This window comes from Rhipicephalus sanguineus, chromosome 3 (genome assembly GCF_013339695.2).
Source record: "Rhipicephalus sanguineus isolate Rsan-2018 chromosome 3, BIME_Rsan_1.4, whole genome shotgun sequence".
NCBI lineage: Eukaryota > Metazoa > Arthropoda > Arachnida > Ixodida > Ixodidae > Rhipicephalus > Rhipicephalus sanguineus.
In genome coordinates, this window is record NC_051178.1 from 105845323 (window position 1) to 105898094 (window position 52772).

The 52772-nt window shown below is 47.5% G+C and overlaps 2 protein-coding genes and 1 long non-coding RNA gene across 5 annotated transcripts; 2 read left to right on the plus strand and 1 right to left on the minus strand.

The window, feature by feature from the left end:
* Positions 1-997: 997 nt before the first annotated feature.
* Positions 998-27923, plus strand: LOC125757635 (lactosylceramide 4-alpha-galactosyltransferase-like). Its single transcript, XM_049413302.1, has 2 exons — positions 998-1166; positions 27066-27923. Exons 1-2 carry the CDS (start codon positions 1007-1009, stop codon positions 27890-27892), a joined length of 987 nt encoding a protein of 328 aa, XP_049269259.1. The 5' UTR covers positions 998-1006; the 3' UTR covers positions 27893-27923.
* Positions 5710-8796, minus strand: LOC125757636 (uncharacterized). 3 transcript variants are annotated; one of them, XR_007415375.1, is made up of 4 exons: positions 8764-8796; positions 6398-6479; positions 6193-6332; positions 5710-5805 (listed from the first exon to the last, which is right to left on the minus strand). It is a non-coding gene; the product is annotated as an uncharacterized LOC125757636 (long non-coding RNA). The 3 variants fall into 3 exon arrangements; XR_007415373.1 differs by lacking the exon at positions 8764-8796 and adding an exon at positions 6572-6644; XR_007415374.1 differs by lacking the exon at positions 8764-8796 and having other exon boundaries at positions 6398-6691.
* Positions 20862-23198, plus strand: LOC119385733 (piggyBac transposable element-derived protein 2-like). Its single transcript, XM_049413301.1, has 2 exons — positions 20862-21053; positions 21347-23198. Exons 1-2 carry the CDS (start codon positions 20966-20968, stop codon positions 23107-23109), a joined length of 1851 nt encoding a protein of 616 aa, XP_049269258.1. The 5' UTR covers positions 20862-20965; the 3' UTR covers positions 23110-23198.
* Positions 27924-52772: the final 24849 nt, after the last annotated feature.

Sequence of the window (52772 nt, forward strand, 5' to 3'; positions counted from 1 at the left end):
AGTATAAACGCGCCCGATCTCACGTCGGTGATGATGTACTGGGCAGAATTCACGGAAGATTCACGGTTTACCGATGAACCTCCGCAGCTTCGCCCACTCATCATCATTCACTCCGTAGATATGCTGTGATTTTTTTTTCAACGCGCGCAACCTGCGACGAATACCGGCAGTGGCGGCGGACAACTACGCCTATGTAGCGCAGTTGCAATTACGTCCGTGTAGCGGACAACTATTGTATGAACATTGTATGAACACATTGTATGACAACATTTTATGAACGCGAGCGTCATGAACACGATCGCCCTCCAAAAAAGACGACGCCATGTTAGGCCACTCGCGTTGCTGTGCTTTGAAGGTCGTCGCAACCACGCAATAAAAGAAAATAGCACTTGAGATACAACTCCGGCGCTCGCGCGCCCGGCTGTATCTCTCTCTCTTTCTCAGAGGTTCTCTACATATTAAGGATATTTTTCTTTGCTGAAAATATATTTACGTTGCCATGTGCTAACATCATGAACACTAGGTTTTATGAGCCCTGTATAGTGGGCGAGTCCTTTATCAGTACGCCAGCAACGACAATGAACAATGAAAGTTTGGAAAGGTTGTAAAAGTATGTTGGCATAATTGTATATAATAGCGTACTCAAACATAGGCAATTTCGGTCCGGTGCGTTTTTGCACAATATTGCAACCCATCTGCTATTCATCCTCACCTCCGTTAGCTGTATTTGAGGAGTTGTAAATTCCGCAGTGAAGCATTCCTCAGTTTTATGCCGTATCGCCATGCGGGTGAATCAACTTCCCTTTATTCATTCACCAGAGCTGACTAAGCGAGCTCAATCCACTCGCAGATGCTATAGAGCAACAGTTTTGCCTTTTGACGTATACTACACACGCATCTGCTGTAGAATGGATGCACTTTAAAATTCCTCTTGCCTTTGCTAGATGTTTCGCTCACTTGGCGAAAAGGTCACGAAGCCATGCACTCACTAAAATTTCAAAGCGCCATGAGGCTTCGAGAATACCTGCGTTGCTTTCCGTTAACCTGGATTTTTGCGGTTGTAATAATTTATTTCACTTGGAGCAAATACTGCGCGGGTGAGATTAGGTTTCCGGCATCAAAATTATCTTGGAAGACACGAAATGGGACCGTAAATAAGCAAAAAGGTATGTTTATATATATTTTTTAGATTCCTCCCGTGTTTCTTGGCAAAAAGTTCACAGGTAGTTTTACGCTTCATATTGCGAAAGTAGTGTGCCGCGTTTTAGGTTTACAGCTAAAGTTGGTATGAGATCACAATATCAGCCGATTTTGGTGGTGCAGCTGTCCGCCGCCGTCGCCATCAGTGTCCGCTACAGCTATCGCCCACAGTGAGCAAGAAAAAACCAGGGTACGAGCGGAAAATGAACCCAGGCACTCTGCATCACAGTCGAGTATTCTACCACAGAGCCGGTACACTGTAAGAAAAAATTAGCCCAGACGGGAGTTTTATCAGCTTCTCAGCCCGAAAACTCCCATGCCCGCATCATTTACTCCGTCATAGCGGAGTTAATACGACACATGTCGTCGTTATGCTCCCGTTGCGAAATGAGGGTGTATATAAACATGACCTTATATGTGCTCACGTGCTTACGCCGAGAAACCCGTAATGCCCTATAAGGAGCAGTGCAAAAAGGGAAAAAGATGGCTGATCGCTCCGTCATTGGAATCGGTATAACACGAAAGTGACACGTGTCGTCCAAGAAATAGTTTATTGTTTATAGTGCATTGGTACATGATAGCTTGTGCAATGACTACTGTTGTTTTGGCAGATATAGCACCGCTTGATGTGGACGCATCTAGGGAGCCTACATGACCGGCCGTTTCGCATAAAAAACAAAAAAATATTAATGACTGATACACAAAGTGCAAAATCTACCTTGCACAGTGTGAAAACTTTTGTGTATGTTTTTGCTGATGCACAATTTAAAAATTATACTTGGGCAGCTTCTTATAAAAATAATGTCAAAACAGTAATGTGAGATGAGACATCGGCACTGCTGTGGACGTCGCCATCGTCAAGTTTGCACATGTTTTTCGTGCACGTTACATGTATTTCTTCATCGTTTCTTCGCCATTTGCTGAAGTTTGGCTCCGGCGGCGAATTCTTGGATGACAATCGAGGAATACAACCTTAAAAGTGACATGTGCGTGTGACATTTTCTGGGCTATTCGTCGAAATGCCAGGGCACTGCTGTGTTCCCGGCTGCCGCGGGGACTCCGACGGGGAGAAGGCTATGCGCGTGTTCGCATTCTCGGCTGACGCTGACAGAAGAAGGCAATGGTTAAAAGCCATTCCACGTGCTGATTTCGTGCCCGGAAACACTCAGTGGTAAGTCGCAAAAACGCTGACATGCTGCGCGACGCGGGTTTTAAGTATTGTGTTCGCTGTTTCACTCGTCATGTTAGCTCTCCTAAATATGCCAACTTTTTTGTGTTTGGTGTCCAGGTCTGCGAACGGCACTTCTGAGCGTCAGACATTCGGACTCCTCCTAGTTATGTGGACTCGAAAACAGACAACGTCGTCGAGGTAAAACTCAAGATTGCTCGCCTTAGCGCCGAAGCCGTTCCTAGTGTTCTCCCGAACTGTTCCGCGTACCACTCCGCACCCGCTACAGCCACGTCTCGAGAGGCACCTTGTGAAAAGAGGATGCGCCTTGAAGCAGCGTCCTTGCAGGAAGCCACCACCGCATCACTTCAGACCCACGAGGAGGAAGAATCAAGAAACAACATCGGCACTTTCCAGGCTCTGTTGGAGCGAGTTCCGGAAATCAAGCTTTCCAGCTTCTGCAATGTTATATCCCGACCCACCAGCGTGGTTTTTTTCAGTCTTGCTTCCGTTGATGCCCCTTGTATTTGGCTGTCGATCGCGATCTCACAGGACCTCACTGTTAAAGTTTATTGCCGCAATGTGGAGCTCACTACAATTGATGGCATAGATACCACCCCTGTGAAAATGAATGATATGCGCCTCTTGACACGCTTGCTAGATGGTGTTGAGGCCTTAGATCAAAAGCTTCCGTCTAAGGAAGAAGACAGAATAACCCATTTACTGACGTTGACACTTGCTCTTCTTCAAGATGCCTCCAATTGTGATCTGTCAAACGTCGAGCAACTGCATGCTGTCAGATTTCTTAAAGAGCAAGTTGCTGTTCTCCTTGTCAAGCACTGCAATCCATTGCGGTATTCTCCAGAGCTGCTAGTGTTTTCGAGCATTTTATTTACAGTTTCTCCGCATGCCTACAGGTTTCTACGCAGTTCTGGAAACATTAGGTTACCACATCAGTCAACAATACGTCGTACACTCTAAGCACGGTAACGTTTACTAAAGGTGCACATTTTCACAAATTTGTGTACTTATAAAATAGAAGTTATCTAGTAACCTTTAGTACCCGTTCATAGTATCGAGCATTCTCACGTAAAAATAGAGGTTACGTTGTACAGTACACGGTATATTGTTTACACAAAACGGCTTGCAGGAGATTTTATGCGGCCACATCACGTAAAAATAGAGGTTACGTTGTACAGTACATGGTATAGTGTTTACACAAAACGGCTTCCAGGAGATTTTATACGGCCACCGCTCTGCGCCTCTTCTTTCCTTCGCTCTTCTTTCTTCGACGCATTCCAGGAGGTTACGCTCATCACATGCTTGGATCAGCCAGTTGTGCCACAGCAACGGAAGCACAGCCTTCCACTCTTTCGCACTTCGTGCTGCGCATGCCTCGTGTTTTTTTCCGCGCTTCCTTGTGCGGTTTTAATACACCGTCCATATACGTACGCTAAGAAACGCGAACCTTTGCGGAAGGTGTCACATGGAAGGTGCTTCTCGGAACACACGCGATGGCGCATTGTAATCATTCAAGTGCATGACTGCTTATAGAACGTGACAATTGCGGTGACCGAGGCCAAACGCGTCGCCTTCGCTCATTAGAAAGAGGCAGCTAACAAAACATTCGCATATTCGAGGCGACTTGGAGTTAGCATGCACTACAGTAATGATGAACCGCGATTATTATTAAAATGTGGTCGACCCGTCAATATTAGTGAAGACCAGAGATTTTATAACAGTATCATGATATACGTGTCAGGCCATCCTCTCTTGGCCCAACTTCTATGCAGTTTAAGCATAGGCTGTCGTGATTATAACACTTCAATTATTTTTCTGCTGCTCGTGCACTTTCATTGACTGTGTTATGCGTGCTTATCAAACTATGTGTTATCCGATAATAAATACCAGCCGTCTATTTGTTACAGGGCTATTTGCGATTTTGTTCACCTTCAAATGTGGGATCATCAATGAAAACGTGGATACTGACAAAATGTGAGGCTGACAAAGCAGGGAAGCTGCTGAAGGCCGTAAAGAAGTGTGCAGAGAATTAACACTGCTCCTCACGGCGTAGAGCATATTCAAAATTGATATACAAACCGTTCGCCATACGCCACGTTTAGTCAGTTTTACGTACTTCTCGCAAAACCCAAAGAACTGTCTGAAATCATCGCTTAATAAGTAGCTGGCTGGTACGTATGTGCATATTATATACGAATGCTGAATGATATAAAGACGCAGTAAAAGTAAATGTATGCATACGCAAAAATACAATAATACCAAGAGCGCATACAAAGAGCCGCAACGTGGTTTTCTCGAGAGATAGAAATTGTAATGCTTAAACATCTACTTAATTGGATCAAGAGAGGATACTTGTCTGATACACATGGCACAACTCATGAGTAGGAATATCTGTCAGTCACCTGCCCTTCTTAATTATCGTTTTAGTGGCAGACCACATTTGAACAACACGATGCTTGTGGGCGAAGGTGTGACGTTATGATGCATGCAAGCTCTAAGCCAACTCCAAAGGAAATTGTTTTGTGCTATTCCTTGCGATGAGGGAAGCGTACATCTCTTGCCACGGACACCGCAACTGTTGTGCTCTAAGCAGACATGTACCAGAATTATTCCAAAGCTCCAGCGCGTGTATTCAGGACAGGGCAGGCCATATGACACCGCCGTGAAAGTTCTCATTACTCTGTGTACATATTTGTACGCTGCATAATAAAGCCGCAGAAAGAAGTACAAAAGATTAGGCGTGCACAGAAAGAAGCCCTAAAGGAAGAGCCACGCTTCGTTTGCTAGACGACACTTGGCTGGGCCGATCATGTGCGTAGCGAGTGGTCCGAAATGTGTCGCAGAAAGAACATCGAAAGAAAAAAGAGGCACATACCCTTTGTTAGGCGACACCTGGGTCGGTGGGCCACGGATAGAGCGGTCATACTGAGTGGAGCCCCCTGCAAATAATACGTGATCAGCGTCGTGCTTCTCCTTAAGTACACTAATGTGTGCGGCATACCATAACTGCTGGTACTTTGCACATAAGCAGGACAGATGAAACCCAGAGGGCAGCCAAAAAGAGGGTGATTGTCAGTCCTTTACTTTTGTTGCTCGGGTTGTGCGTGCTCCCAAGAAATTTTCTGAAGAAAAAAAAAACATCAACCATTCGAAAAGAATTCATATTTCATTGCTTTATACCTCCAAAGCAGAATACATCAGTTTATTGATTTATAGCTTCAGGGACTTGTCTAGCTGATAGAAGACCGCAGGTATAAAAAGCGTTTCCCCTTGTTTTCGCCTGTGGTTGGTACAAATTTACAGGAGCAGGTGGTCAGGCTCTGCAGTCAAACCCTCTCTTGCTGCACGCACCATCATGTTTCATCAGTCAATATGTCAGCTGCTGATTCCGCAATCTCCACGCTGGACAGTCGATCCTAAAAGGAGAGGACCGTTATTTTACACTATACCAACGGTTACTGCCACTTTGCACACAACAGCCGATAACATGTAATGTGAGACACATACTCCACCCCCCCCCCCCCCCCAAAAAAAAAGGGTGTTACTTGACCACTACATGAGCGTTCCTCAAATCTACTATCCTGTGCAATACGTTTATCGGAAAACAAAAATCTTATTTAAATCGCACGTTAATACCAAATGCAATTGACATCTGTTTAGCACAAAAGTCAGCAATACAATAATGTAAGTGACAGTTTAGTAGCAGAAACACGACAGCAGGTGATTAGAAACAGAAATATTACAATTTACAATTTTCAGTGACCATAATCGGCATTTCACGTAGAGCTTGAATATGCTCGTACCTAATTGTTTTCCTCAAGGGGCATCTTCCACTTGACAGTTCATAACCTCGGCTGCACCGAACGTAAGGCATATCGGCGTCTGGAAGCTTCCAAGCTGCCTGATAGTAGATCATCCCAGCATGCCTTGGGCGGGATGTATGCTGTAAACAGTTCCAACGCAACACATTTATTATGGCGGGAAAAATCATTTGTGTTGGCTACGTACCTTTAAACATTCCGGCTTTGACAGTTAAATCACATGTATACTGATTCATTTTTTCTAACCACAATGACACGTTGCTTGCACCCTAGAACAGAACGAGAACACACAAAAAAAGTTATCTCAGTGCCGGAGAACAAATTTTTATCGCCAAGGAACTAAGGACATCGAAAGACATACCAACCACACTGACCATGTCTCCCTTTGAACTCCTACGTTGCACGATTGCTGGCATTCGTGCTATCTGAAAATCGTTAAGCCACAGCGTATCGCTTATCGCGTAACATATTCTCACCTGCCCCGTTTCGATAGCGACGCATTTAGACGCAATCGAGCGACGCAGAGCAAATACTGCCGGCAACAATGCGTAAAAGCATGACAACTTATTTTTCTGACTCGACCCAACTCTTACAGCAGCGTAAGCATGAGCATGAATTATCTGAATTTTGAATCTCGTACACTGTGATCTGTATGAGTGCAACTATGGAATGAAGATGACTTCAGCATATATTTGTGGTAAGGTTTCAAGTTAGGTCAACACGCAGAAGTTTGAAGTCTGACGGAAGTCCGTCTGGTTGGGTTGATACGTGGTGACGCTGAAAACCCGAGGCACTGAGCCAACTAAAGCAAAAAGCACACGCACACATACACACACACACACACGCACGCGCGCACACACACACATACACACAAGCGCACACACACGCACGCGCGAGCGCACACACACACGCACGCGCGAGCGCACACACACACGCGCGCGCGCACACACGCGAGCACACGAGCACACACGCACGCGCGCGCGCACACACACATACACACACGCACGCGCGAGCGCACACACACACGCGCACACACACGCGAGCAAACACACGCGCACGAGCACACACACACGCGCGCGCGCACACACACACAAGCACGAATGCGCGAGCAAACACACACACACACACACGCGCGCGCGCACGAGCACACACGTGAGCAAACACGCCACGAGCACACACACGCGCGCGCACACATACACGCACGCGCGAGCACACACACACGCGAGCAAACACACACGCGCACACGCACACGCGCGCGAGCACACACACACGCGCGCACGAACATACACGCAGCGAACACACGCGCGCACACACACACGCGCGCACGAGCACACACACACACGCGCACGAGCACGCACACACACGTACGCACGCACACACACGGAGTGGCCGGTATCAAGAGCTACTCGAGATAAAGACGTCGTGACAGTCATTTTTCTCTAGCGCGAGCACGTGCCTTCCCCCAGTCGATTGCGTGTCCCCTGAAACGTGCTCAGCCAAAGCACCGGATTTAACCATTTATTTTTTCACGTCATAAACGTCCTTTTGTGTGTGTGTATTAAATGTTTACTTCGGTCGGCGCAGTGCCTCGGGTTCGCTATACTTAAAGCTTTTCAGCTACACACGGAAGGATGCTGTGATTTCCTTTAAGACACTTAAAACTATACTTAAAACGCACTCTTAACGCCATTTCATTGTCTTTCGGGTACTTAAAGCTTTATTCATTTCGGTAGCGCAAAACAATTAAAGACAAGAGAGGACACGTAGACAGGACAGGCGCTAGACATCAACTGACTTTACTGCAAGGAAACACACAAAAACCCGTTGCACAGGCGCGACGCGCTACATCACTCTACGAGGGCTTTTTTTTTCTTTTAATGTGTCTAATTTTCTTTGCGCTACCGAAATGAACACCAGTGATCACAACCAACTAGCCCGCATTACCGCCTTAAACCCTCACTCGTCCACCTAAAACTACCGCAGCAGAGTTTGAAGCATGGCGAAAAGTTGAATTAGCCGACACGTTGCGTATAGACGCCACGAAATATCATGTACCGGTGACAATGACATGACAAACAGCCCAGACTGCCATTGACAGGAGCGAGTTACTGCGCACGCAGAGCTCGTCTGGGCAAAGTTGATCTGGGGCACTTTGTTTATGCCGCCTACAGTATTTCACACCGTGATTGCAGCCTTCATCGAGCGTGTTGAAGGTACCAAGACGGCGACAGCAAGAAGGGTTAAACTTCTGTCCTTCATCTCTTCTCACATAAACGTGTATGATAACGAATGAGCTTAGTCGGATGTTTGATAATATACGCCCAAACACTCATCTTGTAATGTCAAACGCAGAGCAAATACTGCCAATAACAATGCATTACATAAAAGTATGACACGATTTATTTAAAACATAAAAGTATGACACGATTACATAAAAGTATGACGCGACCCATCTCGTACAGTAGCGTAAGCATGAGCATGACTTCAGGCAAACACGCGACATAAGTACATATACACAAGCAAATGACGTACTGAAGAGAGAATATTGCTTACCTGCAAATCACATTTACTGCGGTCTTCGGGCAACGTGACAACGGATGCAACCCGCTCGACAATTGCGAGTCTCAGGCAAGCGAAGAATCAGCAATGCAGCTCGTCGCAACGGCCGCGCAGCCCACTGAACGTGCCCGTTGCAATGCATCGTGGCTGATTTGCGGCGGATCGCGCACGTTAATGACTGTGCTTCCTTGCTATATCACTAGTTACACCCCACTCACGTACACAACACGATTAGACCAGGCACGTTAACAAAGCGCGGAGCGTAAAACCTGGTTAAATCGATGAAACGAATAGCAGCACTGCACAAACGCGACTTCAACAACCGCACCAACCGCCTCGCATTCGAATACTCTTCCCGGCATACACCTCAAGCTGTGCAAAGCCTAGGAGAGATGACGCCGTCCCTGGTTCGATAAAGTTGAAGCGGCGCCTCGAGAACGCCACATTTGTTACTCACCGCGAGCTCATACATCTCTCTACGCGGCCTCTCTACTGGAGCGGCCGTCCCACGCTGTTTTGTGAACTCAGCGGCATCTTTTTCTCCCGTGTTGGCGCATTGATGACGGTTAACCGTGTTTGGTGCTATGTTGTCCCGTGACGTTTGCTGCACTTTACGATCCGTTAATTATAACGCGAAAAAAACAAACAAACAAACTAGACAACACGACAGCGAAATTAAAATAAATTGTATTGCGAGTCTCGGAAAAATATTTTTCTCGCGCCACGGGATGGTTCTTCGATCGCATCGTCAGTTTAATTTGGTCGGTTGTCGTGTGCTCACAGTACTTTATCTTGTCGCCATATGCGAAGCTTCCCGGAGGCAAATTAATTACTTCTGCGGCTCAAAAGTAAAATAGATATAAGAGCTACATAATAAGTTGTTTAGCACAAATATTTGACCAACATATGATAGTTTTTCGTTCTTGTGCTTCTGCCGATGTCTGTGCAGATTATGTCACTTCATAAATTACGGGCTTTGGAAGCGGGCTCACCTTATTGAACTCCAGTTTTAGTTCATACCCCACTATCGCTTGCCTCAGTACGCCTCCTGTGATTTGCTTTTCTGCTGTCAAGACCCGTTCTGTGTGCACATCATCCGCTGTTCAATTGATAAAGCCAGCCTTGAACAAGACAGATCGCGATGTGACACATTGATCAATAAACTTCCACTCCATAGTGTAGGTCCCCTGACGGATGAGTCATTGCGCTTATATAAGTTACAATCTAAAGGTTACAATGCTCATCGCGGTGCTTTAGCTTTTAACTTGGCACGCTGCTGTCGATGTAACCTTTATGAGAGAGGGAAATGAAGAAAACACAAAAATAAAATTGCTGTAACAGCCACGTAACTTATAAATTATAAGTTACATGTCTTTTTATGCTGTCGTAAACGTTACCGTGATTAGAGTGTATATGCGATTCCTACAAAGAAAGCCCGGCACACGAGCAGCAAGGCACTTCGTTCCTATGCCATGCAAAGAAGCTTGTCACTACAATGAAGGATCATGAGAAAACTGTCATTCTCATGATGGACAAAATCCACTTGCAGCCTTATTTTGATTATAAGGGAGGAGTAATTGTTGATGCAGCATGTAATAGCTCAAATGCAGGGAAGACAGTTCACGTCTTCATGATGCAAAGCTTGCTTTCATCTCTGAAAAATGTAGCGCACGTTCTGCCGGTAGAGCGCATCAGCGCGGAGCAGCTTCATACCATTTTGCATAGCATTATTACTGAGTTGGAGAACGTCGGTTTACGTATCATTGCAGTCATAAGTGATAACGACTCCATCAACCGTAAGACAATGTCACTTTTTGGGGCGCCCCGCAAACTTCAAAGTGTATATAGACACTCTGCAGAGTGCAGACTCTGAACGTCCCCTTTTTTTCTAATTGACCCTATACACTTATTGAAGTGTATAAGGAACAATTCGATTTACCAGCGAAATGCTGGAACATGCATGTTCTTTCCTAGCCCCACAGCACCTAGCGAAAAAGCACCAATACTTACAGCTTGATTTAAGACTCTTCGAGAGCTTCACTCAAAAGAACATGGTCAGGTGATTGAATCTGCACCAACGCTTAGAACAAAAGCTCTCAATCCATCGAACATTGAGCGCCAAAATATCATGCTTGCACTTAAAATTTCAACATCTCTGCAGCGGCGGCTCTTCGAACATGTGGGTCCAGACTTCAGCTCGAGCATGTGGTTGGAACTGCAGAGTTCTTAGAAATTATAACGAAGTGGTCGAGCATTGTAAATGTAAAGACATGCAACAAGGGCATTCGGTTTCGTGACGAGCTGCAGTCACCGAGTGCCTCAATAACAAGTCCCCAGGTCCAGGTTTTGTTGAGTCTAGTGAAGTGGCTAGATCTGTGGCAGTCTCTCAAGTCTGACACAGGAATACTGACAAGGGAGACGCACAGTGCCCTCCGTCTCACGACAGACACCTTAGTAAAGGTGACTAATTATTGCTTAGAGGAAGTGCACTTAGACTATATGCTGATAGGAACGTTTCAGACGGATTGTTTGAAAGACAGGTTTGGCAAGTATCGCCAACACTCCGGTGCGCAGTACCCCATTTCCATAGGAAAAGTAAAGTGTATGAGTCTGAGCGAAAACTTTGTCTGCAAGATATTCTGGAGCTCCCAGAAATGGGAACTGCAACAGCTGCAGTGGCAGTAAATGATTATGTGCTCGACAGCTTTGACATTGAGGTTGCAGACTCTGACTTTGGCAAGAAGGCACCGAATCTCCATGCAACCACCTACGTTGCTGGTTACTGTGCCCATGCCGCATTAAAAAAATCTTGCATGCATGGCTTGCAAAGGAAATTTGATGCTAGAGGACAACATTGAGGTTGCCGGTGGAGAATTGCTGCAGGCCATGAAGCGTGGTGGTCTCAAGTTTCCTCAGCCTGCAATAATGAACGCTTTTCTTACAGCAGAAATAGTTCTAGACAAACTGAGAAGGGAACAGCATACAACACAATTTCATGCTCTGCCGAATCAAAAAGAGGCTCTTTTGGCACTCACACACAATTTAATAATTGACAGCATCGATTTCGATGTGTGTGAGAACGGACACACCCCGCGAGTAGTAATGCACCATGTCCTAAGTGCAGCAGCTATCACGTTATTAAATAAGTTTTGCAAAAGAAAAAGATGATCAACTTGTAGCTAACAAGGCTGCAAAGAAAAAAGAGCGAAAACTGAAGACTGAAAAAAATCGGCAGATCCCGCGCAATGTGGGAATCGATGCAATGCGAAGCAGCCAGCAAAGAGCTGCATACATCGTCTTGTTTGTCATTGAGGCTAATGAAGACATGCATGTCGTGACATATAGTTCGCTATATATCGCGAGATTGTCATACATGCAGGAGTGTACAATCTGGTGTATGCCATGCTAATGAAACATATATTCTGCTACATATATACAATGCATGACCTTTGAAGGAGGTCAAAGGTCATGCATCGGAGGTTTCACGACGCTTTGAAGGAGTGCATGTGCGATATCCACGTATCCATAGAGTTTCTTACTATAATACCTAGAGGGGCATCTGGCGCTAGTGTCTACGCGGGCTCATTGAGCGGCGATTCAGCCACCTTGGGAATGATGGGAAGTACAGGCTCCGGATTAGCTTCGGATGAATTAGGTTCTTGAGAATCGCAACGCTCCTTTGCCGAGTGTAAAACAAAGAGATATGAAGTTATTTCCAATTAAAATACGCTTCATTCTTTTGTACGTAAAACTTATTGCAATAAAGTTTGCGTGACCGTGAGATGGAATTGAAACCTGGACAAATTCAACCACCCGGGTATGCATTGCTCTGCAACTGTGTTTCAGATTTCGCATCACAGTATAATGAATTATTTTCTTTACAACACTTAAACCAAACGTGATTGTCTTTCCCACGAAAGTACGCATTATCTGTTTGTGGAAATAACAGTAGCATGCTGAGTGAGAAACAGTTAGCGTATCATCTGCTGCGATGCCAGGTGCGTCTGTTCAAGTGGTCTGCCCCTAACGCATCTCTTGTTTTGTTGTGAAGTGGTCAGAGGAGCGTTACAGTGCGCTACTTAGCTTCGCCGTCGTTTTGCAGCCGATTTGAACGAGTTTTGGCAAGACGCGCTTATCGAAATAACGTGAACTCTAAGCAGTTTCTTGCACTGGCATGGGACGCTACATCTATGCGCAGCGGTGAGTGCACGACGCTTTGCTAAAACTGCCGAATACAACCTGTAAAGCAGCAACATCGCAGCAACATCGCAGCAAACGAAAGAACCTAGCGGTTTTCAGCCTCTTTAACAACAAAGACACTGCTTGAGTGCTTTGCAACGCACCCCACTGCCCACGCCTCGCAAAGAACGAAACTCAACCTGTAGAAACAGATCCGTAGACAGTTCGCTAGCTAACGGAATCCAATCCGAAGTCTGTACTTCCCATCATTTCCATGAGGGTTGTACGATCGCAGCGCCAGTTTCTTCTCTAGGCTATTGTATGAAACTCTATGCACGTATCTTTTGAGAACTTCAGCTACAGTAAGGATTAAATCCGTATCATAGGCATTAGTCGTCGGTACGATGTGCCACTAGGCGTCAACGTGAGTGCGTCCACATCAAGCCGTGCTATGTCTGCCACACAGCAGTAGACATTGTACAAGCTCTCGTATACCAATGCACTTTAAACAATCGACTAGTTCTGTGACGACACGTTTCACTTTCTTGTTATACCAATTTCTATAACGGAGGGATCAGCCATCTTTTGATTCACATACACACATTGTTTCCACTATTGGCACACTGCGCTTGCATAGGCGGCTCCACCAGTGCGGCGGCGTTCAGCGCCAACGCGGTCGTTTCCGTGTCCCTAGGGTGATAGCATTCCCTCCCAGACCACACGCGCGGCTGCTTGTGCGAGCATGGTGTCGTCTGCGTGCATTCCTCTGCAACTGCCAGCTGGCTTTCAGACCGTCGAGTTCAACGAGTTCAACAATTGCGCACGGCTTCAACTTGCTTCATTTCTGTAAGCAGTTTCTGTAAGTGGAGAGTTGGGCGAAAAACGCAGTGCATGAGAACGATTGTGCGCACGTGGAAACAACCACGTAGACTGAGGTGATTACGTGCACGTGGAGCTGATATATGCATACTTTTTGTCAGTAAGAATAATCGACGGGTGGCTGATGCATCCCTCACTTTCCTCTTGATATGGAACGCCTCGATAATTCTGCGGTCTATTAACTTCCTTTCTTCCGACTGAACCGTCGCGTCTTCGAAAACTGCCTCGCATCCGTACTGCCGGCAGTGCGCTGGTAAATGCAAAGCTGCAAAGATGCAAACCACCTCGATGCACCGTGCATCCTGAATCTGACACGTTACCGCTGCACCACACCTGAAAAACGAGAGGTGGTTTCTTCTTTCATGTTATGACTACTTCCAGCAGCCAGTATTTTCATTTTTCTCGTTTAGAAACGCAGTTTTCAGTCTCTTCGTGGTCGCGAGAACCTAAGAGAAGGTAGTTATTTGTTTGTCATGCGCTGCCTAGGATCAGAACGTCTATCTGGCACGTTTTGCTGCAAAAAATATTAGCGTAACCGCAGATGTGTTGCGGCAGTCGCACTGACTCGCTAAGCGGTTAGTCATACCTATGTAAAAAGAGCATGCATCTGACCTGCACACTGAACGCTTTAGTTTTCGTCAGCCGTTTGAACATATTTTCTGTCCTTTTTGTTTAGGTTCCGCGTACTATAGAGCCGCAGTAGTTCATCCTAGCCGAACCGACCGTTAGGCTTACAGCTGTACTCCGTGCGCCACGATCGCTGTGATGAACGTGGATATTCAATTACGAACATTCTAATACCCGTTCAAATGCAGTTTCGATCATACCTGACTCAAGCGAGGCCATATTTTCACCTTCAACTACATGAATCAGAAAATAAAAACGCCGAGATTGAGCATTACATTGTCTCACTGTTGCCGGTGACGTGGGGCTTTCAGCGGTACGAGCCCATATGGAAGGATTGGACTGGCTGCTAGAGTAGGTTGATTGTATTATCAGACTAATACTAATGTCATATTGTGTTGCGAATGATAAGTTCTTTCGATGCAGTTATATGAACTACATTCACGACATTCGATCACGCACTTCAGAGAAAGCGCTCGCGCTCGGCAGATGATTGCTTTAGTGTATACGTACGTCCATTGTTTAACAAAACTAAAGCTAGATATGTGTAGGACAGAGAATAGAACAATATTTTCAAGATATTCGATAAGTTTTTCTTTTCACTTCGCGCGACCCTATACCAAATCTTATATGAATTCTACCCAGAGCACCCAGTTCTTTCCAATGTGCATTCTGGTGTTTCCAGCGCGCAAGCAGACACTGTACAGCGTGACCAGTGCCTTCCAGTGCGCTTGTAAGACACTGGGCCACACTGTACAGTATTCCCAGCGTTTTTGAGCGCACTGGGCGGCACTGGCCACGCTGTAGTCTGTCCCAGTGCCTCCCACCGCGCTGTAGTACACTGGGACACACTGTACAGCGTTTCCAGTGCCACCCAGTGCGGTGAAAGGCACCGGGAGGCACTGGCGACGCTGTTTTTTCCGATAGGGACATATGGAACAACAGCGAACTTGTCCACCTCTTTCGGCTTTCCGCTAGCATTCTGCCGCATGCCTTTTAGATGCGAAGTATCTCTTGCTCGGGGGTATGTCGCGCGGCGTAGTAGTCCGCACTCACACTACGCATGCGCAACTCTCTTCCTTCCCTCTCTCCAACAGCTGCTCGTTACTCTCTCCACTTCTCTACCAGCACCTGCTTGCGCTTCTCATGCGTTCTCGCTTCCGCTCTCACGGCGCATACGCTACTCTTCTCTTCTAGTCTCCTCTCCTTCAAGTGGTAGAGCACTGCGCGCGTTCAGTCCAGCGCTTGCCTCGGTTGGCTCCTCTGAAATGCGGGCTCGACATGCCAAAATTCTCTCCTGCGCAACGCCGCGATGAGGGCCAGCACATGCTCACCCCCTCCCCTCTCTCTCTTCTCCTACGCTGCCTCTCTCTCGCGCGCCAGTCGACCGCGTTCCCCGCACGCCCTGTGAGAATTAACGGCCAGGCTAGAGGGAAGACACGATGCGCGTAGCGTTCCTCTTCGCGTTCCACGACGCGAGGTCGGTAGCATGCCCAGCGAACGCCAACGGAACGCGATCGTGCAAGTGCTCCGGCTTCGCATCGCCTCATGGTCCCCTTTAGCGGGAGATGGTGCAATTTTTTTCCTTTTAACACGCGGGCGAGCTTGCCGCAAACTGTGCATCAGGTCGCTTGGATACCCAGCATTCCCTGGCTTTTCCACTTGATTTTCGAAGCTTTGCGTCATTTTATGGACGCAGGATTTTTCGAGCGCTGCTCTCAAAGCACTGAAAGCGATACCCATTTTAAAGTGGCTGAACGCATAATTAAGCAGCGGTTTTCGAGCCCTCGGCTGGTAGCACCAACATGCATTATCTCACCTAAATCTAATTGAAGATCCAAGAATTGCAACCTAATAATTCCAAAATTCATGTGTAAACCTACAAACCTCGACCATGCGTGCTGAACAGTCCAAGGACTTACATAGCTGTCTGTTTGTAATTTCGTCTGCCTAAGAACACCAAGTAATTGTCGACATAGGGAAATATTTTAACAGTACCTGGCACATAGTGTTCAATTACCCTATTCGCTCCGCTAAGAAAACTATGACTCAGTATTGGAGCCACACATGGAGCCAATTCAAACGACAATTTTTTGCACATACAGTTCACCTCCAACTCCGACAGCAGTCGAATCCAAATAAACGTTGAAAAGTTCTAGGAAGGTTTCTACTGACAAGCAACTTCTTACGAACCCTGCCTCGTCATTATACTCCGTGATGCAAGTTCTGGCACCTCGAAGAACGTCCTGATGTGGTAGAGAATAGAAAAGATCTTCGAAGTGTCAGAACTTGCATCACGGAGTATAACGACGACGGGTTGCTTGTCAGTAGAAACTTTCCTTGATTGTGTCTAGATTCATGGGGCATCCGGAGTGCGTAATCCCGAGGAGGAAGCCTCGTATCTCGAAACTAGAAGTGTCGGTCGACGGGGAGTACGGGAGGCGATACGCCCGTGCTTCGCTGTGCAAAGCTTTGCGCGACTTAGTGCAAACTGCCCGCATACTGTTTTTGTATTTTCAGAGGCTGTTTCGGGGCCCTTTAAAAAGACAGGGCGTGCAAACGCGGACACGAGAGGGTAGTAAAGACACCACAAATGCCGCTAACAACTGAAAAATGATACAGAGGCGAAAAAATAGGTAGACACAATTACTTATCAGCGCATTCCCAGGCAAGAGGCGATACCTATCATTCAGGTGCGCGTGGCGGTCTACGTGAGAAATAACTGTTCACTCTTTTGACTTCTCTCTTGTGACCGTGCGTGCACGTCTTGTCTTTGTAACACGAATACCTAACCACTGGCTCAGCTGTCAGTTGTTTTTTTTTTCGCCATGGTTGAAGCGCATTCCGTCCCTCACAAATGTGTCAAGAGTTGTGAAAGCGTGACGTCAAAATGACGTTGCAGAAGGAAACCGGAAACAGAGGGCGCGCTGCTCGCCGAGCTCCGGCCATTGAGCGGGGCTGAAATTGACAGTCCATTACATATGGACTGTCCATGTGTTTGTCCATGAGTGATGTATTTTAAGTCCCGATTGCCCGTTCGGGTTAAAAAAAAAAGACTAGCGGCGGCGGGCCGAAATTATTGCGCGGCGGCGGCGGTAGCATGCTCATTCTCTGGACTTCGGCAGCGGCGCGAGCAAAAACAGGCGCCAGCGCCGGCGCGACACGGCGGTGCACAGGTCTACTTAGAACCATGTATTTCCTTCCAAGTACTCAATCAGGGCATCGTAGTTCTGGATCTCTCCGCTGTTTCCCAGCGAGGTCGTCCGCACTTAAGTTTTGTAGGTTCAAGTTTCGTCTTGCGGTGGCGGAAAAAAAGAGGCGCGGGACAAGCAGTCAGCATCTCAGTTCTTCTCTCCGGACTTGTACAAACAGTGATGTCAGATTCCCGGAATCGCGGACTCCACCGTGCGACGCGACCTGAAGGGTCCTTTAGGTTTGTCCAGCCAACACAAGGCGCGATGGTCGCTCATAATCTTGAAAGGCCTGCAGTATAGGTAGGGGCGAAACTCAGACGTAGCCCGGATAATGGCAAAGGATTCCTTTTCCGTGATGGAATAGCTGTCTTCGATTTTCGATGGCGACCGCCTAGCGTAACCATCCAAGCCAACATGCGTGTAGAGCTACGAAAGCTGTTCCCTCAATCGCAGCCTGAAATACAGTCAAATGCTGACATGTTCCATGAGGAAATTCAGCAAACTCTAGGCGTTGCCGAAGAGCCACTGCAACAGCCGGAAGCTGTAAGCTACACTGCCGCAGTCCGCCGTAACGCTCCTCCTCCGCGCCCACGTCATGACGCCGAGCAGCCGCAATTCGACCGCCAGACACCGCCGCCTGCGTCACCGGCATCTTACCGTTCGTTGGCCAATGCTTCGCTTCGAAAAAAACTGAACCTTCGAGCGCACTGACCACCACCCGCTCTACCACCACTGCGAGGACGTAGGCTTCACGTACAGCCGCTACCAGTACCGCGAAATGGAACTACGTGTTTTCGCTGTCAACGCACCACCAGCACAGCGTGGAGAGTGGCTAGTTGACGTAGCCGTATACCTGCCCACAAATTAACGGATACCTCAGGAGGAGGAGAGGTTGAGGAAAGGAAAAGGCGCAACTTCTGCAACCCTAATTGGGAGCACGGCTCAGCGCCTAACGGATACCTCAACGTCCATCGCGTTCGCCATCGCCGGGACGCCACCAAGCCTCTCCACCAGATGTGACGTGGCCGTGACGGCCATGTTCATGAGCTCCTGCAGGTAAAGTTGAAGCATTAACAAGAAAGCGTTTTATGCGGGGGTCCAGGAAGACTTTAATGACGTATTTCCGTCACGAATATATGTCAGCCAGACGAACGCCATGAGATGGCAAAGAGAAAAAAAACGAGTTACTGTAGACAGGCGTCCAACCCACGACCTCTCGGTCCGAGACGACGGCTGGCAGGCGCTTAGCCCAATGAGCTACCGCCAAACACATAACGTAGGCTACATAGACGCGCCTCTATCTTTCACACTTTCCTCTCGCAGTGCTCACGGATGGACGGACGGATGGAGCGTCCTCTTTGTAACGGCGCGGTGACATGTGTGCCACCAGGCTTGAAAAAAGAACTTTGTTGCCTCTAATATTAGCTCCGCCAAGGCAGCGTCGCTACTCCCGTCCCATTCGGCGTGTTCCCAAGAGAAGTGCAATTTCGTCAACGCTTTAACACACCACGTGGTGGACGGCTTAGCCCAAGCCTCGCTCATAGGATCCAACCATATAGAAATATAGCTCTACGACGCTCACCTGGCTGTCGCACCGCGTTTCCCGCTCGCCCTGTGAGAATTAGCGGCCAGGCCCGAGGGAAGACACGACGCTCGTCGCGTTTCTCTTCGCGTTTCACGACGCTTTGAAGGAGTGCATATCGAGTAATTAGTGTTTACTATGGGCTCATAGGTCTCCGACGCTCGCCCGGCTGTCGCAGCACGTTCCCTGCTCGGCCTGTGAGAATTAAAGGTAAGGCTAGCGGGAAGACAGGACGCTCGTCAGGTTTCTCTTTGCGTTTCACAACGCTTTGAAGGAGAGCATATCTAGTATCAGCGTTTACTATGAGCTTGTTGATGCCATGATTGCACGGGATTCACCATATGCGGTGTCCAGGTATATGTTTGCAACTTCAGCTATAGCAAGGGTTAAATCATGATCATGGGCGTTCGACGTAGCTACAGAGATGTGCCACCAGACGTGAACTTGGGTGAGTCCACATCACGGGGTGCTATATCTGCCAAACAACAATAGACATTGTACAAGCTCTCACATACCAATGCATTATTAACAATAAACTACTTCTGAGACGACACATTTCACTCTCGTGTTCATACCAATTCCTATGACTGAGGGATCAGCCAGTCTTTATGGACTAGATAGTGCCCCGAAAGATAAGAAGTGACACAATTAGTGAGTTAGTGCAACACTAACCTCGAAAGCAGTCGTCGGTCGTCGGTAATCTGACCGTCGGCGGAACGCGTTGTCTTTTATTGCGATAGAAATTATATGGGCAATCTCGACAGGTTTTTGCCGTCGCCGTCGCCGTCATGTCCTTTCGGTATGAAGTCCAAATTGATAAGATCCCCCGCGCATTGTATGTTCTACCGCGGGTCAAAGTGCGCGAGCGGGGCCGACGAACGCCGCCGAAGCAGAGTTCAAACGAGCCGGCCCATTTCCGTCGCTCGTAGGGCGCATGCGATAACATCACCTCGCTCGGGAGGCCTGCCATCGAAGCAGACAGGAAACACCCCTCCCGTCCTTAACGAGCTTTAACAGACGCAAAGACGCAGGGGAGGGGAGTGTCGCGCGAGGAGCAAACTTGAACTTTGAATCTAAGAGCGCGGTCGCGATCGCTAGCGCGTGCGCTATCTCAAAAGACATTACAGTGGGCGGCTCGTATACCCTTCTACGTGCTGCGCTCTCAATGCGAAGTGGCTACACGGAGAGCATCTCTCATTGGATCGGCCGTACTCTCTTACACCAGCGTTTTGTAGTTACGCGAGATCGGATACAAAACAGTTAGCTGCCAGCCTCACTTCGTGTAACACTGCAATTTGTTGCTTTCGCACTCACTGCTTCGCCTTTGCGGTGAAGCTGTGCCTTTTTTAAGAATCGAATGTTATCACTGGTGCTCGCATGAGCAAGCATGCGAATAAGTTCGATTACTCGCGTCCTGCGTGTAATCTTAACAGGACAATCCGAAACAACAGCTAAGCTTCACAAACCTTGTAAGCGGCTTGCCAAGAGTGGTGTTCTTGTAGGTGGAGCCCGCATTCATCGAGAAAAAAAAAAGGCGCGTGGTAATATTTGCCTCCTATTCTACGATACGAGCTTTTTCTGCACCATATATAAAACCTCGCATTGACCACTACCTTAACCCTTTCGGCCCTGGCGGTGTCAATTGACACCACACGACAAATGGTACCACCACGCGAAGAAAACGAAACAAAAACTCGCAATTTTTTGCCCAATGTGAAGTATCGGCCCACCTACTGCCATGGACATCAGTATTGTCGCGTTTTCTCGAACGCTGAATTTACGACGAAGAAGAAGCAGCGGCAACATCATGGCGAACGCGGAGTCCGGTGAGTTCCGATTTTCTGCAATTGTAGCTACGTAATTCCTTTGGATTATGTGCCCAGTTTTTTGTATGCTGTGCCTTAGTAGTACGTTAGTTGGAAGACGTTGGAGTTTTTTTGTTTGCACTTGTAGCATTTTCGCAGTGGCATGCTTTTGTCATGTACGATTTTGACACCGTCAGGGCTCAACGGTTGCAAATGGCGGTGTACGAGTTGATTGTGGCGCGTGTTTTAGAGGCGCGATATCTGAACAAATGCTGATGCGGTATGTTAATTACCCTGTTTTTCTTTGTTCACAGGTGCGGGTATACCTGTGACTTCGTTTTATTCGTGTCACCGTACCCGTTCCGCACGGCTACAAGCAGCAACGGACGCGCTGTTTGAGGAGCTCGACAACGGCAACCTATCCGACGTAGACGGCGAATTTGATGACTCGGACGACGAGGGTGTGCTGCCTTGTGCTTCTGATGAAGCTCCAATGGAGAGCGACAGTGAAAGCTCCGATGACGAGAGTGCACTGGACACATCTGGCGGCTGGAGACGAAAATCGTTCAAGGCGCCAGACTCAACATACAAAGGTGATGTCCACGAAGCATCAGAACTCGGAGAGTTGCAGTCCCCCTACGAATATTTCAAAGGGTATGTGCCAAATAGTGTATTTCTGGAGCTGGCTGAAAAAACAAACCGGTACTCGGTGTTTCACGAAGGGAGCTCCGTCAACACCAACGAGGCAGAGATAAGGCGTCTAGTCGCCCTACATCTCACAATGGGTGTTCTCCATTACCCGAGGCTCAGACTCTATTGGAAGCCGAACATGAGGTGCGATCTCGTGGCGTGTGCAGGATTGTCGCGCAACCGCTTCGAAAAGTTGCGAAATAACCTGCACATTGTGGATGTGAATTACCCTGATGCTACTGACCGTCTCTGGAAAGTAAGGCCATTGCTTGATATCTTCCAAAGCAAGTGTAAGTCACTTGTAGCAGAGGAACGCCTCTGCATAGATGAACAGATGGTGCCTTTCAAAGGGCGCCTCGACATCAAGCAGTATGTCAAAGGAAAGCCGAACCCATGGGGCATCAAAATATTTATGCTCTGCGGCGAGTCTGGCCTTGTATATGACTTTCTGCCCTATCAGGGTTCCACAACAAAGATCGAAGACCACATCAAACAGCAGTATGGTGTTACAGGCGCAATAGTGCTGCGTTTAGCTGGCCGAATTCCATCTGGTGTGGGACACAAGCTTTTTTTTGACAACTATTTTACGTCGCTGCCACTTCTCCGTGAAATGCTGTGTAAAAAAATATTTGCTGCCGGCACTGTAAGATCGAACAGGTGTGAAAAGTGCCCTTTGAAGACTGAAAAAGAATTGAAAAAAAGTGGCCGCGGTTCTTCAGACTGCGTTGTGAGCGCCGATGGAAATATAGCGGTAACAAGGTGGATGGATAACAGGACTGTGACCCTTGCATCCAACTTTATTGCTATCGAGGACGAAGATAGCGTTCGTCGTTGGAACAAAGCCGAAAAGTGTTACGTGGACGTGAAGCGACCAGCAGTCATCAACGCATACAACCGCAGCATGGGTGGGGTCGATAAAGTAGACTTCCTGATTTCTCTTTATCGGACTACCATTCGCTCCCGAAAGTGGACGTTGAGAATGACGTTTCATTTCATGAACCTCGCAGTGGTGAACGCTTGGCTTGAGTACAGGCGTGACGCAGACAAACAGAACCTCCCTAAGCAGCTTGACCTGCTCGACTTCACTCTCAGAGTCATTGAGGCCCTGTCAGCAGCTGGATCGAAACCTGTGGCACCCAAGAGGGGAAGGCCTTCACTCTCACCATTGCAGGTTTCAAAACACCCGAGAATGGCAGAAAACAGACCTGTCCAAGATGTAAGGTTTGATCAGCTGGGACATTTCCCACTTCACGATGAAACGAGGGAAAGAAGGTGCAAGATGGAAGGCTGCACAGGAAGGACCCGCCTAATGTGTGAGAAGTGCAAGGTTCACCTGTGCATAACAAAGTCACGAAATTGCTTCAGAGCTTTCCATATGCGTGTATAACATCTCTCTTTCATCTATTTGATCACTTCAGCCATTTTGAATTGCCCTATGTCATTTTCAATAAAGCTGCCACGTATTTCACTTTGCAACCATTGAGCCCTGATGTACGTTTTTGACACCATACTTGTATCTCTGTAAGTAGTTACGTTACGAAGTTGAACTTTTATGGGGATGTTATTTACGTCCTAAACATGAAAAAAAATGCATTGAAAAAAATCTGCAACTAAAACAAAAAAATCAGGGCTGAAAGGGTTAAAGTTGGTATTTCAGATTGCAGATCCTCCTTTTTCTTTCACTCATTTCTACCGCAATACTGCTGATGAGCGGAATCACCTGCCGTAAGGGTTTCCTGCAATAAAGGAGACATCGTTTTAAGGAAATCTCTTTGGGATTTTTATTTTTTAACACGAAAGTGTTTTATGCCGGGGTCCACCAAGTACATCCGTCACGGATATGACGTTGATAAAATGGACGCCAACGGGTGAGAAAGAAAAAAACCAAGAAAAAGATACCCCGCTGGGAATCGAACCCACGACGTTGCGGCCGCGACGGCAAGCGACCGACGCTCTACCGACTAAGCCAACTCGGGAGATGCTAGGCACGGCGCGAACGCGCCTTATATCTTTCACACCTTCTCTTTCGCGGCGGGCGGAGCGGGGCGGTGCCGCCGTCTGTGAGAGGTGAAAAGAAGTAATGCTTCACGATCGACACTTACTAACGCTTACTCCGAGATTGCACGTGATATCGGAGGTCATGGTTAAAGCGTCTCGATACCAGAGAGGTAGACTGGCCGCGCTGGCGTCGCCGAGGCACCCTTGACGCAGTTACGTTTTTTGCCTTTGGATTCGTGTTAGCGTGCGTCGGCTCATCGGAGTAGTGCAGCTTCCACGTGCACGAACGGGATTTCTCTGCCGCCGACTGCTTCAATTGCGAGAGCACCGACTAACAAAACTGCTGCAATATGCGTTGTAGAAAGGACGCGATTTCGACGGGCGAATGTCGTGCCTTGGTGGAGCGAGAGCAGCACCTGCGAGACAGAGGCCAGCGGGACGCACGCGTTTGCGGCTCAGGCTACGAACCTCTACCTCCCGCGTTGCTGAAGTGCAGTGTGTGTTATGTATGCATGAGCACAGGCGTCGGCTACCCATTACTAGAAAGCGCACACCGTGCCGCTTCTCTCCTTAATTGACGACGCTTTGAAGAAGTGCATACCGGGTACCAATGTTGATTATGAACTTGTTGATATCATCCTTACGCGCGATTCACGATTCGCTGTGTCCAAATATATGTTCACACCGTCAGCTACCTCAACGGTTTAATCATGATCATGGGCGTTAGTCTTCGCGATAGAGACATGCTGTCAACATGGGTGCGTCCACGTCAAACGGTGCTATAGCTGCCAAACACGAATAGACATTGTACAAGCTCTCATATATCATAAGCACTACTTCTGTGAAGACACGTTTCACTTTCGTGTTATACCGATTCCTATGACGGAGGGATCAGCCATGTTTTTTTGTTACAAAGTTGAAAACCATGATTACGTCTGGCAATTATGCATCTTCGCGTATGCAGTCGCAATTTTGTCTTAGTAATAAACAGAATTATGCATTTTGCTTTTTGCACTGGTAGTATTTCTGGAACAACCGGTGATATATTCCTAATTTATTCGTGAGTGATATTGAATTATTTGTAATTTTCCGTGAATATTGCGTAATTTTTTAGATCTCTAATTTCGTGACGTATGTATAATATTGTGTGGCACATACCCGTTAACCCTTTCAGCCCTGGATTTTTTATTTTGGCCGGAGACATTTTTTGTGCGTGTTTTCCTAATGTTTAGGGCCTCAGAAGACCAAAAACGAAAAGTTGAGCCAGTGGTGCAAGTGTTTATGGATTAATTAGCATGGAATCAAATTAGGTCATCAGGGCTCAGCGGTTGTGAAATTAGGAAAATGGCATCTTTTGTCCTGCTATTCACTAGAGTACACAAAATGTGAACCGCGTCTCATATTTCAGTGTGATACCCCTTGAAACAGCTTCTGTACGACGTCCCGAAAACGGCGCTTAGCCACCTCACCTGACCCGCCTCGGCGTCACCAATGACTTCGATCAAGCTTTATCTTTTTGTGGCTCCCAGCTCCGCAAATATGTCGCAACTTCGGTGTCAATCACAGTGGGGATCATTGAAGAAGTATTTCCCCAAGAATGAGCAGTTTTGGTTTTATTTCCGAGGTGCTAGGGGAACGTTTGTGCGGTGTCGTCAATTGACGACGCCAGTGCCGAAAGGGTTAATCATGATGATAGTTTTTTGTGGTCATCCGTTTTACCTCGAGCTTTGACATCGCTGTGTGCTACAAGTGTGCTACATTCGACCGTGGGTACGCTACCGTTGGTTACTCGCTGAGGTTGTTTCGCAAGCGTTTAGTCTGCGACGCAAGACTGTCTTTCTGCAACGGGCTGAAATAGTAAGGCGCCAGTAGGCCCTGAAAACGACGCTGTGAACGCGAATGTACTTGGCGTGTCTTGTTATTTAGGAATACATGTCAGAAGGATATCCAATAAAATAGCAGCTCATCGGCACCTACATCCTGTAGCAACTAACACTTTTCAAATAGCAGCCCATCGGCACCTACATCCTGTAGCAACTAACACTTTTCATGTTCACTTTTGATGTGCGTGAGATGCGGAAATATTTTACATTTTAACCGTGTCGCAATTCTATACATAACTATACATAACACACGTCGGTGACGACGGCAGCGAAATATTTATTTCTAAAATAAAAAAAGAGGACGTTTTATTTAAAATTAGATGCACAAAACATGATGTCGACGTAGGCTCTCCCTTATGAAATACGCTTTGAAATGGGTCAACAGCACTTTCTTACCGTCATCGCTGTGCCTGGCCGTGTCGCGCGCTAAAGCCTCCTCCCAACCATCCCACACTACACGCATGATATTCAGATAGCTAGTACCCTTTTATTCGCTACACTGAAAACAGACAGACAAAATTTATAACCTAGCGCAAAGCTTCATTCTCAACGACGGCGGGCATTCATGTGACTCAGCGATAGACTTGTACTTTCTTCTCGTTGTGAGGCAGTTCTTTACACGTAATAACAAGGAAATGCCGGTAACGTGTACAAGCCCTTACACACTCGTCTGATGTTTTTAGGCCCGGTTGCTTACTTTCAAATCGGATACAAGCAAAAAGTTATAGCAGTGACAGCAATACGATTCAGACACAAGCCTCCAAAATGGCGCCGAATCAGTAGCTTTGCCAAACCTCTGACAGATGGCATCGATTTTGCATAAGGTCTATTGGCACAGAGGTTATATTAATTTAAATAGGATCAATAAATAGATATAGGCACGGATAAAAAAATTGTACCCTAAGAATAAAGGGAGCGCTTGATTTAATTGAGTGGGAAATGCCGGGACATCCTGTTGTTCGTTATTCGCATTCTGTTTTCTTTTTTTTTTTGCTGCACTATTATTTCCACGCGATGATTCCTTTGGCAGTCAGCACCTTCAGCTCAGTTCGATAAACCAATGTGCGATAACATCATTTCTTGCATTGTCTTAATGGTAATTGTCCCATGTTTGCGAAATAAAACCTATAACTTCGTAAATGATGGCAAGATAAGTTCGGAGACGTCCTCTGCAGGCTCCCAGAAAGCCCGAACATTGCGATGTGGGACCTTGCATTTCTATAACTTTCATGTAATTATTCTTATTGCGTCTATTAAGTTTATATAGTAAGTCTATATGCACATTGGAAAGATGTTCATAGACTATGAGACGCCGGTGCTTGTTCTCCGACTACCACCTGTACTTGGAGAACGAATAGAAGTTTGAACTATCCTTGCACAAACTTAAACACTGATGCGTGTTATTCCTTGTAGCTTAGTTTGGGGAACCACTGTAACTTGTACCTTTCTGTCTTCGTTGCAGAACCTTTGGACAGAAAAGAAGGCCACATATGGTTCTTAGAAACAACCTATCAACACAAGCTCAGCGCAAGACAAGCCTGTAGCATTGAATCTGCTTGCCGCCACAACGACGACTTCATCGTACATCTCCTATCTACCGGAAACATAAGTTCATCTGAATGCGCATACCATCGCCTCATTTCAAAATTTCCGAACTTCCACTCCTCGGAACTGAATGCAAGCGTAGAGCTCGCAGAAACTCCATTGGCACCATTGCATGCGAAAGGGGGAGCGCTACATCGAAGCCCTCATGCCGTCTCGCATCTAAGTGATTTTCTTCGATATTCCGTGCTTTGGAAGCGCGGAGGCGTGTACTTGGACACTGACGTGCTTGTACTCAAGTCACTGAAAGGAATGAGGAATAGTGCATTCTACGAGTCCAACGTCACTGTGGCTAGCAGCGTACTAATTTTCGAAAAGCACCATCCCGTCCTCAAAATACTTACTGATAAGTGTGCACGTGCATACGATCCTAATGACTGGATCACATGTGGTCCTCGGATAATGTCACTGCTTCCTTCAGACGCGGAATTTTTTAACTACCACGTCAGAATCTTTAAGGAATCGCTGTTTTTTGCAGTTCCATGGCACAAATGGGAATATTTTTTTAATTCTAAAATGGCGCCAGAGGTACTGAGAATGGTAAACAGAAGCTATGGTGTCCACTTTTGGAACAATTTTAGTAAAAATAGACGAATTGTGCATGGATCTCGCTCTGCAATGGACGTCCTCGCTCGCCGCCACTGCCCCGAAGTGTATAGACTGGCATCCTCGGATGGCTACCTCTAAAAACAGTGTTGCGCAATCGCAATGCAGCTGCTGAGTCCATGGAGGAAGGAAAAATAAGGAGAGGCCCTGACGTCACATTCGTGAAGCCTTCACATCGCAAACACCCGCATCGCCTCCTAGCGAAGGAGCCTCAAACATATCGCGATTCGTTTGCAAGCGCATGCGCGATTCGAGCCTTCTTTTTTTTTTCCGCCGTGCAAGCGGCGCCACCAGGCGCCGCGGCGCAGTTGATTCACGCATGCTGCTCCTTGTGTGTGTTCTTTAGGAAAGCTACGCAATGCTCAGCTGTTGCGTATGGTTGCGTATTCGCAATGCCCATAGACTGTCGCGCCGCCAAGCGGAATTCAGGAGCGTCCTCTCGAGGAGGGTTAGTAGACGACAAAATGGCAACACTACGCAGTCGCTCCCTTGTTCGGCTGTGCTAGCCTCAGTGTTAACGCGTTGGCAAGAAACGAACACTACGACTTTGCATGTTCCCTGCATCAGTGAACAAACCGGGCCCTCCGTGACACGAGAAATCTGGTTCGTTCTAGCGAGACGCGAAGTTTTCGCGAAAATATGTGGCAACTCGCGCTTTCAATGCTAGCCCACAGCGTACACATACTATCAGCTTCGCGAGGCTTTCTGCAGCCACGTAGGTTAGCTAAATGTTATCGTCTAACATTTTCAGTTGAAGCTCACCCTGTTTTACTTGCACATATAGCATTCGTCAGTGTTTCTTGTAGTGCATGAATCCCATAACATTGTACGTGGGAGGTCGCGCGGACTCGCGATGTGCTCTTCAATAACTGAGGAATCTCAAGTCGGTTACACAATAAAATAGGGTCTCTATGTGTTGTCAGGAAAGCGCTGTTATGAATCGTGCGAGCGACGTTTCAATCATTCGAAGACGCGACTGCTCCCACGCCTTTCGTGGAGCGAACGCTTTCAACGCCGTCCTTCACCAGTGTGTTGGTTTCATAGCCAGCGCTGCGCCGCTTGTTTTTGTACGTTTGTTGATAGGTGGCAGCACACTGTAAGCGATTTGCTTGTTGACCGGTGAGCATAATATTCTCCGCGCGTCCGCGCTTAAACGTCTCTAATTGTAAACATGGTGACGCGGAGTGGTCGAAGTCGTTCGGCGGAGGATATTCTTCAGATTGCTTTCAGCAGTGATGTTGAAAGTAACCATCTTGACGACGAGGACTTTTCACTGGACGTAGAAGGCTGTGAAAGCACCGAGAGTGACAGCGACGATGAACGATCAGCTGCTAACTCATGAGGGGCGAGTTGCACTTCACGTCCCCTCGTGCGTTAATGTTCTTTCATGCTCGTAAGTCACTTTGATTGTATTTAATGTATATTATCCTTGAGCGAGATCAAAATAAAAGCATAGTTATTCGTGTGCATTGCATGTAGCACAATTATTGTGGGTATTATGGAGTGCCGCTTGCCGCCAACACGTTTGAGCTCGACCAGCGAAGCGAAATGGTTAGAGCGATGGAACGTGCAGTCACGGCCACAATCCACGCCTCTCGGCTAACTTCTCCTGTACTTCACCGGTACCTTCCGAACGGCATTGTTATTCGACGAATTTTTTGCATCGTCGAATTCTTTGACGTTGAGAAAAGCATACGTGTGCATTCTTTTCTATATTCATGTTTCGATCGTGCTGATCGAACGTGCAACATGTGAGTGAAGTGAGTTGCACACGGCTAGAGTCTCAACATGGCTGTGACACAAGTGCTACTGAATGGGACGTTAAATGCTTGTGTTCCGTTGAAGACGTAACTCCGCGTTCCTGAGTGCGCAAGTAATGCCGACGGCGTAATAGGTTTGCAAACCATCACCACGTTAAACGTGCGGTCCTGTGCAGCAGCGATGGCACTACTCGCTGGCGGCGTACTACTGCGGCAAATCCGTAAGTCAGGCTCGGTACGTACTACCTTGGAGTGCCGTTCAGCTCATACGTCAGTTCTAGTTCATGCAGTTTTATGTAGCACGCACAGGATTTCGCACAGCGTCGTTGATGCACGGGAACTGAGCGGAAATATAACCTTTCACACCGCAGCAAATAATTAGGTGGCGAGTACTTAACACTTTCCATGGCTTGGGAAAGTATTTTGGTCTCATATCCAATTCAGTGCAGCTCTTGACTTCATCCGGTGAAAGTGGCACGGGCCTTACGTCCGCACGTCCTATCTGTTCCTATGCTAACAAACGGGTTGACCCTCCTCCGGGCGCCATGTTGAATCGCACGGCGCGCCACCTATAGTTCGTGGGCATTGCGAATACCCGGTGAAAATCGCGTGTACTGCGGAAAGTACCGGGTGTCACTTTTAATGTGTACGTACACGTTCGCTTCATTGCTGATCACTAATACATGGTATTTGCATGCGAAGCTCTCGGATGTGCGCTCTGTTGCTCTTACTCATTGTGTCAACTCAGAAAACACGTGAAGTTTTGTTTTTGGCGTCTGACGCGCCGTACATGACATGCGCCGAAGTCATCGTACGTTTTTAGAGCCTGCGTCGTTCAACGAAAGGGCAATAAACTTATGTTGTTGTTATCGGACTACGTGATGTATGTATTGTGCGGTGTGCGCTCGCTGCGTGTTGTTGTGTGCGTACTGGAATTACAAACTTAACGTGCACGATCGCGTATACAATACAGCGGTGTCCTCTTTTCGACGTGAAGCTACGTCAACTATAGGTTGGCGTTGCGCCGAATAGCTACTACGATCATTCCATATACACCGACAAAGAACCGCTAATCCGGCAACAGATCGTGAAATCGGGCTACGAGAAAGGGAAGGCCTGACGCCTAGCAGAACGCCTAAGTCACTGCTAGGTGAGTTCGAATGCGATGATGCAGGGGCTGAACGTTTTAAATGCGAAGCATTTCTTAGCGAACTTCTGGGACTTTGAGCGTATCTATCTATCTATCTATCTATCTATCTATCTATCTATCTATCTATCTATCTATCTATCTATCTATCTATCTATCTATCTATCTATCTATCTATCTATCTATCTATCTAGCCGCCTACGACTTTGTGCTCTCCTGGTCGCTTGGTTAATCGAATGCACACCAAAGTTGGTATGGCGTAACATGACTGTATGACGAACATAAATGACAAGTCATAACATGAAAATCATGACACGCATGTCATGTAGAGCATGATTTACATGCCACGCTCATGGTGCGCTGGCGGCCGTTTCGCTAGCTTGATATACACCAAAATTGGGATCTTGCGACGTGACTGTGTGACGAGCATAAATAACATGAGTTAACATGAAAATCATGACACGCATGTCATGTACAGCATGACTTACGTGCCACGCTCATGGGGTGCTGGCGGCCGTTTCGCTAGCTTGATCTACCCCGAAATAGGTATTGCGTGACGTGACTGTGTGACGAACGTAAATAACACGGGTTAACACGAAAATCATGACACGCATGTCATGTACAGCATGACTTACGTGCCACGCTCATGGTGCGCTGGCGGCCGTTTCGCTAGCTTGATATACACCAAAATTGGTATCTTGCGACGTGACTGTGTAACGAACATAAATAACACGAGTTAACATGAATATCATGACACGCATGTCATGTACAGCATGACTTACGTGTCACGCTCATGGGGCGCTGGCGGCCGTTTCGCTAGGTTGATCTACCCCGAAACTGGTATTGCGTGACGTGACTGTGTGACGAACATAAAAACACGAGTTAACATGAAAATCATGACACGCATGTCATGTACAGCATGACTTACGTGCCACTCTCATGGGGCCCTGGCGGTCGTTTCGCTGGCTTGATCTACCCCGAAATTGGTATTGCGCGACGTGACTGTGTGACGAACATAAATAACACGAGTTAACACGAAAATCACGACACGCATGTCATGTACAGCATGACTTACGTGCCACGCTCATGGGGCGCTGGCGGCCGTTTCGCTAGCTTGATCTACCACGAAATTGGTATCTTGCGACGTGACTGTGTGACGAACATAAATAACACGAGTTGACATGAAAATCATCACACGCATGTCATGTACATCATGACACGTGCCGTGCTCATGGTGCGCTGGCGGCCGTTTCGCTAGCTCGATATACACCGAAATTGGTATCTTGCGACGTGACTGTGTGGCGAACATAAATCACACGAGTTAACATGAAAGTCATGACACATATGTCATGTACAGGATGACTTACGTGCCAGGCTCATGGTGCGCTGGCGGCCGTTTCGCTGGCTACATCTACCCCGAAGTTGGTATTGCGCGACGTTACTGTGTGACGAACATAAATAATAGGAGTTAACATGAAAAGCATGACACGCATTTTGCTAAACGACATACAAGACGATGTATGCAGCTCTTTGCTGGCTGCTTCGCATTACATCGATTCCCACAATGCGTGGGATCTGCCGGCTTTTTTTGATCACGGCACGTACCGGTATTCTGTACTGTTGCGCAAAAACGCTCCACGAAGAATTTCAGCACGCAGCGCTCGGGCCTGCCACGCACGAACAGCCTGGTAAACGTCTGCTTGCAACATTTTACTGCGTGCGAACCGCACAATACGCGCTAAGTTTACGCCGGGCCTACCAATCTGCGCAGAAGCTAACCACCGCGGAAAGCACGCCGCGGGGCGTCTGCTGTTTTGTTTACCCCATACCGGTTTGTTTGCCCCATAAATCTGACGTCACTTCCGCCACACTTTTCGCAATGCATTGAAATACGATAGGGCCTCTCCTTAGTATTCCTTCCTCCATGTCTGAGTCTCAAAAACTGCCACACTATAGTTTTTATACGAGCGTGCCCTGAGAAGTGTCTTGAATTGGTACCAGAATAAGGCCACCCCCAGTAACACATTGTATAACGTTGCGTGCCCATTAGCAAAAAATACAGGCGAAAAAATAAATGACTCAGCAATCACTAGTAATACCTGCGCTCACTATGAATGGTTATCTAGTGTGTGATTCGAAGACGTTTTTTTGAAGATATTAATCTTGAAGATATTATTTGGAGATATTTTGAATATATTTGAGAAAAAAGTTCAGACTAACGCCTGCAACAGATTTTTTTTGGGGGGGGTGGGGGGGATCTCGTCAAAGCCTCATTTTCACGCAATTCGCAAAAAGCGATTCTGGTTTAACGAAGACTTCTGAATTTTTTTGACAAGAGAACTTTTTTCCCAGAACTAACATTTGTGTTGTCGAGGTATCTCGGAAAGCAAAATGTATTTTTGCAGCGAAATTGAACGGGGTCGTCGAACATTCATTGAACTCAGCCCAACAGCGAATTATGGTGGGTCATTAATCCAAGATCCAGCAGACCTTAAAGTTATAAGCTCTGTTGATGACGCAAGAAACGTTAAATCCTCTAAACAGTGTGAACGAGCCCGTAACTGTGTTTTTGTTTCTAATTTTTCATCATTTAGAAGTGTTGCAATACCAATATGTCATAAACCCTCCCTAGTGCACCCCATCCTAGCAGATGCGAGTAGAGAAGCATACCTGCCTAATAAAGTGAGTTTGTGCGTACCGTGGTTGCGACGATATTATAACCTGAACCTTCTGATGCACGAGCGTTTTCAGTTCTATGATACTAGCCAATGTCATTCAGAAATGATTACATACGGTTTCTATCTCAGCGGAATGGAAGATAGTGGGTGGCCCACTTCATAGAACATTTAACAAGCGCCATCCAGTTAATTGCCACGCACTTTCACTCACCCGCATTCTATGTAAATTTTTTAGCATATTACTTTTCCCGACTTTGCTATCTCTAATCAAATTCATTTTCACGTACTCTAATCATGGCCTTCGCCCAACATATTTACGGAAATGCAATTTATGTCGTTCAAGCACCGTTTACATGTCCTTCCTGATCGTCCTTCTTTTGCTGGTTGCATGTTTCTACGTTTTTCTAAAGTGTTTGACAAGGTATGTCAGAATGCATTAATCTATGAATTACGTCATCTTAACTTCACCCCCGCCTTCTTTTTCGGCTTTGTTCCTCCCTGCCCAGTCGTTCTCAGCACGCTTCTGGTAAAAGCTCCCACTCTCGCTGCAAGTTGGTTGCCACCGGCCTGCCGCAAGGCTTTGCCCTGGGGCCGCTATTACCAATGACTCATCTGGTTTCCCATGATCTCATATTGGCATTTTCTCTGACTGCGCAATATTTAGAGAAGAAACTCGGAGCGTACCTTGCGTATGCGCTTCGACGACTCGAAGGCGAAAGCGATCTTCTGGTCCTTCATCACCTTCAGCTACTACTACTTCTTATTCCCTTCTTCTCTTTCGACTGTATCGATACTCACCCTCTTTCTGCTGAAGCGCCAGGATCGGCCGCCATGTGACTAAAGGGGTCTTCAGGCGGGGGAGAAATGCTCGGGGGAGACGGGGGGATTGCGGATCACGTGACCGCGACGTCACGGATTAGCGAGTGGGCGTGACCCCTCCGCGGCTCCTCGGAGCAGACGGGGACCTTTTCCCCGACAGGACAAACGATCCCCCGGCGGTGGGTGATGTGGCGGAATTTCGGGCTCTTGTTTGGCCACATTGTTGCACTTGCTCCTACAGAGAGCGGCAGTGGGTGTCCAGTCTGCAGTTGGGGTCATCTGTAGCTGGGGTCATCGTCGTCCGCAGCGGGTGAAACGGGCGGTACAAGCTACAGGAGTAGTCTGGTAACACTGGTCTCCCCCTCCGTTCGCCCCGTCCGTGTGAGTGGGGTGCATTTGTGGAGACTTCTCCTCGCAAGCTTACGTCACTAGGCTCCGCCTTTATCCCCCGAGCATTTCTCCTCCGTCTGAATACCCCTTAAGCGACGACATGTCATGAGATTAGGCGCTCACGCATCATGGTAATGTCACATATTCTCGCGACTTGTGACATCATGATGACGTCATGTATTCACATACCTTATGTCTCACCGCGGTATCTCCCTTTGATGAGGCATATAAGGCATTTGCCCTAAAACATCTAAAACCAATAGAGCCATTCCTCAAGCAAACCCTAATGCTATCAGCGCGAAGTGTAACACACGACAGATAGAACTAAGCATAAGTAAATGCAGGACAATGCATATTACTCGACGTATAAAATCCCAACCAGTTTATAATATTGTTACGCTTAAAGGATAGCCTTAAGGCTAAAATGGGGCTCTTTATTATGTCGTGAGGGTGAAGTGAGGAGCGGACGGCTAGTTAGACATCTCTACCCCGTCTTTTCCATTTTACAGCGAAAGCTGCTCTGAGGGCACAACAAGCGCCCTTTTACAGCGAAAGCTGTTATGAGATCATTTCACCGGCCGTTTTTGGCGCCGTAGTTGTCCGCCGCCGCCGCCGCCGGTGTCCGTAACCAGTATCGATCGAAATAAAAAAAAAAACGAAATAAGAAAAAAATTTCAGGCTGGAACGAGGTTCGAACCTGGGCCCTCTGCGTGGGAGCCCAGTATTCAACCTCTGAGCCATGCCGGTGCTTGAAACAGCTTTGCAAAAAGGTCCTATACAGGCTTCATGTCGGGAAGGAACCACATTAGCATATGCGATATAGCATGGTAGAAGAGTAAAATAAGCACCAAGCGTCGCACAACGCGAATTCTGTAACGAGGCGTCACATAATGCGAATTGCGCAACGAGTAGGTTGTGAAATGCTTCCAGCCCATTATAAAGATCTCTGCCATAATTCTTCGTCATCATCAGGCACAGCATCAACAAAGTGCGCATAATGACTTAGATGTGTTTAACAGGTACCACGGATCTCCGTAAAATGACGAAAAATGGCACAATGGCTGCTGCCCTACTTCTCAAAAATTAGAATGATTTAGAGCGTAGTGGGTTCCTCGCAAGTGCACTTGTATTGGTTGCCAAGGAAAACTATAAGCGCAGATCCATTTCCTCGGGGTCTCAGTAAAATTACAATGCTTTATAGCATAGTGGGTTCCTCGCAAGTGCACTTGGATTGGTTGCCACGGAAGCCCATGAGCGCATGATCCATTTCCTCGGCGTCTCAGTAAAGTTCTTCACCCCCCCCCCCCCGTCTCTCTCCCACGTCAACGTACGTTATACAGCATGACGGGAGATTGAAATAGCGAGCGGGCGTCACCCAATGCAAATTACATAACTGGTGGGCCGTTTAAAGCTTCCAACCCATTACAAAGGGCTGAGCCATAATTCTTCATCCTCATCAGTCGTCGCGTCAACAAAGTGCACATAATGCCTTACAGACGTGTAGCTGGTGCCTCGCTTCTCCGCAGAATGACGAATAATGGCTTAGTAGGTGCCTCCCAACTTCACAAAAATTGTGATATATGGCGTAGTGGGCACCTTTCTAGTCTACTTGTATTGTAGCCCCAAGAGAGCGTACAACGGGCTCTAGAAACGCCGCTCTTCCAGCTTTCGCTGTGACTGTGCTGCGGTTTCAGCGCAGGCCTGGCCATTTTTTGGTGCCGTAGTGGTCCGCCGCCGCCGTTGTCGGTGTCCGTAACCGCTATCGCGCGAAATAAGAAAAAAAATCTAAAGAAAAAAATATCTGAGATGGGACGAGGTTCGAACCTGAGCCCTCTGCGTGGAAGCCCAGTATTCTACCTAAGAGCCATGCCGGTGCTTGGAACTGCGTTGCAAAAAGATCCTATACAGACTTAATGTCGGGAAGGAACCACATTAACATATGTAATATAGTGTGATAGAAAAGTAAAATAAGAACCAGTCGTCACACAATGCGAATTGCGCAACGAGTGGGTTGTTGAATGCTTCCAACCCATTACAAAGGGCTCTGCCATAATTCTTCATCGTCATCAGCCACAACATCAATAGAGTGCGCATAATGCCTTACAGGTGTTTAGCGGGTACCACGGTTCTCCACAGAATGACGAAAAATTGCATAGTGGCTGCTTCCCTTCCTCACAAAAATTATGATGATTTATAGCGTAGTGGGTTCCTCGCAGGTGCACTTCTATTGGTTGCCAAGGAAGCCCATAAGGCTCCCGTGATCCATTTCCTCATGGTCTCAATAAAGTTAATTCCCTCTCTGTCTACCTCTTTCTCACGTTAGCGTATGTTATAAAGCCTGGTGGTAGAGTGAAATAACGACCGGGCTTCACACAACGCGAATTAAGTAACTAGTGGGTCCTTTAAAGCTTCCAACCGATTACAAAGGGCTCAGGCATAATTCTTCATCGTCATAAACCGTCGCATCAACAAAGTGCACATAATGCCTTACAGATGGTATTTCGCTTCTCTGCAGAATGACGAATAATGTCATGGTTGGTGCTTCCCAACTTCACAAAAATTATGATTTGTGGCGTAGTGGATACGTTGCTTGTGTACTCGTATTAGTAGCCACAAGAGAGTTTATAACGGGCTCCAGTCGCGTTCTGCAGGACCCAGTAAAGTTGTTTTCTTCCCTTCCTTCTAGAAATGCCGCTCTTCCAGCTTTCGCGAACAATGATTACTGTAAATCGCACAAAACAATACATTCCTTCATTTTCGTTCTTGGAATGTAATACGGAGTGCCTTGAAATCATGTCATCCGAATTTGACGCATTTGCAGACAGCGCATCATAACTCGTGCCTGAAGGGGTTATTCGTGTGTATGCAAAATACTGTCACGTGGTCGCGACGTTGACGAAGGCAGTAGTCAGCGTATTCAAGACGAAACTGTCTATTTGGGCGAACTGTTATCCCTAATCAGACTTTTGGCAGACGATTTTATTATTTACAGACAAATTACTAACCATATCGATGTGAGTGAACTGCAGTCTGACATTAACCAAATCACCCGTTGGTGCTATCAATGGCAAATGGTAGTTGATGCCTAAAAAAGTACATTCAGTTTACACGAACTGCAAACCCCGAGTTGTATTCTTACATGATTAACAATATGCTCCTCGAAAATATGTCTACAATAAAATATTTTAGCGTCCATCTTACACACAACCTCTCATGGAATGATTATGTTGAAGCAATAACTAGTAAGCCCTCAAGAGCTCTAGGGTTCATCAAAAGTAATTTGCACTCTGCTAACCAGTCCACTGAACTTCTCGCATACACAACGTTAGTTCGCTCAAAAATGAAACACGCCGCCATTATTTCGAATCCTAACCAGCAATACCTAATTCATAAACGTGAGGCCATCCAAAACAAAGCAGCCCGCTTTACCACAGGAAAATATTCACGGGTCTGTAGCATAACAGCTATTAAAACTTCATTATTATTGTCACGCGGTCGTGACTTCGACGAAGGCAGCAGTCAGCACGTCCGAGATGAAACTCTTTATTAGGCCGAACTTGTGGCCGGGAAACTGAAAGTCAAGCTACAGCAATAAACTGATAGCGGCGAACAGAGCGTCGACCGTCGATCAACTGACAAGCGGTCAAGCGCGTCGGCTTTTATACAGGCGCTATCGAACTTTCCAGCGATATTGCCGGTGGCGGCGTTATCTCTCGACAAAGCTGGAACATTCGTGTGCGGCGCGCAATCTTAACAAAACGATCTACAATGATCGGGAAGCTTCGCGAACAATGTGGCGCGGTTTGCGCTGAGCGTTGCTGACGTGAGTGTAGCTTCAACTCATGAAACATAAGACGCGCGGCAATATTACCTGCACTAGAAAACCGTAGGCTTATCGCACTGCTGTCCCATTTCCACAGGCTTTAATTGCAGTGATTCATCGTTCACACATTTACAGATTCAACCAGCTCATCGCATTTTTCCACGCCCGGATCATGCATATAAAATACAGCCCATGTTTCCATGTACTAACTTCCTTCGTGACTCACCACTATTTCTTGCAATTTATTATTGGAACAAACTACCAAGCGATGTTGTACCTGTGCGCGGTCGCGACACGTTTGTTAGCAAATTAAAGGAGATGTGGAATGTAGAACTGTAAAAATGTTTAGCTTTCTTTCGTTTAGATTAGTTCTAATAACACCTACATATTGCATGCCTTTTTAATGCCTCACTGAGTGCTACATTTTATTACCATCTTTTCTTTGTATGCGGCCTTGTATTTTTTGGATTTTCCTGTTTTATTTTTCATGTTCTGTGTAAACATTTCTTTTGTAAAAATAACCCTAGAGTATTGTAACTACACAACCCCGCTATGTAATGCCCACATGGGCCCTTAGGGTATATGAATAAACTTGTGCCCGCAAAATCAAAAGTCAAGGTACAAGGAATTTATGCTGCACGCTGATAGCAGCGAACAGAGCGTCGGCCGTCGGTTAATCTGATCCGCGAGAAGGCGCGTCGGCATTTATATATGCGGCATCGACCATTCGAGGCTTATCGCTGGCGGCCGCGCTAGTTGCTGAATAAACTCACTGCTCGTGTTTACGCGCTCAAGCCAATCAGAAGATTCTGAAATTATCTGGAAGGTTCCCAGACATTCGGGCGCGGTTGGCGCAAGGCAGTCGTTGTTGGTGTAATGGACCGGTTGCATAATGATAGCAAAAGAAGCGAGCGTGGCACGGCCCCCCTCTAAAAAGCATTGTCCCGATGCTTGTAACAGAACATGGAAGGGTAAAAGGGCATGCACATATAAAGTTCAATTTAAAGCAAAAAGTAGACTCCTGTGCTTTGCTAACGCATATGGCTTAAGACGCACGAGATGGACGGCTTCAGGTCGTGTGCGGCGCCACTGAGCGTTCATAATGCCGCCGGGGATGACCTCGTAGTTTAGAGTGCCATGTAGTCAAAGCACCTTATGACCCCAAGTATCGCGGAAGAAGTTTTTCACTGAATCCAGGTCGGCGTATCGGCCTCCAGACCCAAACACTTGAATGAATACTTACCAACTAGCTCAGCTCTTTGTTATTCTAAGACCCAAACACGGTCGCTGGGCTGATATTCTACTTGGCGTTCTCGAAGGTTGTAATGGCAGGTGTCGGGCTGTTGCTGGCTCTTGATGCGCAGATGGCCGAGTTATCTGGCTTCCTCGGCGCGCTGCAGCTAGAAAATGACGCTGAAGTTTTCTTCGACCTTCGGTAGCATGGCGTCGAGCGTCGTGGCTGGATTCCTTCCGTAGAGCAACTTGTATGGCGTCATTTGCTTCGTTTCTTGCATGGTCGTGTAATATCTGAAGGTAACGTACGGGAGGATGGCCTCCAACGTCTTGTGTTCGACGGCAACGTACATGGCCAGCATGTCGTCGATGGTCTTATTTCGACGCTCGGTGAGGCCATTGGCCTGTGGATGGTGGACGGTGGTCCGGCGGTGGATATAATGGCTCTATCCGAATATCGCTTGAGTTAGGCCAGCAGTAAAGGCCGTACCTCTGTCGGTGATCAGGACTTCTGGGACGCCATAACGAAGGACAATGTTCCCAACGAAAAACTTGGCTACTTCGGTGGCACTGCCTTTGCGCCGGGCTCTTGTTTCGGAGTAGCGGGTGAGGTGGTCAGTAGCAACGACGATTTGTTTATTACCTCAAGTCGACGTTGTGAATGACCGCAGTAGGTCCATTCTGATTTGCTGGAACGGTCGACGAGGTGGCTTGAACGGCTAAAGAAAGCCTGGTGGTCTTGTTGGCGGTGTCTTGCGTCGCTGACATTCTTGGCCACAGAAGTTCTGCTTGACTAAATTGAAAGAAACAATTGTGCTTTTGCAATTACCTCTGATCCCACCTTCGGCATTCCAAAATTGTGAGGATACCTTAACAACTTATTTCTTTTTCATTTGAGCATAACCCTCGCGTCCTGATTATAGTCAATGCTCGAGATTACGACCTCTTTCCACTTCATATATCCGAGTTTGTTGTGGCTATATCATGCACGAGGCGCAATAAGACGTGCTGGGTTTTCAAGCCCACCTCTCAACCCACGATGCTCTTATTCAACTGCACCACGACTTAATTACACGGGAGAGTGGTAAGAATAACCAATCACTATTAGACCTTGGACTTCACAAACCGTTCGACAATGTGAAGCACTCTACCATCGTCAGCAGCCTGGCTGGGCGAGCGCACTTACATTTACAGTTGCGCTTTTCTCTTTAATCGAATGGTTGAGCTCTCCGTCGGCGGTCTCAATTCCAAGGCGATCACATTGTGACTACGGCAGCCCCCAGGGAGCCGTATTATCTCCGTTTCTCTTTCACCTCGCGATGAGGTCAATACCTCCGAAATTGGACATCATACAAGGCCTGCGTCATACTCTCTAAGCGGGCGACATTAGGCTGTGGACGAAAAGCGGATCCGATGGGCAAATCTAGGAGACCCTCCAGCCAGCCGCTGATGTTGTCGTCCAACACGTGAGTGACGCAGGCCTCAATTGTTCGCAGAGCAAGTCGGAGCTTCTCATACTCCTACCACCGGGCCGGTGCAGAATTAAGACACCACTACCGAGCAATCAACGTGGTCAACAGCACGCCCACCCCTCACGTGGGGCATATGAGAATACTCGACCTCAACCTACAGAAGAACCATCACAACAACGTTACACTGGGCCGTCTCACCGTGTCGGTAAATCAGACGGCATGTTTAATACAAAGGGTGAGCACGCGCAGGCAGGGCATAAAGGAGAAGGAGTTGCTCCAAATAGTTCAGGCCTTTATCATGCCACGTTTTACATACGCCCTCTCGTACCTACATTTCCTCCAAACTGAACGGCACCGACTCAACCGACTCATGCACGAAGCGTATAAGCCGGCCTTGGGTCTTCCCTGCAATACCTCAAGAGAACATCTCCTGAGTATGGGGCTACACAACACCGCGGATGAGCTCCTGGAAGCTCAACGCACAGCGCAAGTACATTGACTCTAAAAAGCAGGAGAGACCGTTGGATCTTGGACCGTATTGGGCACAGGATATGTCCAAGTCGCAATGATCCTGGCGCAATCCCTCCAGAACTCAGGAAGAAATTCCTCATCAACCCTTTGTCAAAGAACATGCTGGCCGGCCAACATGGCGGGAGAAGGACTAGAGCAAGGGGTATTCACATGTCCCATCGGTCGAATCCTGATGCGGCATACGTAGATACCGCCCAATAACCGACCGACAGCAACCACTATGCGATCAGCGTGGTCCCTTTTCGCAAGAATGGAGACGGAGAATCCCGTCTACGTACGACATGCTCGCTACGAGCTCCCAAATCAACTGAAGCCGAAGAGGCCGCCTTTGCACTTGCAGCAGCGGCAGGCTTCTCCATAATTAATGTCGACTCCAGTTATTAATGTCGACTCCAGCGTCGACATTAATAACTTTACTCATGTCATCGTAGCTCCCAAAACGCTACCACTACTTCACCTTCTTCTCTATTCTGCCCCTCCTCTCCCTCACAAAGGTGAGAGAGAGTAAGGAGGACGACGACGAGCATGACTTGTATGGGTCCCGACCCGATCGGCAAATCCGGAGATCGAGCCAGCTCACTAGCATGCTCGAGGATTCGCCCACCGAGCGGTGGTAGGGCCTCTGATCCGGAGAACCCGAATCGGAAATTGTTGACCTCGTATACGACATCACCACCCACTACTGACTCTTAAGACAAACTAGACAACCACCCCACCCCAAGCTGACCAAACGGCAGATCACCAGGAGCCGACTCCAGACACATTCATTCCCCTCCCCGTATATTTACTCAAGTATCTACCCTGACCTCATAAGTCCCCATTGCTCATTATGCGGGGAAATAGCCACCATATTCCATATTCTCTGCAACTGTAGGGAAGACCCTCCCCCGCCTAATCTTCTGATCACTCCCTCACCTGTGGCGTGCGAGAAAGTGCTGTCGTCTGACAACCTAGGGGTCCAGCTTCGGGCCAGAAATAAGAGTCGGGTAGGTCACTGACAGGCATAGTCTGGCAGACTACCTCCCCTGCTAGATGACTCCGGTCAAAAAATGCTTTCTTGTTCTTCGTCCTCGCACGGTCCCGACGATCACCCCTTTTCCCACAATGAGATTCTTCACCCTGTCTCTCTAGGTAATCCTCGGGCGGCGCAGGGCCCGGACCGTCTCACGACCACGTTTGTTAAAACACTTCCCCAAGACCACCCCGACTTCTTCCACTCTATATTCATCGCCGGTTTAAACCTGGGCCATTGGCTCCTTTGTTGGAAGGTAGGCAAACTCATTTTCATCTCTAAGTCAGGCTGGCCGCCTTCTCATCCATCCTCTTGCAGACCCATTGTCATGAATTCCCTTTTTGGGAAAATACTTCAACGTTTGCTAAACTCACGTCTCTACTTCTATGGCATGCAGCTATATTATACCTTTAAAAAAACACAACTGCCCCCACAGTCTTCTTTGTTTACTGAAAATCTTCTCGGGTAGGTCTGTAATTTATTCTTCTCATGCCGGTTCTGTTTCCGCCAATCCCACAATTGGCAGTCCACAGGGCCCACCTATAAGCCCACTTTTGTGGAATATTGTCATGCATGGCTTATTGAACTCACCTCTACCACCCAACGTTCCCATCCAGGCATATGCTGATGACACTGTCATTCTTTTCCGTGGTCATTCTAGACTTTTCAAACAATATTTGGCGGAGTGAGCGTTAACAGATGTTGAACCAGAATCGCGAGTTGGGCTAATTGGTGGATGTTCATCGCAATATCTTTGACAGCGCAACGGGTTAACCACGGACGGAAAAAAGAAAAGGACACAGCGCTAAACTCACAACTAAAATTTATTTTTGAAAAAGAAAGAACATATATACAATCAATGAGTCATCAAGACCGAGCACAAGTGTAACAACACAATAGTTAATCATGTCTTGTATTCCTCACCTAGAAGAATGATTGAAGGATGACTTAGGCACTTGTTGTTGCATCTAACAAAAAAGGCTTCGGCTATTTCACGCGTGCGTTTATCGACATGTCTATGTTTGATAGTGGTTTACTGCATGTGGGGCACACATCCACATGATCTACAATGGGATGCCAAATGCGACGTCACAGCGGCACCTCAAAGTGTCAACTCATGCTCACGTAGGCGTACGTTTAGGCAGCGCCCCGTTCGGCCCACGTATTCACTGCCACGAGAGAGAGGAATGGCGTAAACCACGCCAGTAGCAGAAGGCACATAGTTGTCAACATGATTGGTGACACACTTGTTCCCTTTCTCTGGCCAAATGCTTTTGCAGCTGCCTATCGACCAACCCAAGAAAGCATTTGAATGAGTTATGTCTCATGTTTTTCGTTACGTTGATGACTTCTTGGTTCTACTTGACACTAACCTTTGCTCTGTATTGGTTGTTAATATTATGAAGGTTTTTAAGGAATATGCAATTGGTCTGCATTTCACTTTGGAGCTGCCAAAAAACGATGATCTACAGTTCCTCGATTTAAGACTGGCCTTTGTCAGGGATCACGTTTGTTGGCAATACCAACCGAGATCCCATTAAGCCAATCTTAAATTTCAATTCAGGCCACTCAAAAACTGTAAAAAGAGGCATTGCGTCAACTGTGCTGGGTGCCGCTCTTCGGAAATCATGCAAGCACCTTATGGCTCGTGCGTTTGATTTCCAGGTCGCTCGTCTTACAAACTCTGGCTTTCCGAGTGACGTCATTTCTTCCGTCTCGGAAAAACTGATAACTAAGTTGAAGAAGCCTCATCACTGTGATCCTAGTGTCCCGGAAGTTAGCAAGGAAAAGAGGCATGCTGTCATCCCTTGCCTACACAGAACCGCACATGGTTTGAAAAACGTTGGTGCGCGGTATGGCGTAAACGTGTGGTTTTTAGAGCGTAATAAAGTAGGTAATGTGTGCGCGTGGATAGATAGGGCGTTGTGTCAGAAGCCAGGGAAAGAAAATAGGTGTGTCGCCAATCACGTTCACAAATATGTGCCTTGTGCTACTGGCGTGGTTTACGCCATTCCTCTCTCTAGTGGCGGTGAATACGTAGGCCAAACGGGGCGCTGCCTAAACGTACGCCTACGTGAGCATGAGTTGACACTTTCAGGCGCCGCTGTGACGTCGCATTTGGCATGCCATTGTAGATACGTGGATGAGTGCCCCATAGAGTTTCCTACAATACTTACTAGAGGGAACTCTTGCGCTAGTGTCTAAGGGAGCTGCAACGCATGACGCTTCAGCCAGCATGGGAATGATGGGTAGTACACAAATTTGTCTAAACTTCGTACTTTCGGCTCCGTTTGGCTCTGCGTCGGCTGCATCCGCTTTGTCGCAAAACGAATTTCAGTAAAAGTCAGCAGTTTCACTTCGCCACTTTATCTTCTTTAGGCTCACCGATTCAAATCTGGTCACGAAGTTCACAACGATCCATTCTTTTATCCGAAAGAAAACCAAAACATAGCAATAAACAAAGCCACAAGTACGTTTGAAGCCGCAAGCACGAAGACTAGGCAAATTTGTGTACTACCCATCATTCCCATGGTAGCTGAACGATCGCAGCGCCAGAGTCCCCTCTAGTTAATTTTAGGAAACTCTATGGTGTGCCCCACATGCCACTATCAAATATAGACATGTCGATCAACGCACGCATGAAATAGCCGAAGCCTTTTTATTAGATGCAACAATAAGTGCATAAGTCATCCTTCAATCATTCTTCTAGATGAGGAATACTAGTATCTGTTAGACAAGACATGATTAACCATTGTGTTGTTACACTTGTTCTCGGTCTTGATGACTCATTGATCTGCATATATGTTCTTTCCTTTTCAAAAATAAATTTAGTTGTGAGTTCAGCGCTGTGTCCTTTTCTTCTTTCTGTCCGTGTTTAACCCGTTGCGCTGTCAATTATATTACGACGGTTAACTGATGTACTCGAGTGCTCGTCAACATGCTCGTCATTAGTAAAGAAAAACCATTTTACGCTTTCTTCAACAATGCCCATGTAGGCACATCACACCGATAACCGATCATTCAAGTGAGGGACACTTTCCATAACCACAAGGACACCATTAGGCTCCTTGGAGTCGTCTTTGACAATAAGCTTAACTTTCATTTCCACGTAGGTTACCTTAAAAACAAGGCTGAACTTTCCAAAACTCGCCTCTTGCCGTTCCTTCACAAGCATCACAAGGTCTCTAGTGCAATTCACCCCCGACTCTACCGACAAGTTATTTTACCTTCGATTACCTTTGCGTCCCCATGTTGGTGGCCACCGTTACACACTACTTTTTTCACGTCCCGCGCGCTATCACTTCAACGCTCCATTTTAATCTCATTAACGGCGGCGTTTTACACCACACCAACTTCGACAGTGCACATCAGGTCTAATGGCGCACCACTCATTATCGAGCTTCACAGACTGTCAGCTGAATTTTCTTTACTTGTCCTTAGACAGATAACTTATTTTCACACGTCTTCCTACAAACCTGACCAAAAACAATATCCTTACGATAAGTGGCAGCACCACCCTAGTATGTTATACACCTTCACATTCACAAAACTTACAGCTCATGCGGTTCACCTAATGTCATCACAACGCGCTACTCATATATACACGGACGGCACGCGTACGTCGTCTGGTTCTGGGGCAGCCTTCGTATGTCTTGACAAATCAGGCTCAATCAAAAAGGTGGCAAAGTTCATCAAACTCTACGGAAATAACTGCTTTCATCGAAGCTATCAAGTACATCTTCACCCTTCCTCAATAAGATGATATTAACTTCTATTCTGTCTGCGTGCCTCTGCCCCATGCCGTTGCTTCTAATAAAATTTCACACGACAGGATTGCACAAGTAAAAACTACCTACATGAACTACATAACCGCCACTACAACATCCACTTGTACCATGTATTTGCACACAGTGGCGTTTACGGTAACGGGTTAGCTGACCTTGCCGCCTATTCTGCCATTACCACTGGTTCTCCAAGAACGGTAAAATCCTCTAATCCCACCATTCGTTGAAATCTCCGCAAGTTTCAGAAAATACAATGGCACTCTGTTGGCAAGGAAGCGGCTCTTGCACTGAATTATTTAAATGCATTCCTAGTGTGTTCAACATTAAGAACTATTCCCCTCACCCAACAAGCTCCTCACGAAGTTTCTTACTGGCCATGGTCACTTTCAATTCTAGTTGTAATCATATTCGTAGCGCAAGAAAACGCAGACACAAGTAGGGAACACATACACATCAAGGGCGCTAGACGGGTGCGAGCGCCCGTCCTGTGTATGTGTTCCTTCCTTGGGTCTGCGTTTTCTTGCGCTACGAATATGATCACAAGTAACTTCAACCAACTAGCTCGCATCACCACCTTGACTGCTAAATTCTACCTTTACTGCTTCAACACTGCCACAACGAATTAATGCAAATGCCGCGGTATGTGCGCGGGCGTTGACCGCTACCTTAACGACTGTCCCTTAATCGGTTCCATAGTAAGAAACCTCACCAATCAAGGCTCTTCACTCATATCATCATCTGAATACGCCACTATCCTGACCAACCCCAGAAAGTGGGCAGAGCTTCTTCAGCTAGCCGCTCGCATTAAAACATTGACAACTATACTTTCACCTTCCAACTACGACCCCGATGGGTCCTAGCATCGCGATGCTTTGTTTTTACCACGCGTTCACGGTTTACTGTTTACCTTTATACAACTGCATGTAACTGATTCGCACGTTGTTTGCCAGCAGTGGTGGGGATATCCTCACATGAGTTTCTCTTTCCCTTTTCACTCCTTTTATCGACATCGTCGTTACTTTTCTTACACTTAACTGGACATGTCCCCTTCCCTCCTCTTTACTCTTCTTTCATTCAACGTTTCGGGTCCACACTTCTTTTCATAAAGCTACTTCACACTCACCTATCTGCCTTTCAAGCACCACTCATTGCAAGTGATTTAGCACCACTGGCTCTTTTGAACCTGGCCGGCGTCCTCCATTAACGTCAATCCTTCATGTTCCGGCTCTTTTCAAGTTTCCTGGCACCACATCGGCTACCCGTCGTCAACTTACCTCTCGCTTTGTATTCACGCAATAAACGGCAAGCGATCAACGTGACTGCGAAGGTATCAAGTCGGTAGCCCATCAAAAATTTGCCACCCTTTTTTAACTAATTGGAATCACTTTCTCCACTGAAAAGTTCACTTCTGGTAATTGGCACATGTCTGCAACTTTCCCTCCTTTCAGTACGCGCGTTGCCTGCTAGCTTCGGCACTTCTTTCTTTTATAAATTGGCGTTTACTGCAAATTAATTTTGCGTGCACTACTCCTCCTATTATATTTTTCTTGGCGTTAAACCCATTGTACATTTGGGCGGTACGCGGTCCCCCACTTTCTTTTACTTTCTTTTTTATCTAGCGGTCAAAGTCAGCTATGTCCTTACGTAGCGAGCGACGTACGCCGCAAGGCGCAGTCAGGAGCACTTTTCTTGTATTCTTGCGAGTGTGCGGGAGACACATAGGTGTCCGGCCATCGTGTCGCCATATAAGGCCGCGACGACTTCTGGTCGCAATGCTAAAGGCACCACGAGAAGGTGCTTGGCTTGAAGTAGCGAGAAATTCTTCTTTTGGAGAACGCCGTTCCGCAAAAAAAAAAAAAAAAACGATGTCATCGCTCCCTTGAATACCTTCGTAAAAACGGCGGTCCTGCCCTCGAGGTATTCTACAAGGCCTCCGAGTTCTGGGTCGGCTCGCTGTCGTTCAGTGAAGTCGTCGGGACTCATAGTTCGAAAGAAGCAGTCATCATCCTGGTCGTCCTGCGGCGGTGGGTCGACGGGGCACGAGACAGGCACTTGCCGTCCAGGGTCTTATCTTCCGGGCTTGTAAATGACGGTAATGTCGAAATCTTCAAATCTCAGGCTCCACCATGTGAGGCGACATGAAGGTTCTTCAAGTTAGCTAGCCAACACAAGGCGTGCTGGTCGCTCACATTTTTGTAGGGCGTGCCGTAGAGATAGTGGCGAAAGTTGGATGTAGCCAGATGATGGCAAGGCCTTATTTAGGCAAGACCTTTTCTGTTGTCAAACAGTTGGATTCCCCCTTGGATAGCGACCGCTCAGCAAAACTGATAACCCTTTTCCATCAGTCCTTTTCACAAGGACGGCGCCGATTCCTACGCTGCTCGTGTCGGTGTGGATTTCTGTATCAGTGTATTCGTCGAAATGTGTAAGTATCGGAGGTGTCTTCAGGTGTCGTTTAAGCTCTTAAAATGCTTCGACTTGCTCCGTTTCCCACCTAAATTCCACATCGGTCTTCGTGAGGTAAGTTAGTGGTTCGGTGATCCGTGAAATCCTTGCCGAAGCGTCTGTAATAGGCGCACAAGCCGAGAAATCGACGTACGGTCTTCTTGACGGTGGGCGGCAGGAAGGCGGCGACGGCATCTCCGTTCCGCATGTCGAGGCGAACTCCAGATTTGCCATTTACGTGGCCCGAAAACATCTCGTATGCGAAGCGGCACTTTTCTGTCATCAGGGTGGGGTCGGCGGTCTGCATTGCTTCAAGTATAGCTTCAAGGCACCGGAAGTGTTCGTCGAAGTTTGAGGCAAATACAATGACGTCGTCGGAGGTAGACGAGCCACGTCTGCCACTTCAAGCCAGGCATTACTGTATCCATAACGCGTTGGAAAGTCGCAAATGCCGAGCAAAAACCAAAGGGCATGACCTTGAACTCGAACAGGCCATCTAGTGTTATAAAGGCATTCTTTTCTCCGTCTCTCTCGCCGACTTCGATTTGCAAGTAGCTGATCTTGAGGTCCATCGACGAAAAGTCCTTCACGTTGTATAGTCGATTCAGGTTGTCGTTTATCCGTGAGAGATGGTACACGTTGTTCTTCGTGATTTTGTTCAGGCGACAATAATTGACGCAGAAAGGTACGCTCCCATCCTTCTTCGTTACTAACACCACAGGAGCCGCCCACAGACTTTTGGAAGGCTGGATGATGTCTTCGCGTAGCATTTCGTCGATTTGTTTCTCAACTTCCTCGCGTTCTCGCGTCGACACTCGATACGGACTCTCACGGAGCAGACGGGCGTATTATTCGTTATAATGCGGTGTTTGGCAACCAGGCTCTGTCGAATTCGCGATCACCACAAGAAGCAGTCCTTGTATTCTCGGTGCAGGACTTTGATCTCTACTTGCCTATGTGGGGAAAGACTCGACGTTGAAAGCGGCTTCAGGAAGCTGCGTAGCCGGAGTACGTTCCGGAAAATCTGAGAGGGCGAAAGCATTGCTGGCTTCCACAATTTTTTCGGTAAAGGCGGCTGTCGTGCCTTTGTTGACGTGCTTGTACTCATTGCTGAAATTTGTGAGCATCACCTCTGCTTTCCCTCCGCGAAGCTCGGCTAATCCTCTTGCGACGCAAATGTAGTGAGTGTCTAACAGGTGTTGATAGCCTTCGACGACGCCTTCTCGGTCTGTGGGTTTTTCGGTGCCGAGAGAAACGATGACGCTGGGGAGAGGCCGAACAGTGAGCTGCTCGTAAAGCGCATTCAAGGCATGGTTCCCTGGCGTCGTTTGGGGTGGCAGTGCTTTTACTGAGGATAGTGTTATTGGTTCAGATCTCAGGTCGATGGCGGCACTGTGGTTACTTAGGAAGTCCAGCACAAGTATAACATCATTGGAGCAATGCTGTAGGATTACAAAGCTCGCAGGATAAGTCTGGTTATTGATGGTGACTCTTGCTGTGCAGGCTCTAGCAGGTGTTATTAGATGGCATCCAGCGGTCCGGATTTCGGCGCCTTCGCAAGCATTCTTTCTTCAACTTTGTGGCAAGCGGTCCACTCACGAACGGAATAATCGGCTCCAGTGTCGACGAGAGCGGTGGCGTTGTGGCCGTCGAATAGTACGTCGCGGTCACTACTTCGTCGTCCTGAGTTGCGGTTAAGTCGCGGCGTCGCGTCGCGTCACGGCTAGGTCGGGTTGTCCCGCAGCTTTGACGTCGCGTCGTCAGGTCTTCTTCAGGCCGCACAGTTTCGTAGTCACGGCTTCGTTTGCTTTGTGGCGGGTTCTTAAGGTTTTGTCGCGGTGTCGTCGGTGGCGGCAGACGATCTTCGGTGTTTTGTCGAACAGCAACCACACCTTCATCGAATGTTGCCCTTCCTTTTCCTGATAAGGACACGCAGATCGGCCACGAGCAGGTGTACTGGCGGCGCTGCGGCGAGATGTAGCGGCTGGGTGACGGCGAACGGGAAGGTCGTCGGAGTGTCCATTGCGCTCCGGCGAGGTAGTCTGCGATAACGCGTGGTCGTTCCCCCCACTATGGACGCGGCGCGTTGATGGCGACACCACGCAGTCCCATCTGTCGGCACTGGCAGCGCCGGTAGGTGTGGCCAGCTTCTTTGCAATGGCAGCAGAGTGGGCGATGGTCGGGGTAGCGCCAGAGGTAGGTCTTCCTTGGGGTGCAGCGCTGGTCGGCAGGCGCGCGGTATGATGTCGGTGGCGGCGGCAAAATTGTGGCGTTGCGGCGCTTTGACGTGGGTGCGGAGGGGAAGCATTACGACACACTGCAGCAGCGTAACCCACCGCTCCGATTGTTGCTCCGGTGGTTTAGCAACGTCCAGTGTTTGCTGAAGTTCCTCACGGACAATGTCAGCAATTCACTCTGTCGCAGGTTGCGATTGACGAAACAGCTTCTGCAGCTGTTCAAGCACGATGGCTCGAATGGTTTCGTGCAGGTCGTCAGAGCCGAAGGCTCGAACCGTGGCGATCTCTGGAATCAGGCGACGATTATATTGCCGGGTGCGCACGCCCAGCGTCTTCTTCATTGTTGTCACCGCAGAGATAAATTCTTCGACAGTCATGAGCGGGTTCCGCATCAGCCCAGAAAAGAGCTCCTGCTTTACTGTTTGTGTGAGGAAACGGATTTTCTAGCCGTGTCGCTGGTGGCCGCGTTAGTTCCAGAATGAATTCAAGTGTTCGCGTTTGCACGCTAAAGCCTGTCAGAAGATTCTGAAATAATCTGGAAGGTTCCCAGACATTCGAGCGTGGTTCGCGTAAGGCAGTGGCTATGCGTATAACGGAGCGGTTACATAAAAAATTACACCATATCCCGCTAAAGGGAACCATGTGTGGATGCTAAGCAGCGGGAAGATGGTTAGCTTGAGCGGGAGATGGTGTAATTTTTTTCTTGCGTTCTCGAGCCTGTGCCTTCCTCTGGCGTAGAATCAGCACTGTCATACAGTCTCCATCCAGCTCCCGCTGCGTAGAACTGCCGGCGTCCGAGGTATTCGACTCCCGCAAAGTCGCAAGATCATGTGCGTCTGCCTCTCTGCAGTCCATGCCATTGGTGTCGTGTGGGATTCTTCAGCGAGGGAAGGAGAGCACGAGCTGCCTACTCGTCGCAGGAGAGAATGAGGTGTGCGAGAGGGGGAGTGGAGAAAGGAAGTGGGAGAGGGGCAGTGGAGAGGGGGAGTGTGGTGAGGGCTTGCGCATGCGCAGTAAGGGAGGTCACGCCGCACACCACCACCGGATTGAACTCCGCCATAAGATGCTTCGCATCTAAAAATTGCAGAAGCGAGCGCAGCAACATGCATGTTAGTAATTACCGATATTATGCATTTTGTTTTATTTTGTAGGTAGTATTTCTGTAACTGCTGATAATCGATTTGGTATTTATCTGCGAATTATTCTTAATTGTCATTATGTTTTGGCTAATACGGTGCATTTTTTATAACCTGGGCTGTCCAGTGGGTCGAGCAATCCGCCAGGACTCAACAACTCCTGGGCGTCAGCTAGGCGGGACCATTTTCCCATCCCACAACTCGCATAACTTTTAAATGAAGTTCTTTGACTTGCTAACTGTCAATTTTTACCTATTTTAAATATTGTGGGACGTATCCCCATTCCCATCTCTAATTCCATTGGCCATGAGGGTACTCTAAACTAAATAAATAAATAAATTTCAGCCTACGAATAAAGGGGTTACCTGTTTGTTTGGTGGGCAACATGTCGTCTGTAGTGGCATCGGCGTCACTGACCATTCCGAGGGCACCGCTTCTTTGAAGGGCGGTCGATAGCAACGCAGTGGCTAGCGGTGAAGACTAGCGTAGTGCT

Coding starts and splice junctions, on each gene's coding strand:
- LOC125757635 (XM_049413302.1), top strand. CDS start 1,007: ATGAGGCTTCGAGAATACCTGCGTTGCTTTCCGTTAACCTGGATTTTT. Junction 1,167..27,065: donor GACCGTAAATAAGCAAAAAG/GTATGTTTATAT, acceptor TCTTCGTTGCAG/AACCTTTGGACAGAAAAGAA.
- LOC119385733 (XM_049413301.1), top strand. CDS start 20,966: ATGGACATCAGTATTGTCGCGTTTTCTCGAACGCTGAATTTACGACGA. Junction 21,054..21,346: donor CATGGCGAACGCGGAGTCCG/GTGAGTTCCGAT, acceptor CTTTGTTCACAG/GTGCGGGTATACCTGTGACT.